The following is a 72,089-nucleotide window of genomic DNA, read 5'->3' on the forward strand; positions in this document are numbered from 1 at the left end:
GCATGACACCCATTTTTCTCACGCATCGGGCCAAGTCTGCAACTTGGGCCTATAATAATGAGTATAGCTCAAAAGATTAAAGTGATAGTTGCAAATGAAGGTATATTTCCCTTTTGTCTTTCAAAATAAGTAAAAAATAGTCACTTAAGTATGCACCTGATCGCACCATTAAGAGCTAAAAATTGAAAAAGTTCCCTACCGTGGGAGGCCACAGGGTGGGAAAACCCTCCCACACCCTCGCTCGCGCGCACATTCGCATGCCGAGATGCCGAGTCATGAAAATCTCACTCATTAAATTTTTTTTGAACTTGGCATCCCTGTGTGAGTGTGCACTTACAATGACCCTAAACAATGGACCTGGCTGCCACCTGTCCCGAGCTCTGTTGCAAGGCACATGAATGCTTAATCAATTATTCATGTGAATTGCCCCGAGCACTGCTAGTCTGAATTCTTGACACAGGGTGAAATGCATGCACATGAAAGAAGTAAGCACATGTTTCCATGTGCTTGCACACACCACATTTTAGAATGAACAAAGACTAGCTGCGATAGTGGAATTCCTCATGAAACATTCCAATCCTGGCCATTGTCCACGACCATTGTCTGGGTATCAACAACACATTCCACGCGTGTTCATTCACTACCCCACTTCCAGTAAGAAAACATAATTTGCCTTGTTTTCAACAGGAAAATTCACAACCTTAAAAATAGTGCCCCTCTTCGTTTTTTAATTGATCATACTCGCTCAAGTTTCACGATTGTGAAATCGAAGAAATTACGGAGATCTATTTTCAATACCAGTCAGGAACTAGCAAAACATCAAACTATGATCTAAAAGCTTCTTGAACATTGGCAAAATAATCGTTTACTTTGATGCTAAAATGGACTACTATATTGACATCAAAAATAGGGAAATTAGGTATCAAATTAATGAGCATAATCAGCTCTATAACTTACCTGACCATCCTGGGTCAAACAATGCACTGCGAAAGCTATGAAAGCTGTTGTTCCGACCTCTGCAAAAACTCTCGCAAAGTATCGCGAAATCTCGTCAGTCTCAAGGGCACAAACTGCGTAAACGTGATTCTGAATAAAATTGTCGTTCGTGCCTCATTATCGCACACGCTGCGGACTGACTGGAAATGTCGTGCGTGTATGTGTGTGTGGCAATGCTTTAACATGATGATGCCCTTGTGATACTTGCACACCATGTATCAAAATAGAATAGATTTATATCACTGAGCAAAAATCAACAACCGTGTATTATCTCGGGGCGATTGATGGTTTGCCCCCCCCCTTTTTTTTTGGGGGGGGGGGTTTAAGTGCACTTGAATCTGCTTTACGTGATCAATAGGAAAGCGGTCATTAACATTGCACTTTACTCTGCAATGCGCATGTGATAACATAGGCCTATACTTGTGTGTCGGTTTGTTTGCTCAACGACTTGAGATCAAAATTTCTTCATGCGTCACACGATTACATTGTCGTCTGAACAGGGACCTGTATAGGTCTAGAGGCCTACGTTTAGAAATTTGTGCTCGCCCGAAAACAAAACAAAACACGAATTCTGAAGGGAGTTTTCTTGTCAAGTTAGCATCGGTGATATGTTCAACAAAAAGAAGAAAATAATTATTCAGCAGACTTTATCCAAAACCAGCCTCTCCCAAAGCCTTTCGTTAAGGCCCTCTCACTGTAATGTGATGGCTATAACAGGCGAGCGAAGCGAGCCCAATCTAGCGCGATATAGCGACGTCCAACTCATCTGAGTTCGCTCCGTTCGCCCCCATTCGCTGACCACCATACAGCGAGAGGGCCTTGGCAAAAGGCTACCCTTATTGAGCTATACTTTATGTAGATCAAATAATCACTTGAGTTATAAAAGGAACGACCAGATCTCGACGACTCTACACGCGATACTTCATCTAATAGGGAACATCGTGGTACAGTGTATACACGAGTTAAATGCTCTAGTCACGATGTCGTGATTCCTGTGTTCGAATCCCGCCGATATGTACACCCCCCCCCCCCGAAAAAAATTGAAAGAAATATATATAGAATTATAAAAGAACTATATTTATAAACATTAGAATCCCGATGTCTTGCTACCAGTTGACATTAACTTCCTTGCATTTAATTTCTATGTGAACTGGGGTCTCTCTTCAAATGGGAGTGTGTTGAGGTTCAAAAGTTCAGGAGGGGAAAAAGAGCAGGTATGAATGTTTAGCATGTTCTGTAGATCTGATCATACTCTACTCCTGCTTATACTATCAACAGCGTGGCGGCCTCTGTAGCAGACGTCTGATCCACCTGGTACACCTATTCGCTCCTCCCAGGTAAGGTGGCTGCAAAAATAAACCGTTACTGAGTTATCAATTAAATGGATGCACTAATGTTAATTCAAGAATATTTGCGTCCGTTGAATGGGAGACCTGCAGATGTTCCTGATTTAAATGTTTCTCATGCGATGTATCTTATGACAATTAATGAAAACTCAAATTTGAGGGTTCGTTTATTTGATGCCGCAGTGTGGATCTGTTATCACACTTAGAATGCTGCATACGTACAGATCTGGATTGGATTTGTTTTTAAAGAACTCAATAGTATGATTATCGATGTTGTATATACATAACCGTGAAAAGAGTACCATACCTCTCGGACGGGATCAAAAGTGTACAGTATGTTGACCGTAATGTTATCATGGTAGATTATGGTTAAAATCTCGGTTGCAGTTCGTTACTCCGAAGGTGCGTTATTCGGAAAAAGGTTCGTCGGTATACGTAACTCTTTTTTCCATTTCGGATTTACGAACCTTGATATTTCATTTTCTGACTATTGAACCTTCAGAATAACCTTATTCACTGTTGTTTGATTTTCGGATTAACGAAAATATAGGTAGGCCTAGAGGGAATTTGTGTGTTTCGGAATAACGAACCTTCCGAATAATGACCATCGCTCAAAATTAGTGTTGCAAAGATCGTCAACTGTCATCACCCACTATGAAATCATATTATCCTTTACATATTCTATTCAACGAATTGTTAATAATTACATTCAACATCAATAAGCTGATACGGTTTATGGCAGCAGCGACTTTTGCTCGTTGTTCCGAAGGTTCATTAATATGATACCGAAGTAAGGTTCGTTATTCCGAAGGATTGCTAATCCCAAAATGAAATGAGGTTTGCTAATCCTAAACTGAAAAGAAGGTGCGTGTATAACTAAAGAGCCTTTGGAATTACAAACCTTCGGATTGACGAATCCTATTTCATTTTCAGAATGTCGAACTTTTTTCGGATTAACGAACCTTCGGAATAACAAAGTTTCGGAATAACGAACTGTAATCGTGCAAGCGGACAGTACAGAGGGACTACAAAATTATAATTGTCATTAAGCGGTAGTTTTCATATCACTTGACACAAAGTCTTGAAATCCAAAGTCTATACTTAAACGTATTCTGTTCCATTAGCCAATTATATAATAGTGAAAATTCCTGTGAAATGTTTGTGTTGTGCTTTCAAGGAATGATGTTTTAAGGGTAAAGAGAGACATTCATTCGGGACAACAATATAGTTATACAAACCCGTTGTTCATGATAGTGATACTGACACTGGCGCACATTTATGGTGTATTCTTTACCACTCTTCTCAGACATAGAAGGAAGATGAATGAGTGCTGGCAGAATCGGTTACAGTTTTCCAAATTTAACTGTGGTCAGGGCAGAATAGGTACATAATGGGGGTACGGTGGGCTAGCAGTTGTTCCCTATATCCGTTCACTAGACATTTTTTATTGTCTGCTGTATGCGGGCAAATGCTAGACTCTTAGGAATAATCCAGGGATGTGAAAAAATGGCTGTATAGTAGTAGATATTAAAAAAAGACACCACAAAAGAAAAAAGTAATACTGTGTAAGTGGGGATAGTGTTACTTCGCTACAGAAAATCCCATGCCGTAATTTCCAGGTAATCAAAATTCGTCGGATGAATATAGTATGTCTGGATTAGATTTTTTCCTTTTTTTTTCTCTCTAAAAGCAAAGAAAGGGAACAGTCAAAATTATTCTGATTTGCTTTCCAAAGCATTGTGATGCAGCCTCCTGTTGGGTCACACATGCTCTGAGCAAAGAGGCATGTCTTTTACTTGCACTACGCACAGTCACTTTTATTGTACATTAGTGACATCTATAATCATCATGTTCACCGTGTCACCTCTCACTGACGCACAACACTTCCACCATTCCGGGATAGTTCCAAGGAGCTGCTGAAAGGGATTAATACTTTAAGGTTCAAGGTGCAAGGAGATGTTATACAGATGAAACAAATTGTTATGACTGACGATTTAACGCAGTCGATGTTCTATAGCTATTTCTGTCTGCATTGTATCGAGTACTGCTAACTATTGTAAAGGAATGAGCGTGGCAAATGTTTATATAGCATATCCGTATAGTATGGCAAAATATTTTTACTACGACACGGTGAACAAGAAATGTATGATTGTAACGTTACTGTTGGGTCAGAACAATGTTTGAAGAAATACAGATGCAATCGTTTTTCATGTTCAACTGATGTTTGCCTAGGGCATAGTCCACGAACAAGCCAGCCTGCATGACTCGTGGATATCGTGACTAATGGACCTTCTTAAGATCTCGTGGGCCGCATGACTTGTGGGTATATCATGCTCGTGGGATGACCCTAGTAAACAACGTGTATACAACAAAGATATTGCACTACATTCAACAACATTAAAGAAGTGTAAAATGCAATTTGCAGGTGATTTTTTTTTTTTTCAGGAAATGATCAAGAACACAGATTAGCATCAAAATTTATCTATATAGCTCTTTAAAAATAATCATCATTATCATCATGAACACTATCACCAGTATTATAACTATTACTATTACTATGACTATGACTATGACTATGACTATTACCATTACTATTACTTATTAGTCATGACCGTACCTTAAAGAGATGGTATAGTTTCGTTGAGATGGCGTTTTAGGTTTCCAACGTTTTTTGATGATTTTTTTAGATAGTAAGAATTTAAGCTCTTAAAGAGTATAATTCTAAGAGGAATTCAGAGTTTATTTGATGAAAATCGGTTTTAAATGGCTGGGATATCCAAAACAAGCAATCCTAATAAAATGTGGGACCCACCTATTATTGGGATCGCTTTGTTTTAGCTTGTTTTTGGTTATCTTATCCATTTTAAAAACGATTTTCATCGAAGAAGCTCTGAATTCCTCTAGAATCGTTGGCTTCTTGATATGTCATAAACATGATAAAGTGGTTTCTAAATATCTCGCAAAAAGTTAAAAGCCGAATTCCACCTTAACCAACACTATAACATCCCTTTAAATTCACGCTCCATCAGGAAACGGCGCATCACCATGGCTACAGAGGTTACTCTCATCACCGGCTGCTCGTCAGGAATAGGACTCGCCACGGCGGTCAAGCTGGCCCAGGACCCAAAGGAGTCGTTCTTGGTCTACGCCACCATGAGGAACCTGACAAAGAAGGGCGAACTCGAGGAAGCAGCCGGAAGCGCCCTCAACAAGACTCTCTTCATCCTCCAACTGGACATCACGAAAGAAGAACAGATCGTTTCGGTCATGAAGGAGATCATGAAGAGACACAGCCGAATCGACATCATCGGTTTGTGCTGAATGCCCCTTTTCAAGCTGCCAACATATCGTGCGAAACTGACTTTACACATTGTATCATTAAATCAATCACGGAACTAAATGATGTACATCGTAACAAGGATCAGAATCTGATGCCACAGCACACTGTCTCATGAGCAGTTTCCTACTCTGAACATCATTACAGCTGTTACTTTGGCCAACATAAAGCGATTTATCTTCTCTCAAAGAGTGATGTTTATCGTGTAATTTCGTGAATAAAAAAAAAATGCCCGGCCACTCCATAACCATGTAGGATACGATTAGTTTGGAGTTTGGAAAAATTGGGATTGTTTGGAACAATCAAAAACTTTGAAAATTGTTTGACGCATGGCACCAACGCCTTTGAGTCCATTCTGAAAACAATAAATGAAAATGGAAATGAAAATAAAGTGTCTCGCCTGACGGCACACCTGCTATATGTGTAGGCCTATATGTCAAGATACTAAGAGAAGGAAAATATCACGACCAACGCTTACTTTTAAACGAAACCTCATACTCAAGAGATAGATAACATAGTTTACTCCAATGCCTCCAACGTGCTCGACTCGAATTCATGGATAATGACTTATATACAGACGGTCTGACCAGTGACTTTCATATTCAGTCATTTCAGTCTCACGCATAAAGATGGACAGTGTCTCTCTGTTACTACGAAGACAATTGAAGCCAACCTCTGCAAAATTTGTTTCATAGATTTCACTGTGCTGTCATGTTTCCTGGTTGCCTGGAAACCTCTCAGTTGTCTTGAAATATCGCTCACAATGGTAGCAACGTCTTCTGTCTATGTACACTACGTCCCGCAATAAGTCCTTATAATTTGCCTTTAAAAAATTCGACATTTTTTTTTACCACATCCGGTATATGACAATGTAAATAATACCATGTGTCTTCGACCAGTCGCTGATGATATTGATTTTCCCTTTCCCCCAGTGAACAACGCCGCATTCGGTTACGTGGGGCCCTTCGAACGAATGCCGATGGCGGACATGAGGCAAATGGTGGACACAAACATGATCGGAACGTACCGCCTGATCCAGGAAGTGGTTCCTATCATGAAGCGCCAAAGATCTGGACGTATCATCAACATCAGTAGTATTGTGCCATTCATCGGTGTGCTCAATATTTTGTTAATGTTTGTGTGTGTGTGTGTGTGAGTGTGCTAAACTGTGTCTTTGCGCGTGTGATGTGTGTTAAACTTTGGAGTTTTACTGTTGTTATAAGTATATAGTAGTAGTAATAGTAGTAGTAGTAGTAGTAGTAGTAGTAGTCTTATTTTTCGAATCATCATGAGGTTGAATGTAGTAGAAAAGACGTAGATTTATTGCAGTGTACTACATGTATTTCCACTGCTGACGCGAAAAAAAAAACTTTTCTTGGGAGACTGGAGTTGTCTTGATTGGCATGTAATGAATTTCTTTGGTTAATATCTTAGAGACTGAGTGTCAAGCTGAATGCAGGGTAGTTTTACCAAAATGCATTGAGAAGTACGCGGTATGAATTTCCCCAGAATGACAATTAATTAGTTTGTGAATAAGGATCTTAGTCATGATATCAGTTGATAGGCAACCGACAATAAGTTTAATCAAATTACATAAAACAACAATGGATTTTAAGAATAGCGTCACCTCATTTTCATCATTTCTTAATTAATCAGTGTATGGCACTGATTTGTATATAAGATTGAAAAGAGATAAAAAATAATATTCTTGATTTTGGTACCAATGGATTTTTGCAATTTTACAATTATGAATTATTTCGACTATGTGATGAGCTAACGTGTATATTATATAGTCATTATTTTGGCGAAGTAAAGCTGTACATTTTGTATATCGTGATGAATGTATACTGAAAAAACATTTGATTTCAATCACACGAAAATGCAGGTTTCCCATTCGGTAACATCTACACTGCTACGAAATTTGCTATGGAAGGCTTGACGGAATCGCTGCATCCCGAACTGAAATGTTTTGGAGTGTGGTAAGCTATTTGTATAGAGAGTATAGTCCAGTAAACGGACCCGTACACCATGTATTTGTACTCTACATAAGCTGGAAAAGTTGTTAAGCACGTTTTCCTTTCCCTTTTCATTTCATTTCATTTCATTTTTATTTCATTTCCGGCCAAAGCATATAATATGACAATTTCATATAAACAAATTAAATACAATGTAACTTTTACATTTCCAAATGAAATTTAGATACACGTCATTTGTTTACATGAATCAATAAACATAATAGTCGAAGAAATACATGGGCAAAGTGTGACTGAATCTAAAGGTCGGAAATGGAGGGGACTGCTAAAAAGCCAAGCTTGTAGAATGCAGCCCCCTCGTGAGTCGTGAAAATTATAGTTATAATGCAACAAGACAATTTGACATAGTCCTCGGGAAACAGAACATAAAACGAGTACGCACACAAAACGCACACACAGACAGAAACAAAGCTGCTCTCTTACATACGCGTGGAAAGAATAAACAGGAGGTCAAAGGCCAGAAAGGGACAGGAAGACAGAGGAAGACAGAGAAAAGGGCAAAGGAGGAAGAGTTCAAGGGTCAATGCCAGGGCACATGAGACTTTGGTCTTACCAAGAAGTGGACTATCTATAAGTAATATCTACAACAGTTATGAAATAGATTAAACAAAGTAAAGACATTAACAGCAAAGAAATCAGATAGCAACTTTCGAAATGCAAATCCCCAGTGATATAAGAATTGATAAACATTTTCTTTAATTTCAAAGTAAAAGTGTTGGAACTTAGAGAGTCTTTTATGCTGCTGTCAAGGGAATTCCAAAATTTAGGTCCAGCGAAGGAGAATATAGACTTTGCAAAAATCGTCCTACACAGTGGTAAATGGAATTCATTGGTTTGTCTAGTGGGGTATGAATGTGCAGTTTTATTTTGAATAAACATGGAGTCAAACTCTAAAGGAAGGGAATGATTTATCAATTTGTACATAAACTGACCTAAATTCTTTTCTTTTTTTTTAATCGTGTTCTAAAACGGTATGGATGCAAACGTCTTTTATAAACCTATTTAGAAAATCATCTAATTAAGACATATGCAACTGTACAATATGCGATATGCTGATAATCTTACTTATTTGTATTAGCCTAATTACCAAAATCATTTAATTAAGGCATAAACAATGTGTAATATGTCGATAATCTTAATTATTCTTATTAGCCTAATTAGCAAAATCAGCTGAGTAGCATAATCGGTTAATTAGCACTATACAGGTATGTAATATGTTTGTAAGCCTCCTGCAGGAAGCCATGTAAACAAGAATAACACAAAAAATTCAAGGTTTTCTTTGACGATGAATCCATTTATGGCACCAGTTTTTATCTTGAAAAGCAGCACGATTGTATTAAAGACCATGATTAGCATAATAAGCTAATAATCACATGTAGCAATATAGACAGTATCATACTCAAGGGTATGAACTGGAAAAAGTGTTCATTACAACGTTCTTTACTGATTCATGTTCTTGATGGGTAGCTCTATTACCATCTTGTCAACCTTGGACAACTTTATGGCGCGATTCGGGTGAGGTGCAGGTTTCTGAGTGTCCAGTCTTGGGAAGATTCCTCTGTATGTATATCATGACAGTCAACAATGAAGTAATTGTTTTTTTAGTTTGGTTTGTTTGCAGCTTAGGTAACCAAAATATCAATGTAATTTTCCAATCATTCCACCAAAAGTGTGCACCAGATCGCAGAATTTCAATTCTAACAACACTCGAGCTCTTTCGTTTGGGAGGGGATACATTAAACCCTTCTCACACCCTCCGTTCAATCGGTCACCGTGCTGAGATATGATTACTTCGAATAGTAATTAAAAAAAAACAACTACTGCTTATACCATGCCTCTCCAATACGCTACCCTGCCAGGTCGCTTCACTGTCTCAGAAAGGTCAATAATTTCCAATTTCATATCTGTATTTTTGGATGCATTTCTGTATTTTTTTTCTCTCCCTCTCTCTGTTTTGATCAATGGAAATCTATGGCAGGATAAGCTCCATTTGTCCCGGGGTAGTCAACACAAAGTTCACCGAGAACATGTCATCCAATATTAGAGGTTCGAGAGACGAAGTTTTCTCACCAGGAGATGTCGACCTCAACGACCCATCAGAAAAGGTAATCAGCCAAGCCAACCTTCACATACACACATTCATAGTCATAAAAATTATAATTCTGAGTTGATTATATATTTAATTCATTCAACATAGTAAAAAGCCTGCTATCAGCTTTGAAGCTGGTTTCAGCAAGGCAGTGCAAAAGAATTTACAATACTGAATCAAAAACAAAGAGTAACAGGTGCAAGAATAATGATAATAATGATAGAAAAAAAAACCTGATTAAACACAACATAGATGAAATACGAATGAAAGGAATTAGAATTGGAACAAATAAAAATATAAACGTAAAATGATTTGGAATGACATAGACTACATTTCGATAAAAACAAAAATCAAATTGTGACAGAAAAAATAATATGCATAATTAAGACGAAAATATAATGCGATGACTTGTTGCAAATGAGTGGCAAGAGAATATCAATATAATATCTGGAAATTTACTTTCTGAATAGCCTAGACGCGCTGTAGAACGGACTATACGCTTCAAATAATTTGTCCTTGGTATGGGCAAAAATAAAATTTATAGTTACGAACATAGTAATAATGCTGTCTTAATGCAATACATGGACATAAACTCTGGGGTAATAAATTATGAATTGCTTTATGTATTTCATATATGTGAGTATATACATATCATGTATATCCCAGGCGGCATACATACATATATTTAAAAAAAATACATCATGAACTGAGAGGCTCTACTTGAAATCAAGGATTGCGAAGTGACGAGAAGCACTGTTTTCTAAGGGACGCAAGGAATCTAATATTTCACTGGTGGCTGAACACGGTACATCATATTGTATTTGTTTTCCCGCTTTCTACGAATTTTCAAAAAGATGCTGAAATGGTATTGATCAGAGCGCTACGTTGGGCTTCATACATTGTTTGTTATTACTAGCTTTTTTTAAAAGAAAATATTCAGTTAATGAATTCATATTACTCAGCAGATTACCAAAATATACAACAAAATGAAGCAACATAGATACCAGAATACAGTAACTTCAGTGTACCAAGTACAGATTTCATGAAAAGAATTATGAAAAATAAGATTATTCTAATGTGCAACAAAACATTCGTATTCCCCTTATATTCCCGTCTTTAATAAACAGAAGCTCTGGATCTTATTTTAGACCATTCATTTAGCCCTACATAATCACAAAGCGCTTTCAACTCGTCTACTTAACGGGCTAATAAGTAAATATTCTATTTTCCCCATCTTCATTTCCTTTTCGAAAACAGCAATTATTAGCTCTCCTATTCATGTCGTTTCCATTTGAGAATTCCCATAGATGTTGCGCATTTTTATTGTAGAAGGAAAAATAGTATTAAACTCTTTATTCTCTAATAATTATTTTGGGAGCTTCCGTCATACTTCTCACGTTTTTGTATTAAGTAGTCTATGAACCCCGATGCCGATAGCAATTTGCAAATACTATCGATAAAAAAAAAAAACTATCGCTCGATCGCATATGACGGGTTGCATACATCCATTATTCCGAAGGTTCATTACTCCGATAATGAAATAAGGTTCGTTTATCCAAAAATCTGTGGCGTTAATCCGAAGGTTTGTCACTCCGAAAAAGAATAAGGTTAGGACACGTGTAGTTCCAAAGGTTCATTATCATGAAAAGAAAAATCACGGTAACGACTCTTCACAGTTAGACCAACCAACCTTTTCTGAACGCTATCACTGTACAACTGTATAATAACAATTATCATGATTATGAAACTACTCACACTACGCTTACAGATACAATGACAATGATAAGCATGCCCATCGAAAATATTATTGGCATTATTTCATTTCATCTTTCCCCTTGTGTGCCAGCTGCTGTCTTGCGTAATGGAACTGGCTGCTAGAGAATTTATGCCCAGCATCCAGCAGTCCAGCGACATTGCTGAAGTGGTGGCGGAGTGCTTGGCCGCTGCGGAGCCCAAAGTCCGCTATATCACCAGCGATTACGGGAGGGACTTGATGACGAAGAGATACGCCGACGGTGTCGGCGCCACAGGATCTGATATGTGGTACAAGATGATGTCAAAGATAGATACCGATTAAAGGAAAGCTTTAAAGAGCTATAGGTAGATTGATGAGGACCTCTTTAAAGAGCGATGCTACATCTATAGCTATCATTTAATTTGTCTAAGAATTGGGAAGAAATATTAACAAACTACTTTCATGTAGCTTGGAATGACTACTGTGTTATTGTCCTTGGGTATTGCTTTATAATCTTGTCCAGTCCCTAAACAAACAACTATTGTCATGGATCCTGTTAAAAAAGTAATACATTGTAATAACAAAAATATAAGTGAATATATTGACACTGCGTCAAAAGCCACTTAATCTTCCTGGATTCTGGTATATGGATTCATCCCACTAGATGGACACACACTATAGTCATACGGTCAACGGGTTCGACAGTGAAAAAAAAAATGGTCCATTAGTCATGAAGCCCACGAGCTCGACACTTGGCAAATAAGGCACATGAGTCCGACAATTAAGAAGGGCCCAATGAGGCCAATGAAAATGAGAATGCATAGGCAAAAAAGGATACGAAGAAGAAGAAGAAGAAGAAAGCACCGAGTAGGATGGTGGGCCGTTGAATTTGAAGAGCCCTCGCTCATCCCCCCTATAATTAATTTCCCTCCCACGCTCATTCCTGACGTTCGTGCTTCTGAGCTCGATGAGGCCCTCCATCCATCTAGCCTTTTGTCAAGCCCTCTCGCTGCGTAACGGGCGAGCGAAGCGCGCAATCCCACTCGGCTTGGCTCTCTTCATCATACAGCTACCATCCATCTCACTTCCACCAACCCCACAATCATGATCATAGGCGTACCCAGGATTTTTTAGAGGGGGGTGTTCAGTGGCGTACCGTGGGTCAAGACATTGGGGGGGGGGGGGGGCGCACCTCATGGAAGCAACATCAGAATTGCATAACTGTACAATTAAATGCGAGCAAGTGGAGCGAGCGAGCTTGAAAATTTTGACATTTTACAGTCCCCAAACTGCCGTTTGTAGCTACATATAATAAAATATGTATATATTATATGTATTTGCTTTGGAAATTAAGGGGGTTGCACCGGGTGCAACTGCTGGCAGTTGCTGGCAGTAACATCAGGAGAATGGCATAACGATTAAATGCGAGCGAGCGAAGCGAGCGAGCTTGAAAATTTTGACATTTTAAGTCCCAAAACTGCCGTTTGTAGCTATATTTTTTCGCTTTAGAAATTAAGGGGAGGGGGCGCACTGCTGGTAATTACTGACAGCAACATCAGGAGAATTGCATAACGATTAAATGCGAGCGAGCGAAGCGAGCGAGCTTGAAAATTTTGACATTTTACAGTCCCAAAACTGCCGTTTGTAGCTATATTTTTTCGCCTTAGAAATTAAGGGGAGGGGGCGCACCGGGCGCAACTGCTGGCAATTACTGACAGCAACATCAGGAGAATTGCATAACGATAAAATGCGAGCGAGCAAAGCGAGCGAGCTTGAAAATTTTGACATTTTACAGTCCCCAAACTGCCGTTTGTAGCTATATTTTTTCGCTTTAGAAATTAAGGGGAGGGTGCGCACCGGGCGCAACTGCTGGCAATTACTGACAGCAACATCAGGAGAATTGCATAACGATTAAATGCGAGCGAGCGAAGCAAGCGAGCTTGAAAATTTTGACATTTTACAGTCCTCAAACTGCCGTTTGTAGCTATATTTTGTCGCTTTAGAAATTAAGGGGAGGGGGCGCACCGGGCGCAACTGCTGGCAATTACTGACAGTAACATCATTAGAATTGCATAACGATTAAATGCGAGCGAGCGAAGCAAGCGAGCTTGAAAATTTTGACATTTTAAAGTCCCAAAACTGCCGTTTGTAGCTATATTTTTTTCGCTTTGGAAATTAAGGGGAGGGGGGCGCACCGGGCGCAACTGCTGGCAATTACTGACAGCAACATCAGGAGAATTGCATAACGATTAAATGCGAGCGAGCAAAGCGAGCGAGCTTGAAAATTTTGACATTTTACAGTCCCCAAACTGCCGTTTGTAGCTATATTTTTTCGCTTTAGAAATTAAGGGGAGGGTGCGCACCGGGCGCAACTGCTGGCAATTACTGTCAGCAACATTAGGAGAATTGCATAACGATTAAATGCGAGCGAGCGAAGCAAGCGAGCTTGAAAATTTTGACATTTTACAGTCCTCAAACTGCCGTTTGTAGCTATATTTTGTCGCTTTAGAAATTAAGGGGAGGGGGCGCACCGGGCGCAACTGCTGGCAATTACTGACAGTAACATCATTAGAATTGCATAACGATTAAATGCGAGCGAGCGAAGCAAGCGAGCATGAAAATTTTGACATTTTACAGTCCCCAAACTGCCGTTTGTAGCTATATTTTTTCGCTTTGGAAATTAAGGGGAGGGGGGCGCACCGGGCGCAACTGCTGGCAATTACTGACAGCAACATCAGGAGAATTGCATAACGATTAAATGCAAGCGAGCGAAGCGAGCGAGCTTGAAATTTTTGGCATTTTACAGTCTCCAAACTGCCGTTTGTAGCTATATTTTTTCGCTTTGGAAATTCGGGGGGGGGGGGGCGCACCGGGCGCCACTACTGGCAATTACTGGCAGTAACATCAGGAGAATGGCAAATAACGGTTAAATGCGAGCGAGCGAAGCGAGCCAGCTTGAAAATTTTGACATTTTACCGTCCAAAAACTGTCGTTTGTAGCTACATGTATATTTTTTTTCGCATTGGAGGGAGGGAGCGCCCGGTGCGCCCCCTGGATCCGCCACTGGTAGTCAAGGGTGTCGGTTTATGTTCATGATTGGGGGAGGTATGACCAGCGAGGGGGCGTCGAAGTGACCAAGCGGGAGAAGGATGTCCAAAATCTGCACTTTATATAGAGCATCCCCTAATTTGTTTGTGTTTGTGAGTGTGTGTGTTTCATATAGATGGAAAAGTTAGGAAATAGCCAAGGTCAAGTCTTATTATTGGCAATGCAAGGCATTTTGATATAGACTAGTATGTAAAGCAACACTGCAAAATCAATGATCAAGCTTTGATAGCAAATGCGTACAACCTATCAAACATTGCGCAACATTGCAGCGACTCTTTTTGCCATTCCGATATTCTGAGTGCACTGCGCACATCCTGCTTGTATTCAAAATGCCAACCAGGAATCACGCTGAATCACAATCTTTTGTCGTCTCCGGGCTTTTTGAACAATGTTATACCTCTTTAATTATATGGTTAAAAGAAATCTTAGAAAAATATTTTTTTTTCTTGATCATCCTTTCATGTCGATTTCAAAAGCAGTTTACTAACCTTTGAATTACCATTTTCGTAGGTTTTTTTTTCTTTTTTTTAATCAGCGGATGGGGGGGGGGGGGGGGCCACGTGTCCCCCCCCCCCCATGCCCCCGTAGTTACGCCACTGTTCCTAGACCTAGATATCTAATGAATTTTAGGCGCAATAAAGTCATCCAACCACAATTGGTAGACTCACACTCAGTTATTTTTCAGTTTTAACTTTCAGTTATTGAAAAAATTCATATTTACTATTACTAAAGATTACCAAGTCCATGTGCTATTACTAATTACATCGAGTAGCAAGTAACTTGCTACTCCCAGAGCTTCCAGAGCTTGCTGCTTCCAGTAGGCTACTATACTGACTGTACTTAGTATAGTCAGTGGCGTATCTAGGGAAAACGGCGCCCGTGGCAAGCGCGAAAATTGCGCCCCTAATTTCTGAAAAAGTGTTCAACTCCAACCCCATCCCGGTAGGGACTTAAAAAAAATCCTCATGATATGCTTTTTGAAGCACTTAAGAGGGGTCTTTTGAGGGTGATTTAAATGTAAATAGGCAACCCTAAATTTTGATATATTTTGGCGAGCGAGCGCAGCGAGCGAGCCGAAAATTTTTATATTTTAGCTTTATACATAACTCTTGTCATTTTTGGTTATCAAATCTTCGAATTACAATTCTAATCATAGTGACGGCCTTATAGATAACGATTTGTACCAACAGTGTCCAACCCCATCCCGGTAGGGACTTAAAAAAAGTTCACATGATGTGCTTTTTCAAGCACTTATAGAAGGGGTCTTTTGAGGGTGTTTTAAATGTAATAGATATTGAAGAATTTTGGCGAGCGAGTGCAGCGAGCGAGCCGAAAATTTTTGTATTTCAGCTTACAAAACATGGAATTCTTGTCATTTTTGGTTATTAAATCTTCGAATGACAATTCTAATCAAGATATAGTGACGGTCTTATAGATAACGATTTATACCAACAGTGTTCAACCCCAATCCCATCCCGGTAGGGACTTAAAAAAAGTCCACTTGATATGCTTTTTCAAGCACTTAAAAGTTTTTTTTTTGAGGGTGATATAAAATCTGATAAATTTTGATAAATTTTGGCGAGCGAGCGCAGCGAGCGAGCCGACAATTTTCGTATTTCACCTTACAAAACATGGAATTCTTGTCATTTTTTGGTTATTAAATCTTACAATTCTAATCAAGATATAGTGACAGCTTCATAGATAACGATTTATGCCAACAAACTAAGGACTTGGAAAAATACTCTGAATTACTACGAGTGAGCCGAAATTTTTATATTTCCACGTCATCATTACGTTTTGTTCTTCTTATTTTTTTTTTTGATAAATTTTGGCGAGCGGGTGCAGCGAGCGAGCCGAAAATCTGTATATTTCAGCGTTACAAAACATGGAATTCACGGAATTCATGTTTTGTTTTTATCTTGTTTGATTTGGTTTTCTGCCCCCCCCCCCCCCCATTCTCCTTCCCCCCGTCCGGGCGAGGTTTTTCTTCTTCTTCTTCTTCTTCTTCTTTTTTTTTTCTCGTTTTTTTTTTCACGTGCCCCCTTGCCCCCCCCCCCCCCCTAGATACGCCACTGTTGGTAGTTGATACTACTGACTTAGCATGCAATGTGCCTATAATAGGCTGCCGCGCAGCATGCATTGTACACACATAAAATTATGCATCATACACAATTTACGGTACCGAGTACGGTATAATACTGGTAAACGGTGAACATTATGCGCAATGTATCTTCGCGATTCGGTCAGAAAGCAAAGCAGGGATCGGGGATGTCTACTGTTTGCTCGTCAGCTTCGCGCGCGGTGCAGAACGTAGTATTAACACGTACTGTACACGAGTTCTTTATTGCGTATGATATTATGTAACTCAATAATGTATCATCATCCACACAAACATAAAAACAAGGAAGAGAGAGAGAGAAAAAAAATGAACGCAAAAGAAAGGAAAGGCGGAATTCAAAACGGAAATAAAAGCGGTAAAGACAGCTTTTGTTTCATTTGTCAACATCTACGCATTGCTGAAGAGGGGTGTTGAATAGCTCAAACACCTCCCTTTTGCCCAAGGGGGGTGTTTGAACACCTTAAACACCCCCCTTTTGGCAAAGGGGGGTGTTTGAACACCCAAAACACCCCCCCCCCCCCTCGGTACGCCCTTGATCATGATTGACTTCATGATCATGATGGACAGGACACAGTAGATCTTTCAGTGCCGTATGCGGCACAGGGATCCGTGAGAATTGGATTTTGATTTTGGAACTGCTCCAAAGTTAAACAAGAGCATCCAATTCTCCAATCCGCGAAACAGGCCTGTGCATCATTCGTTTTTATAAAACGGGCCCATGAATACAGAAAAAATCAAACCTTTTTCGCCATCATGGGTCCGATACGCCTAATACACTGTACAAGGCTCGAGCCATGCATTCGGATTCTACCTGACGCATGTAGCTGTATGGCTCAGTGTGGAAGAGTAAAAATCAGTGCATGATGATTGACCAATCAGAGTGCAGAGATTCTAAAACCCATTTTATTAGACAAACTGTGTCATTAATTTGCTCTCCGCCCAGTCCATCATCTATTTGAATCGTCCACTTTCTTATCCGTATGAAATAGGAAGTAAATCAGCCCAAGAAACAAACAAATAAACAAACAGAAAAAGTAAAAGGATATCGTAGTATTAAAACACCGCTTCAATTCATGTCCTCTGTCATTTTTTTCCCTTGAATATCCAACGTTGATCGACCATACCAGCCACTCCCCCATTCATTTCCCTACTCGACCCCTTCGTCACGATACCATTTTTGGCTATTGCTGCATTGTTGAAACTTTGTTCTCGATGTTCATGAGCATTTTGTGCATTCTCGTATTCACCAAGAATTCCTACGACATTAGTCAATCATGTTTTATGTTATTTACAAACGTCGTATTTTACTCGTGATAAAACCGAATATATCATATTTCTTGTTGTTATCATCATTATTTCTTGGTACTTTTGTATTCGGTGTTATTAGTTTTAGGGAAATAATCATATTATCATGTCTTACGTAGGGTTTTCTCAGCTTTATTTGCAATATCAGTCAAGACCTGGATTTTGATATTTTGAGCATTAATCAAAATTTGACGTACGAGATGATCTTTGACGTTTTGTATAGTAATTGCCCAAAAGCTGCTTGTCTGTGTCCAATGATTATACTATATACACAGTATCATTTGAATTTTCACTTCCATCACTAAGTATTCAGAATTGAAATGCATCGATATAACATGTAGAATGTGTATATTGCTTTTTACATGGCATGTTTTGCACACTATATTCTTTGTTGAAAGTGAGAATAAATAAATAAATGAAATTAAATACGATAAATCTCTATCTCTCCCTGTCTCTCTGTTTCATATATACACAGAAAAAAAGTGACTCTGAGTTCCTCGTACGATATTACAATTGTCCTCATGGATACACTGGCAAGTAAGATTTCACAATTAATGTTAGCTATAAGTTATCAACATTTTCAGAAAATAAGGTAGTTTTCATATCAAGGCGCAAAGAAAAAGAATTTCTTAGCAGTTTCAAATAGTCAACTACATCAAACTAAATATCGATACATCTTTTCTGGGCTTGAATCTTCCTATCATTAGGACTTATCGCTCGTCCTTCCCGCTAATATCAAAATAATTCCCATAATATTATGATGCAGTTAAAATGATAAAATGATCGAAAAAATGGAGATTAGAGATTGTTGTCATCATTCCATATATTTGCCTCTCATTTTTGGCCTCTTCAAATTTGATGAAATGTGAAGAAAAGCAGTCATCAGATGAAATATTTACCAAAGCTCCTTAGTATTTTACGGAATACATCCTCATTAACATAATCTATGACTACAATTATAATTCATTAAAGAATCGCATTTTCTTCAGTCTCTTATTAAAATAGCATGTCCTAAAAATTGAAATATCTTTATAAGTCTATATTAATTCACAAATCATTGAAATACTAATTCCTTCCTCAAACCAATCACAGTTATAAGAGAGAGAAAAGAGTTTATGTTTCCAGCTAACGTCCTTATTCCATATATTGAGCCTCGTAAATATTTTCACACACATTTCCTACACACATACATATACCAGGTCTTTCAATTTCAGTGTATTGAAAATGATTGAGCATACTTACATCACAACATGCGAAATTAACTTTCCACAAAACCAAACTTTTTTCATGAAAACTAACAACATTACCTCTTTGATACATTTCTGAATATTTTGTCAATCAGCGAGCCATGTCATTTCTATGAGACTGGGCATAAACAGATTGATCACTCATGCAGAAAAAAAAAAGTTGTTACCATTAAAATGTTCAAATTGATGATTCTTGCGTTGAGTTGCTTAAAACAAGGACACAAGAATTATTTATTGATTTGAGTAAACACGCTGTACCCGCTGCTTTGATGAATTAGATCCAGCACTGGCTGGGGAGTGTAAGCTCCGTATTCTATAAATGGATACGACATCACTCTGTCTCTAGATCAGAAGATCATTGGTTCTAGTCCAACCAAAGTATATGTGTGTCAATTCTTTTTTATCACGGCTGTATTCTACTAATATTGAGTAGTAGATGTTTAGGTTGATGGAAGAAGATTAATTTTGATAAATAGTTTCTATAAAGACAACTCTACGCAAAAATCCCCTAATTTAGCTAATTGTCATTAAGCCTTTAGAAATACAGGGGTATACTGCTTATAGAAAGTAGAGTGAACACAAAATTCAGCTGGAGTAAAACCAGATGAGATATTTCCGTATTGAGTCAATACAATGTGCACTTAACATCGCTTCCTATTACATGGGGGATTTATCGGTGTATAGATTTTTCATCGTGCCACACCTACACATCCACGCACAGGGAAGCGGTTATCTCACTACTTCTCTCTGTTTCTCTCTACAATTAGGTTTGTATGTATGGACAGAGTTCACTTCCGGTCTATGTTAAAACCAAAAACAAACCTACCAGGTCAGAGAAAACAAAGCAGTCAAAAGACACCACATAATAGTGTGTGTGGTATTTCCATGTGAAACATAGTTTTGTACAAGACTATTTCATAAATGTAAGAAATCCGGATAAGACTGAACCAGACCCCTTTGCACCAGAAAAGTCATCTTTACATCATTTCTTTGATACCAGTCTAAGACGACGAGAGTCACTTTAGCAGTTACAAGTACATTGTACTATAGAATACATTGCCAATTGTAAAGATATGTGAGAATGTTCAATAAACTATATAAGCGATTTTTATGGTACGATTGTTTTCGCGGTTGAAAATAATGGTGGTCATAAAAGAAAGAAAACGGAATAGATATGACAGCGATTGAGACATCGTATGTTATAGCTTATACTATCAAATGACTATACACTGCATGGTATGGGGCCGGAGAGGGAGCTATGGCGTTACAGAAGGTCTAACATCAGAGCATCAAATGTGTATGTAGCGAAAATCTCATAACGCCCCCAGTCTATGCACTTTGATCATTTCGTTGCAGCGTCTGGGGCCTTGCCTGCATGTGTCCATTCATAATTGTCAAACTTTGTAATTGTCAAATTTTGCGGACGCGTATTCACTGACGACCGTGCTGCGAGAGAGCAGAATGACTCAGCAATTTTCTCGTTCAAGGGCAGCTACTGAGCGAAGGACCAACCAACCATAGGCTTTGTTTGGGCACATCTAGCACTGTAGCAGACGCTTGATCCAGCGGGCGCTTTCTCACTTTACATAGGTAAGCAGAGGACAAAAACAAATGATATGATGATTTACATGTAATTACTGCCATGAAACATTCACGAAGGAACGGTATATGATGGTGTATACGTCTTGATGAGTTCAATACACTAATGCAGTGCTTGTTGGTAGAAGATGAACATTCATCGCCTAATAGAGGCGATATGTTATAATAAGACATGGAACAGAAATGATTCACTCAATTTTTGCTCCTCTGATCCACAACCGTTGTCGTGGTTCTTTTGACACTACATAATAATATACACGAACAGGATATTTCGATTTCATGCAAGAGGGTTTTAAAAACAGACAAGGTCGTCTTTTTTTTATCTTTTCATACTATAAAGTTTAAGCCAGACCCCCCCCCCCCAAAAAAAAGGACACAACAAACAAACAAATACAACAAAACAAAACCATAGCGAACGAATATGCCATGACAAAATAATATGTCAGATGGGGATCTCGCATTGAGAGCAACATACTTTGAAAACTGATAACGGTCACATGACTTTATCGAAAAATGTATGCAGTGGATTGATTGTCGATAGAGGCAAGAAAACAGAATAACAAAACGGTCGCACTGAAACAAAGCGGTTTGAAAGCGACAGACAGAAATAGATCCTCTTATTATGTGGAATATCAGGTGTTTGTTCGTTTTGTGTGAGTGTGTGTGTATTTGTACTTATGTTGTGTTGTGTGTCGAGTGTGCCACGTTTTCTCTTTACAGTTCGTCACTTTTTATGAGATTTTATGAATAGTCACGCAAAGAATAACAACGGGAATTGTTGATGATCACGAAAAGATATGTGAATAAGCCTTCAGTAGATATTCCTCCTTATCCAAGATTAGCGACAGTGACCTAAATAATGATTATGCAGGGAAAATACAACGAACTGTCTTACGCCAAACAACCAGTGCCGTTTGCCCCCCCCCAAAAAAAAAAAAAAAAATGCAATCGGACTTTCCGCAACGATAACTTTAAAGATAGTGAATCAATCCATTAACAAATTGAATTCCAAAGTATGAAATGAAAACTTATTACCTACGTCTTCAGAAAACTCCATTACATTTGCTTTAGCGGTCAAAGAGAAATTGAATCTCTGTAGACAATGTCAGGAACCCCTTTTCTCTAAGTTTTGTCCCTTGTGTTCACACTTCCAAGGTAATCCAAGTGCTAAACTTGGAAGAAATGTACCCGTGACAACGATTCACATTTCTCTGTGACCACTTAACGGAACTGAATGGGGTTTTCTGTGAAATGTAGGTAAGGAGTTATGATTTCATTTCCTGAAATATCATTTTAGACTGTTTAATCGTTTTGAAAGTTATCAATGCAGAAATGCGACTGTATCTTTTTTTTTTTTCCTGGGGGGGGGGGGGGACATACTGTATCTAGCACTCATGCAGGAAGACATACATCATTAAAGGAGATTTTGTCGATGCGTGTCTACGGGGATCTTAAGTACGATATTCATCTAATTATTGAGGTTTACAATAAAAGTCATATCGCAAATATGACCTGCTGGGTTTTTTTTTACTCGTAAATGCATGAAAACTAACAGAAAACCAATATGGCTACATCATTCTTGTAGCTCTCTCAGCCTCGACCTATCTCCAATGACTACCTCATTCTAGATACAAATCAAAAGACAGCTTGCTTTGTTTGATATAATACTAATCGAAATTATACCATCTTGTTCTGTCCTTCAGATCATTTTAACAGCTATTAATAGCTACTACGAACTTCAAAACATTTTCATGCTTGTTCTTTAAAACGTTGTATTGTGCATGCGACATAACCAGAGGATTCGTTTGCGTTATGTGTCATTCTCGATACCTGAACTTAACATTTCATGATACATGGGGTGATTTCTCGGTGTAGATTGTCCAACACGCCACTCCCACATCCACACACAGTTAAACAATTATCTCACTATTTCTGTTTGTCTACGATTATGTTTGTAATATATGAGTACACACAGTTCACTTCCATCAAGACAGTCTATGTTGACACAGAGAGCAAACATACCACGTCGGTTCAAACAAGCATGAATTCAAAAGACCTCTACATGGTGAGTGATTTTTCCATGTGAAATATATATTACCACAAGAATGTTTCATCAGTGTATTTGGAATTATAGCATGATGGCTGCTACAGGCCACTTCTCACTAAAAACGAGTCTTACATTCTTCCATTAATGTCTGTCTATACGCGAACGAGAATCTTTTCAGTAGATAATGCGATAGTAAGCAAATAATCAATAATCAAGCTGAGGAAAGATAGCGTACACATTCAGATCGCCGAGGAAGTGATAGTTTGTCTCATTGCCTGAAACTAAAAGTTGATTCTCTGCTTTATATTCCACATCTAGGGTCCTAAAAAATCCCATTTTATTCCACATCTGAAACCGTTTTAGCTGTCTTTAGGTATCCTTAGGGCTTAGGCTACGTGTGCGCGTAGATGACAAAACAATGAATTTGCTGCGCGCACCGCGCGGCACCGAAGTGAAAATGCGTTGCACTGTGTACTATCAAGTGACCTAGGTCACATGATAGTCCACAGTGCAACGCACTTTTACTCATCTTGCGTTAGGACTGTTATGTGTGGAGATCAGCGAAACAAAAGGGACTATCAACATAGAGTGTAACGAACTTTTCTTCTCAGGTGCTGTGATGGGCAAAACTACGCTTCATCACGTGATCAGCTCTGGACCAATCCTATTGCAACATTCTTAGTATGTGGAATGTAATACGTAATAACACGCCTTTGTTATTATTTTAAGGACATATTTTTTATGAGACCATTCAAGTTTCAATGAATTTTATCAAAGGTTTCCACACAGAATTCAACTTAAAAGTGAAAATCATGTGGGAAGAGTGCCATTGAAGATGATTTATATAGATTGAGGGGAAGCAAGGAAAAATAAGTAAGAAGACGCAAAACACAAGTCTGAAAACACCGTCATCTTGTCATCGTAACCTCTACACCATGAGATCAATTAATACTACAACGTACTAGTTATAAAGTCTAAGGATTCCGCACTGTCTGATTATCAAAATTTGTTTTGTTCCTTCGAGCTATGATATCAATGTTGGCAAAATTATATCGTTTTCACGTCAACTCTCAGTTCAATTTGAAATAAGGCTTGCTTTTAAGAGAAACGCGTCAATTCAACGGACTGATATATGTATGTAAACTACAGCAAGGATGACTCAGCAGTTTTGAAATTGGCTGTCGATCCATTTGTTTGCACTACCCTCCATCATTAGTAATATCCAAAAATATATCTGTGGCAATAGTATGTTGTCAAAAATCGACGCGCGCCATTTTCTCGCCTAGCTCTCTATCATCGCTGAGATTTCTGATCACGTGACTGAACATGCTTACAAAGTTCGTTGGCCTTAAAAATTCTGTGCAATACTACTATACCATAGCACAGATTTGTTTGCCTTTCGCTGATCTGAGATGGAATAAATGTCTTCCCTTACTAATTAACATTTCGTAGATTAACGCGTACGAGTCAACGACGAGCAAGCGGTAAAGAGGTAGCACCTCTACCTATATGGTATAGCTGTTGTGCGCTTTCCTCGCCGGAAAGAACAGCCTGGCACAGTTTGAAACACAATGTGAAACACAGTGTAAAATCTCTTCACACTGAAACACAGTGTGAAATTTCGTCACACTGAACACATTGGGAATCATCAATTCACAATGTGAATCACAACATTGATATATGAGCTCTCAGTAAAAAACCAAAAAAAAAAAAATGCAGTGTGAAAATGATAATTTTCACATTGTTGAATTCAAGCATTTTCACATAGTCGACTAAGTGAACACATTGTAAACACTGTGGGACACTGTGTTCTTTCCAGCAGGTTATCTTTAGCACCTATAGTCCCTCACAATCCGCTCCCATACTTCCCTCTCTCCCTCCCTCTCCTTCCTCCTCTATCTCTCTCTGCGCTCGTTGTGTTTTTCTCCCCCTTTTTTTTTTGCTCGATAATGTCCATAAATGTTCTTGCAAAACTTGGTTCTCCATTCTTTTGTATTGTCGGGAACCTCTTCTGAACTTTATCATTCTGTATTTGTTGAATGCAATGCCAAAAATGGTAACAACAATCACAACAACAGTATCTTCCGACCTGTCTCATTTAATGCAATATTCAAGTTTAACCTTGAGTGTGACAAAGGTGCTGTGAGGCATATCAAGCATCCTTCTTATCGGACAGGGGTATAAAATACCATACACTAATTAGTCACTATAATTTGTGGTAAAAAAAAAGAGGAGAGGGGTTAAGGGCCTTAACGGCCACGTTTAGTGTGTAAGACGTTTGCCGTGCAGTGTTGTAGGCCTAAGGGATAGTTTACAGTTACTATGCATGATGAAATTCTTTTCATAAGATTATTCATTAGCCCGATCAAAAGGACCTTTGAAGTTCTTTCATTACACAAGTCCTACATGATGCTGGCAACAGTTATAACCTTTCTAATACCCCCATTTTTTTTCTCATCGGTCATTCGTGGGAAGCAAATTCTCTCGGCCACCCACCGAAGTGTATCGGATGGCAGTGTGATAAAACCGACTTGCACTGGTCGACTATCAGGTCAGTGTCAGACATGTCGATCGTGATACTCATCGGACGATCTTCTCTCTCATTGGATCACGGCTGATTATGTCCGACATTGACCTGGTAGTCGACCCTAGTTGACCAATTAACACTAGTCGGGCTCCTCAGACTGTCCTCCGATACACTTTCGGTTGGTGGCCGGAAGCAACAAACTTTGCTTCCCACGAGAGACCGATGAGAGAAAAATGGGGGTATTTAATAGAAAGGTTATCGCTGTTGCCAGCATCTCGTAGGACTTGTGTAATCAAGAGCTCCAAAGACCCTTTTGATCGGGCTAATGAATAATCTTATGAAAAGAATGAGAAAAGGACATCTCTGTGGAATAGGGGTATTAGTTTTGCCAATGTTTGCATGAATAACCACTGGTGAATCAGTATTCCCACACTATGACCCCTCGCTCAGAGTACGTGTCTTTCATACATGACAAGAGTGTTTCCAACATCGAAATGTATAATGGTGTTAATAGGGGCAAGAAACGAAAAAGACAATGACAGCGATTAATGAGATATAGTGGCTCTCACCATGTAATACACTGGGGCGGGGAAGTGGGAGGTGGCTGTACACATATTCTGTGAGCAGCTCTCACATCAGAGCACTGAACGTGTGTAGCGAAATATCTGACAACGCACCCCGTCATGCAATAGATCATTTCGTTGTGGCCTCGTATTATGTCTTTTAAATGTGTGCATTCATGCATTTGTTAGAATTGCTGGTTGTGTTATTTCATTTCATTTCATAAAGCATAATGGGCGTACGCACTGACGAGCGTGCTGCGAGAGAGCAAAATGACTCAGCAATTTTCTCGTCCAAGGGTAGCTATAGAACGAAGGACTAATCAGCCATCAACACATACTGCGTTCTGACACCTATCCATAGCAGACGACTGATTCCACGGACATCATCTCACTCTAAAAACTAGGTAAGCAGACGACGAATGACATATTATGACGGCTTTACTAGCCGTCAACGGTTAACGAAGGAACGATTTAGTGGTTTATGCTGTATTTGTCTTGCTGATATATTCTCTTAAGCCCCTGTTCCGCTATGCATTTCTCGCCACAATTTGACAACTTTCTCAGATTGGGAAGGAAAAACATGAGCCGATCTGGACACAGTACGATGTTAAAATGCTCTAAGAACGATGTATTTACGACTAACACGTGCTTGCCATATGCTCTATAACTACGATGATTGGGAATGAAAATTTACAATCTCTGCCGCTGCAGATGCGCTTTTAACTTTAGAGCGATGTAACCACCCTGTCACTGCGATGTTGCCGACGTTATCCGATCTATACTCGCTGTGTCTACGCTCTGAGCGATCTTATCACGCTGTTCCCCCAGCCCAGAGAGCTGAAAAGTGTCCGATATGTTCCCCAATGTCCATCGATTCGACTGTCGATCCTCAGTCATCTTATAACCATGTAAAACCAAAGATATATACTGTGGACCTCGGAGAGGCTTCTCAACTCACGATTCTTCTGCAGAAATTCATTATAAATCAAAGACGTGCTGATCTTTCCAAGGCTTTTTCTTGATGTCCTTGCTTTTATAGTTCGCCTTTTTCCCGTTGTAAATGATTTTCATATTTTTCAAAATTCTACCATGTCCTCTTTCTCCTCTGTTAGCATTACGTGCAGTCTCTCTTTCTTTGCCTTGTGGGTAGCTGCTCTGCTGCTTTCTTTTCTTGTCTTCATCTCCTCTTCTTCTTCGAAAATTTGCGTTCCTTCTTCATGTTCTGATTCGACCCGCGCAGCGACAACGACCTCCTCCTTAACAGTTTTGCCTCTCGATCTCTGTGATCTTCTTCTGGCAGACATTTTGACTGCGAATTTCCCAGCTTATCGGCTGCGTCGCTTTTAGAGCGGTGAGAGCGGAAGACGAGTGTAATTGAGTCTGGGAAAGCGTAGGAACAGCGTAGCCAAAGCGTAGGAACAGCGTAGCCAAAGCGAAAACAGCGTAACTAAAGCGGGAATGAAAAGTACCTGGCCTTGATTTTATCCCAGAGTAGTGAACGTAATGAGAGCAGCGTTCGGGAAGGTCGCACTTTGATCAGGGAAGAGCGGCGCAGCAGCGGGACCAAGTCGGTGTCTAGTTTACTTCCTGTTCTGATCCGATATTACTACGCTTAGAAAGACCTTATTACGCTCATCCCGCTGTGTTTACACTGTCACTACGCTCTCCCCCACTCGCCTTACCTTTCAAAATAGGTCAATTTTGATTGGGGAGATCGGGAAGAAATTTTGAACCTGTTCGATCTGATATGAAAAGGTGCTCGCTCCAACCTCATTCTCCGACCGCTGTTATTACCATGCTTCCAATCCCCGTATGCTGTTGCCGATCTCTCCCGATCTGCTAGATCGGGATAGATCGGTCCAGATCGTGATAGTGGATCGCGGGATAAAGACCCCCTCACACCTGAGCGAATTGCCTGAAATATGACTTGCTATGGCTGGCGAAAGGCATTTTTTGAAAAATCGTTTTCAATGGTAATTGGTAGCAAATCATATTTACCCTTCGTGTTTGGGTTCGTACACCTTCTGAACTAACAGTTGCGATTATTCAAATTCGCACGGGATTTTCGAACATGTTTAAAATTTCCCGACGAACTGAAAAATCGTCTGTCATTTGCTTGAATTTGCATCTCTTATTTAGTCTGCGGTAATCGTTCGTTTATCGTTCGTGTACTATTGTCAAGCATAGTCCCTCATCGCGCTTTTGCCAAGGTGGACCGATCTCCAAAGAAGCCTAAACGAAGCAACACGATGACTAAATATGACTTGCGCATAGAAACGAAGATACTATGACAAACGTATTTTCGCTTGCCATTTTCTATGCGAAGGGAAACCAAGATTGACTTTTACTAAATTTGAATAGCGATGCATACACGAAGGCAAGTCTAAGAGATACTATGACAAACTATGGATTGCGAAGTGATACGAATACGAGCGAATGACCTGACGAAAAAAATGACGAATGCTGAGCTGCTCTCTGTGACCAGCCACTCACCACGCTACTCATATATAAACATTCCACCCGAAAGTTTCAAAGTTTCTTCAGAAAAATGGAAGATGCAGCCCGCCTCAGAGTCCAGTATTTACTGGCAATGGCTTAGAATGAAGTTATACATCAGCAGCTGAACCTACACCAGTTCATCTGAGGCCGCTTCAGATGGAGACGAGGCTTCAGACGACGTCGTATTTGGAGAAGGACGTGGCTGAACCCTGCCAGAAGATGGGCTTTTGGAATCTACGACCAGCTGTTGGTTGAGCTCCGAAGAGAAGACCCTTCGACTTTCAAGAAATTTCTCTGCATACCCCCTGAACTCTACGATGAAATCCTGGAGAGGGTCAGAGGAAGAATCAGGAGGCAGTACACCTGGTACAGGGAGCCGCTGGAAGAAGGTCTCAAGTTGGCAGCTACTCTCCGTCATCTTGTGTCTGGCACCAAGTACTCCAACATGCAGTATTGGTGGAGGGTGCCTGAAAACACCCTATTTGTAGTGGTCAGGGAAGTGTGTCAGGCTATATGTGACGAGTGTGCAGATGAAGTCATGAGAGCCCCTTCAACCCCTGATGGATGGAGACAACTTGCTGGTGGATTCTACAAGTACGACATGCGGTGGAATTTTCCCCACTGTGTGGCAGCTATTGATGGCAAGCATGTGGCCATCAGGAAGCCTCCTCTGTTTGGCTCGCTATAATATAACTACAAGGGCTTTTTTTAGTATAATCCTGTTGGCTATAGTTGGGTATAGTGACTACAAATTTGTCTGGTGCAATGTTGGTGGTAGGTGATACAATAGGGGAAGGGGGGGGGGGGTAGGTCGAGTCAATTTAGGGGTACGTCAGATTTGTTATCACCTCACCACCATTGTTACTGTTTCAATATTTATTTTTTGCTAAACTGATAGCAATTGGGGCAATTCATTTCAGTTTTTGCTTGATACCCTTTTTCTTCTCCAAAAACGTGCTTTAATTAAGAATAATTAATAATGTTGGATATTTATTTCACACAAATGACCTTTTGTGTAGAAGCAAAAATCTGAAATTGATTGATTTGTTTCATTATAATGTTGGTATTTTTATGTATAAATTTTCAATTGATGAGCTTCCTGACATTTTTGCACATATGTTCATACAAAATAACTCTCTTCATATCTACCCAACTCGTCATCGTGAATCCGTGATGACTATCACCTTCCACGTACTCGCACATTTTTTGCGAAAAAAACCATTAATGTTTTACAGTGCCAAAAATACTGGAATCTTCCGGCTGATTTTACTGTTTATCTTTGCCGTCCTTTTATCTAAATGTAAATGTTGCGTGGATGATTTCTCTGGCCGCACTAAAATCTGGACGGACCTGGACGCTTTTATACTCCCCGAGGAGCGCACACACACGTACGAGAACGCCTGATCTATTCTTTCGTCTTCGTTTCCAATCGCACGCCATATCAAACCATTGCTCATTGTTCATTCGTCTTATCGGGTCATATCAACTCTTCGCTCGCCTTCGGCCGCAATTTCATTAGTTTATAATCGGATGATTTGAAGGCAATTTTATTTGAAATCGTTGAATTTGCGCGCATTTCGTGCATTTTTCCCATTCGTCCCCCTTCGTCCCCCTACATTCGCTCAGGTGTGAGGGGGCTTTTAAGCTTTCAGTGTTGGTGGTAGAAGACAAGTGCTTAACAGTTTGAAAGGTGGTAGAAACCAGATCTAGACTTGAACAAGCGACATGAATGATTCACTCAATTTCTACTCCCTCAAATCACAACTGTTGGGTTGACAACAGACTGTTCACCACGCACACACTATTCGCTATTTGAATTTGGAAGCACATAGTAATGGCCTGCCTATTCTGTAAATTATAGTTTCGACCATAAACGAAGAAGGGGTATCTTTGGCAAACTTGATTCGGCACGACCTTGCCCATGGCCAACGTATTGACTATACTAAGTCACAAACAGAAGCAGCGACCACATACAAAAAAATAATAATCAAAGTATAATGTGACTTATTTCGCTGATGCAATTCGACGACAAGATTTGTACACCAATCGATAAGAGAAAATAAGAGGTTATTATCACCATTCTGTACAGTCTTGTCCGTATAAAAAATATCAAAAAAATAAGGGGTGATAAAGTTCTAGTTGAGATGGGGATTAAGGTTTCCATCTTTTTGTGAGATAATGAAAAATCTATTATGATATATGAAAGAGCATATCATTTCAAGAGAAATTAGGAGTTTATTTTGTGAAAACTTGTTTTGAAATGGCTGAGATATCCAAACAAAGCGATCCTAACATTACCACCTTTTATTATGATCGCTTTGTTTTACTTTGTTTTTGGATATCTCAACCATTTCAAAACCGATTTTCATTCAATAAACTTTGAATTTTTCTTAGAACTGTATGCTCTTTAACATTAAATTCAAAGAGCGGTTTCTAGTTATCTCACTGAAAGTTAAAAGCTAAATCCTCACCACAACCAAACCTTCCCTTTAATGCCATACCATCTAATTTACCGCACTTTTTTTCCCCGGGAAGGGGGGGGGGGTATATTTCTTTATCTATACAGTAACGTACACCATAGAGTGTGTAGGGCTCTTGTTTTTTCCACATACCTGTTCAGCTTCTTGATGTAGATCTTACATTCAGTGTATGTTACTGCTGGTTAATGACAAAGCCAAATTTTGACTCTCTTTATAAAGAGGACGGAGTTCTCTTCGGCAGCTTCCTACTACACTTCCTACAAAGTGAATGGAATAGCTTTAAAATTCTACTCTGTATAAATGATGCTGTCTTACATTCCTGTTCGTTTCTTCTGAAACAGAGCAGGGTAATGCAGTGATGGCTTGAAGTGGAAACAAGTGAAATACCTTATGTCCAAAAAAAAAAAAATTACTGCGGGACCCTCCGCGATGATAACTTTAAAAATAGTGAATCAATCCAAATACAATTTCAGGATAGGAAACTATAACTCATTGCCCACATCTCACAGAAAACCCCATTCGATTTGCTTCAGTGGTCAAAGAGAAATGACGGATTTTGTATATAGAGCATGTCAGGATTCTCTTCCCCCCAAGTTCTTCTTTCCAAGAGCATCCAAATGCTAAACTTGAAAGAATCAGGTTCATGACATGCTTCGCAACAATCCACATTTCTCTGTGCCCGCTTAATCAAATTGAATTGGGTTTTCTGCAAAATAAAGCTAAGATATTATATTTTGACATCCTGAAGTAGCATGTAGACAGTTTAATCATATTGGGTGTTATCAATGCAAAAATCTGATTGTTTTTTTTTTTTTTTGGGGGGGGGGCGGGTAACATACTCTACTGTGTCATGTTGAGGCTCAAGAGAATGGAATAGCTATAAGGTTCTACTCTGTATAAATAACGCTTCCTCACATTTTCGTTCGTTTCCTCTGCAACAGAGCAAGGTGATATATATATATATATATATATATATATATATATATATATTTGCAGCGATGGTTTGAAGTGGCAACAGGTGAAATACTGTGCCATGTAGAGCCTCAAGATCAATCTACTAGTAATCAAAGTGTTAACCTTGTGACGCCTTTAAGCCATCATTGGAAGATTGGTAGATATAACCAGCTGAGGACGAGTCCCGAGTGTACTCGGGCAGGGGTCTATGAAAACTGCGTGTAAGGAACGACAGGAAAGGAACATTTCAGACACAGTAATGTCCAACGGAAGGATAATGCCCAGTGGAAGGATACACTCATATAATAATGTCATTGGATATTTTGCGCTGGAGAGAAAAAAAAAATTACCTGAACCGATATCATCTCATTTGGTAACCCTGTTCAATCTATTTCATGTGATCAACGATGTGTACGTTTTCATAATTCCGAACGAAGAAACAGAATTGGATTCACCTTGCTAATGAATGTGTTTACCCCTATACGGGAACTACTTCCTTCATTCGTGTACTCATTCTTATAGAATACATGTACTCACTTGTGTTATGAACTTAATTGTAAAAGGCATCCAAAAGTGCTTTTACGGGGATTCACAGTCGTAAAAATAAAATAGATAACAAAAAAAAAAAAAAAACTTGACGTACATCTTATGTGAATAACATGAAATATTGTTATGATAACATGTAAATGGACAGTGTGCACGGTATCATCCCACTCAGTAAACAACGCGGCCTTCGGTCACTTCGGGCTGTTCGAAAACATGTCGATGAGCGACATAAGGCAGATGATTGAGACTAATATGATTGGGACTTACCGCTTGACCCAGGAAGTGATTCCCATCATGAAGAAACGACAGACGGGTCACATCATCAACATCAGCAGTGTCGGTGGTATCATTGGTAAGCAATTTGATTGAAAACTTGTAGGCCTACGTGCCACAGGAAGACGAAAAAATTCCTTCCCTTGTCGACCTTACTGAGTCTGAGAAGGCGAGATGAAAAATCTCAACTTCTCTACATTTTGGAAGAGAAGGCAAAAAGGTGACTTGTGGTATCTCGTCTTATCAACATCTCCAGACCACGAAAACAAAGAGACGAAGTTTCACAACTCGTCTTTTGTCGACTACTCTGACCCGAATAGGCGAGGTCCCCCACTTCGCTTTGTGCCTCCTCGGAAGTCGAGAAGCATATAATTTTCCGCATCCTTGTTGAATCTATCGTACACTTGTACTTATCACTTGCTACTGACAGGCGTTCCATACAATGCCGTCTACGGTGCAACGAAGTTCGCCATGGAGGGCCTGACTGAGTCTCTCTACCCAGAGCTGCGGATGTTCAATGTGAAGTGAGTAGCTCCCAAAATTGTAGAATTAGGGCTTTGACACGCCTGTAAGCGAAGTCCGGTCGCAGACCTTTAACAACCAAAACTTTCTGGCGACCATCGCAGACCTTTAACAACCAAAACTTTCTGGCGACCATCGCACCCAATCGCCGACCAACCTTTTGCCAACCAGTTCGGTTGGCAAAAAGTTTTCGATGCAGCATCGAAAACATGTAGCCGCCCAAAACCGATAGCGGACCGGTCGCCGACCGCCGACAACTATTTGCGACTTAAAAAAGAAATAAATAAGAAAAATATATTGCAACCTGTGACAACCAGTGATTTCTGAGTTCACAGACTGGTCGCAGACTGGTCGGCGACCGATCTTCACGTATAATGATAAAAATAACAACAGGGAGACTCTTTTAAAGCGCTTATTCCACACCTGAAAAAGATACTCATGGCGCTATGCCAAGAGCCATAATTGGGAGCTACCACATGACTTGATCGTTTACACTGGCTTAGGAAACGACGAAACATTACAAGCAAGCAGCAATGAGACTTGAGGCTTTAAAGCTCCTCCGTAGGTGGTGGTCAAATGACGACGAAGAGTCTTGTCTGAGAGTTGATGTTTGGAAAATCAAACCACGGACCTTTTGAATGATTATCCGTGATTTGATATACTGAGCCACTAACACCTCCTCCTCGGCCTACGAACTGAATGTAATTATAACTACGTATAATGTGTCGGGTTTTTTCTTATTTTTCCACTTATTATTCCTTTGCCAGAGAAGAATTTCCCTTTCCTTCTTGCCCCGTCCAAAGTTCTGAAATCATTGTCCTTTCACGCTGACCCTTCCAACCGGCGGTTAAATTCGCAGGATCAACACTGTTTGCCCCGGTGCCGTGGCCACCAGTTTCCAGCAGAACATGTCGTCCAACAAGACGGGTACTTCCGATATGTTTGACAAGGCATCCGTGGATGCGGTCTCCAAAGATGTAAAAGACCCCAAGTCCGCTCAGGTAATGCAAACACCCAAACGTTAGCGATATCAGAATCAGGGAAATACCCTAGCTACTTGTAGTTTGGTTACATACCGCCCTCAGCGTTGAAGACAACTCGGCGGTACTCAAGGGCAACTACAGTACGTATCAAAAAAAAAAAATGCAACAAGATTTAATTTAGAATTTGTGAAGATTGTGTTAACTTTACACCAAAGTGAGTAGCAACATCTTAAAACCACATATCTCCTCTTTCCAATGATATCTTATTTATTCTTACATGGTCATGGATGGCTGAGTAATCATTCTTTTTGGACAATGGGTCAAATTGGACTTGGGACCAAGTTTCAGTTAGTAAGACCAGCATAAATCCTTTTCAATTCTCCTTTTTTTTAATGTCTGAAACTGGAAACGGTTTGCTCCTAGGGCCCTTATTCTTTAAAAACAACATGAACGGAAATGGGTACTTACAAATTTTAAATGAACATGTGATTCTTAAATTAATGGAAAATTTTCCTGTGCAACAAAGGGGTGTGTTCAGACGCCTATGGTGGGCACAGGATGGCGCACCAGCCCATCGACTAGTTGCAGTAAGAAACAGATTGGCTGAGGTATTTGGATATTGGGTGATTGCCTTGTATCATGTTGTGGAGTGGACACCACGATCTCCGGATCTGACTTGTTGTGACTTTTTCTTTGGGGTTATCTCAAGAGCTAAGTGTTCATTACCCCCCCCCCCCACCTGACATTGCAACTCTGAGACAAAGAATTACTGACGAGTTTGACGCTCCACGCCACCAAACCCCAAAGGGGCTGTGCGTGAGATGGAGAAAAAAGCTAATCTCTGTAAAAAAAAAGAAAAAAAAAGAGAAAAGCTAATCTCTGTGTGGAAAGGAATGGTGACCATGTTGAGGGGCATGGGATGTAATGTTAAAAAGAGATATCCGAAAGAAGACAATGGTTGCGATTATTAATTTCATTATTCCATTTGTTAAGTTGATTTCTAATAAGGTGCATTGATTCTTGCAGTGTCTATACTTGGTCACAAGTCCAGTTTGACCCATTGTCCAAAAAGAATGATTACTCAGCCATCCATGACCGTCTATGAATAAATAAGATATCATTGGAAAGAGGAGATGCGTGATTTTAAGATGTTGCTACTCACTTTGGTGTAAAATCAACAACAAAATAATGACTCAGGTTGAAATAATTGGGGGTAAAAATTAAGTCTGCATTTTCTTTCCCTTCTTCTTTCCTCCACAATTATTTTTGTTATTACCATTTTTAAAATTTTCGTGGGTTTCATTTAATTTCACTTTCACTTTCAAGTTATTTTCATTTTTCAAAATGACAAATACATCAAAATAAGTATTATGTAAAATGATACATGGCATCCGGCTAAGATGCGCAATAAAACATTGCAGAAATATAAAGAACATGGTGGCCAATCTATGAACGTTTAAATCTAAGTATAAATACTAAGGAAATATAATGAAACCTACTTAAAAACAAGCTTGTTATTAAAGCGTAGTTCCCATCTGTATGAAACAAAGTGTACAGATCAGGATAAGGAGCACGGATACAACCTCTCTAGGACCAAAATAAAGAAAACAAAAAGAAAAGACCAATATACGAGGGGATATAGCAAATTCTTCTCAAATACAGATTAGGAAAACAAAAATTAAACCACATGCTGCGGACGGATGAACATTTATCATTATACATCATTGTAACAATGTTGACATTATAAATACTGCCATTTTGACAATGACAGGCTGTAACTCGTCACATATTTTCACACTAACTGTAGCCCCTCTGTTAGAATGCAATATTCCTCTTCGAGGAATGTCTCATGTTCATATTGCCATGAGAACTACTATTGTGTTTTTGTTGTTTCTTGTGTTTGTGATGTAGTGTGATTTTGTCAGGCAGCTCACCACAAGCTCTGCTTTTTTAGGTTCTGCCTTCCTTGTACAACTTTATGTATGTGATTTACAACATGAAAAGATGGAAAATAAATGTTTACAAACTTGAAACTTGAAACTTGATCGAAAAGTAAGCAGCTTCAGCCAAGAAGATGCTTTTTATCTGAAATTTGGACACGTTCCAGTATAGAAGTTTTTGGGTTTATTAATGAAACGCCAACTAAGTATGTAACTTTAACACCTGGATTAAAAAAAAGCAGTAATTCAATTCAGTTCAGTTCAGTTCAGTTCGATTTTACTCAGAACTGCATTTTTTTCCAAGGATATGAAAGGATAGTATATGAAAAATGACAACAGGTGTATCTGACAATATGATAGGAAAACAATTTTGCATTCATAGTATAACAATATCATAATCTTTAAAGTATAAACATAACAATGAGATCAAAGGAATCGACTATACACTTCTTTCCAAATAAAGAGGAAGAAGAAGAAGAAGAAAATGCACGAGTCTGTCGTCTTTAAGCACATGCTTGATAGTGATGGCAGCCTCAAAATCTAAAAAAGGAAATAAATGAAGAAATGGCTATGCATGTCATAATTATCAAGATACCATCAAAGGATTGATCAGAGATCACATCGTGATTTCTCAATCACAGCTGATGACCGGATTCCTCAAGTTGGTCAGTGAGAACCTCATGCCACACGGACAGACTTCGGAGCAGGTTGCCGACGTCATAGCTGACTGCCTCACCGATCCGGAGCACAAGGTTCGCTACGGGACCAGCGACTACGGATGGGGCGTGATCAAGCAAACCTACGCCGACGGGGTCGGGGCGACCGGGGCCCTCGGATGGTACGAGATGATGAAGAAGCACCAGAAGTAGAAGATGATTATCATCTTATGCGTTATCGCATGTCGGCATGTCCACTTTTAGCTAGCGTAGCAGGCCATTGTAGAAAGGAATTGGTAGACATAAAATCAAAAACAATGAAATCGAGAACTGAATTGAAAACAGAATTGAAAATTTGAAAACGTGCATGACACCTAGATTTCCTTTGCTACATCTTCGTCAAATAAGCTGCTGAGATTCAGACAACGTTCCAAAATAAGGCGTCGTCTTTAGCTAGGTTTATTAATGGGAAATCGAACTGTGATAGAGACGTAAGCTATGGTGTGGTATAAATCTGTGTGGTGGTTGCATAATTTATAACTAAAAAAACAACATGTTCAAGACGATAAGTGTGAATGCTGTCAATTTCCTGTGTATCTAGCACTATTTCGTCATAGTGAATTCAACTTGGCATCCCATCAGAAGTTGCCTTTTGTAGGGGGTAATGAACGACGCATCGGTGAAATACACATCTTTTACCGGGATAGGAACGTATTTCGAGCCGCGTCGTGACTCTCCTCTAGCCGCTACTGTGTCAGGGACTTTGCGTACAGTGTACAACACTACGGGGTTCTTCTAAGCCGACCAACAGTAAAAGCATGGAAAGGGCTAAGAGACACAATGCGAAATATGAATTCAATATTTTCGTAGTTTTTCCCTTCTTTCTTATAGAGGTGGCAAAATGCTCTCATACTGCATAACTGATACTGCAGTTATGCTTGCCTTATATTTGTCGTCCCCAGGAGTATTTTCGTCAAATCAGTTTGACTCCTTCTGCAAGCATGTTGAATATATTCCGATAGTATAAATAAGCATCAGCTAGCTTTTTGCTCCTTGCTCAAAGGTGTGGTCAGTTATGTTACACTTTATACTTTTGGTTTGTTTTGTTTTGGTTTTATTTCTGCATTTTCTTTCTCCAGGTACAATGACGAATCAATACAAATTGATACAGAGTATGCAAAAGAGAGAGAAAGTAAAACGTAAAAATCAATACAAGAATTGTGAAATTCGTATTTGAAACAACATCGTCCCTTATATAACATAAATGAATAAAATCAACCTATCAAAGGCTCACTGTATTCGTGTATGTTTACAATGGAGAAATCGAAACAAGGGACTGTCGTCATTAGCAAAGCTTGACGCGGATGAGGCCCTATGCCATACACAAATTGCTTACAATACCAAGAAACCTACACATATAATTATCAAAGGGATGGTATAGTTTTGGTTGAGATGGGATTTCGGGTTTCCAACTTCTTTTTTGTGTGTGTGTGTGTGTGTGTGAGAGAGAGAGAGAGAGAGAGAGAGAGAGAGAGAGAGAGAAACCTCCTATATGAAATATGAAAGAAGGTATCATTTTAAAAGTAAATAAAAGTTTATTTGATGAAATTGATTTTGAGAGGGCATAGATATCCAAACAGATTGATACTACTGGCAGGTGTGACTCACCTTTTATTTGGATCGATTTGTGTTTACACTGTCTTTTTGATATTTCAGCCATTTCAAAACAGAGTTTACTCAATTTAACTATGAATTTCTGTTCGAATGGTAAGCATGTTAACATTTCAAAAAGTGGTTTCTAAGAATCTCACAAACGGTTAAAAGCTGAATTCTCATTCCAACCAATACTATCCCATCCCAACTGTTAAACCGTGCACGTATTTCTACAGACGACAGAACAGTGGCTGTATGCTTTACAAGAAAAACATCTGCATCTGTCTATTGGCTACTTGTTATACACTGTCACGGAAACCCCATACAGGTAATGATAATAATTATGCACATGAAATGCACGTCGTATAGATAGCATTAATACACTTAAATCTTATTTTTTTCATTTTCACTGCACATTAGCCTAACAAACAGTGTAATCAAACTCATTCTTTTATTTTTGTTTCTTACCTAGACTTACAATATTGTTCTACAGGGGTCTAGCTAAGACTATCATCCCAAGCTCTTTAGTGGACCCCTCCATTTCTGTCGTAATCATAGTTTGTACTATTTATAGTATGCTATTTCATTTCTGGTATTTTCAGTTCATGGAAGAACACTGTATTTTGTTTGTCTTTTGCATTTTATTTTGTTGTGTGCCTGGCATAAAGAAGAAGAAGAAGAAGAAGAAACAGAAAAAATGTATTTTGTTGGTGGAAATGAAGTAAGTTCATTTCAGTTCAATTTGCTTACAATAAATCACTTCTTTTTCTTACGGCATTCATTCATTCTAATGGCATTGATTACTTTTAACTAATTTGAAGCATTCTAAACACGATGAAAGTATCATAGAACGTGTCATGAATGCATTTCCTAAAATCCCGCCTCATCCGTTAAGTGTAGGATATCTCTACACATGTATTGAGAAGACAGGAATTATGCACCTTTTTGGACAGAAACCCACACGAAACTCATTATACTGTTATAATCTATAACGTATAACCTGAATGATGTGGAAAGCGATACAGAAGTATTTCCAAGATTTGCAATCATGGAATATTTGACAATATAAACGTAATCACTTTGGGGAAATACGTAAATACTGTATTTTCTCCTCTGTCTGATAACGCATGTAGAGACAAGAAATCACACACCGTGGGACCGTTTCATAAAACTTGTCATCAGTGACAACTGCCACATTTCTATGACGAATTTGCTCTCAGCCACTTAGATGCAAGGATTTCAGTAGCTTGTCACATCTATGACAACTTGTCACTGATGGCAAGTTTTATGAAACGGGCCCCGTATGTTTAATTATATGTATGTAGATAAAGAGACAAACGCAGAGAGAGAGAGAGAGAGAGGGGGAGAGAATACATAAATTTCCATATGCGTCAATTTCAATTCAATTTCAATTTCAATTTTATTTCCATTTCCATTGAATAAAGAGGGAAAATATATATGTGCAATACATTTGTAAAAATTTAAAAGAAAACGTACAAGTGGTCACGAGTAACAACAGAACTTCCTTTCTAAGGTATATACATATATATAATACAAAGATTAGAATTGAAATGGAGGGTCCCACCAAAAAGCAAAGCGTGTAGGGTATGGGACCCTCGGAAAATACGTACACAAAATCAAAGAAATTTCGAACAATGTACACGTGAGAAAGATCAGGGCCCTGTTGCATAAAACCCTAAACATTAAATACTCGGATCACCTAATTACGCCTATAGACTAGATGTATCCATTTGTTTGTTTAAAGTTGTGTTTTTATAAGCAATTTATGTTTGTTTGGGTTTTTTTTTTTTTTTGGTAATCCCAGACTCATAGTCGGGGATTGCGTATTTCTTTCTCACTTTATACATTACATGCCAGTCTGACATGATTCCACATAATTATACGTACTCACACACACACACACAAACACACACACAAACACACACACACACACACACACACACACACACATATATATATATGCATACACTCACGACCACAGATATACCGTTTGAATAACATTGGGTCTATATCATACCATCAAATCTTCTATTTTTCTATCACGACAACGTACAATAGGGAAACCCTTCATTAGCATTGATAACACATTTACTCGTTCTGTGCCAATCAGCCAAATAAGTACAAAATTCACACACGCACCTATAGACAGGAAATAAACTTAGCACGTATAGTGTTAACTATGGGAGTCAAGATTATTTGTGTAACTCGTCTTCATATGTCTTTTTTATTAAACTGACAAACTTTTATGTTTACAAGAAACATCTATGTGAATATGAATCATATTTGTTGGGAAACATAAGCGTACTACAACAATAATGTAATAACTACTTTCGGGATAATGAACCTGGTGATGAGTTCCTCAGTGAAAATGGCTCCAAACCACCCCCCCCCCCCCCCCCCAAAAAAAAAAAAAAGAAGATACCGCTGAGCATCTCCCGATGTCGTCGATTGCTGAATATCTGCAGCGGTGGTTGAATGTCGAACATGGTTGAATGTCTAAAGAAACGAAGACCTGTTACGGAACCAGCGACTTTTATCAACGTCGGATGTCGCAGAAGTACGCCGTCGGAGTATTAAAAGCGGAAGAAGAGGTGAGGAATGGTACCAAAATGAATACCAGATATAGGCTTGTATTTTTTAAATACCCATTGACGTCAAAATTTGCAAAATTGTATTGCAAACTTGAGCATAAGAAGTAAATTGTACAACTAGCAACTAATTTGGAATTTTAGTAATCATGAAAAAGCACAGTTGTCAAACCATAGGCCCAATTATCAGCTTTTTTGTCTTCTTAGGAACACTTTCCTTTGCGATATCATTTTAATGTCGATATTTCTCGATTATCAAACCCAAAAATTGAATCCATGTAATCTAATGATAACTCACCATTTATAACCCATATCATTGTTTTTTAAATATTGAAATGCTGTCTTTCGATAAGTATTGAGATGGTATGAAAGTCTCCGTTTTAATGCTGTGCCAAGTAAAATGTATTGATGTAAAGGTGTCAAAGATCAAACTTGTCAGCAGTAGAACCAGTTAGACTTGGTTCAAAAGAAAACAATGAAATAAACCAAAAAGCAAACTTTATTTCAGTTTTTTAGTTTCCAAGGAAAACCAAGTCATGCATCAGGTACGTTTAAAGTGGTTGGTTATATAAACCACAAGTTACTGGGGCTTTGTAGACAACTTTAATACATTTTTGCACATTAGTCAACCTTCATATTTGAATTTGTAAATTTATGTTGAGACTAAATAAAGCTCTGACGAACAGGCAGAACAACATTAATCTTGTTTTATATTTATTTATATCTCTTTATAACTAAACTAGCGTCCACGGATCGGAAGTGTTTATAATGAACACGAAGTAAATAATTCTTTTAACATTTTCTGACGTCTAATTGGTCAACACTTTACTTTTTTTAAATGAATTAGTTAAGTACTCTGAAGACATCAAATTATGGAAAATTTGTTCCTAGGCAGCCATGGTTAAGTAAGTCTGTATTAAAATGTGTAAGTGAGAAATAAAGTTATTCGACAAGTATAAAAAGGACCCTAGTGATTTCAATGAACCTTGATACAAATTTAAGAATACTTTATGAAATGTTTCGCTTTATAAAAAAATATAATATCTCATAAAGAAATTAAAGAATTTTCATTAAGGGATGAAAGGAGCATGAAAAGTTATGTTCTTAAAAAAGAAAATATATTATCAAATGAAAGTTTTCGAAAGAAATGAAAAAGATAGTGATATTAGACCCGAGGAATTTAGCAATTGTTTTGTGAATGTAGGTCCTGATTCAGCTCAAGAAATTGCGTCTCTTCAAAGCCATTTTACATTAATTTGTGTGTGTGTGTGTGTGTGTGTGTGTGTGTATGATCCCATTGCTAAATCTTTACTTGTGACCCCGGATGAATGAAAAAGAAGTATTAAGTGTAAAAAAGCTTTAGAAATAAAAGTAGGTTCGGTTTTGATAATATCTCAAATAACGTAATGAAAGTTGTTGCTCCTCAAACATTTTATCCATTAGTACATATTTTCAATCTACCAAGGTACACTGGCACATTACCGTTAAAAATGAAAATGGCTATAAAGGTAGTACCGATTTTCGATAGAATACATGGTGTAATTTTCTCTAATCAAAGGTCTACATCTTTACTTTCATCTTTATGTAAGTTACTTGGTAAAAGATTACGGAAGAACAGCTGATTTTATTAAAAGCCAAAATTTATTTCTTAAAACACAATTCATGAACCACAGCTCATTGAAAAAGAATTCCAATAATATATGAATAATCGTAGGCACATCGTGGGTTTTATAATATTTGGTTTCATAAGATTCTTTCATACAAACTGGATAAGTACGGTATACAATACGAGTCGGCCTTTGAGTGGTTCAGAATTTACCTGTCGGGCAGGCAGCATTATGTACGTTTGAAGTAGTGCTAGTCCCCCTCCAAATACATTTCAGGTGGATCACACGGATCCTTATGACCCCTCACTTTCCTTTGTTACTTTAATGATATAGCATACTCAACTAAACTAAACTTTTGACTTATGATATTATATTTTTCTTCGATTAAAAAAGAAAAAAAAAACTTCTTAATACTGTCAATATTAAAGTAGTGTATAGAGCTGGATTCAAGCTAATAAATCATCCCTGAATTTACAACAAAGAAAGCAATGCAAACACCACATTATATGCCATTCGGTAATTCTAGATTACCCTCACGGTATTTATGTAAATATCCATTGAGTTACGAAGTACTTGCGTTGGGAAGCTCATTCAGGATTAAATGATGAAATGATTGCTAACCAAAAAGAAAGTTTTAGGATGAATTTATGTTTGTAATTTACGTGCGCACGCTGATTCGTGTCTTTTTCTTTTAATAAAAAAAGTAATATTCTTTTATACAAAATGATTTGCATTTAACTAACAAGAGAGTTTTGATTCACAAATTGAATGATTGTAAACTGCCCAAATTTTCGGTTATTGACAGTCAATTTATGAAAGACAAGAAAGAAGAATTAGCAAATTAGCTGGCGGATGCAGCTATTAAAACGCTAACCAAAAATCAGGAGTTGTATGAAAGACATTGATAGAAAATAGTATAAAAATATATAACTACAGCTTTGGTTTGTTGTGATCGTCAAACAATACTGTTTCACCTTCAGGTTTTTGTTTGCCCTGACAAGACCGCTGGTCTTTTGTAGTTTTCATGTTTCATTTATAGTTTTGTAGATTTCATGTTTTATTTATAGTTTTGTAGTTTTCATGTTTCATTTATAGTTTTGTATTACGTGTTTGTATACTCGTTGTCTGTCTTCAGTTTGTTATTGTAAAAGAGTTATGTTTTTTAAATGGAATAGAATAAATTTCAAGTTCAAGCCTTTAGCATGATAACATGATACTGGATAAATACCCTTGTGATGCTTGTATTAGAATGGATTTATCACTAAATGAAAATCAATAACAGCGTGCTATTTCTGCGGTGATTCATAGTTTGCCCTTCGAATTTTGCGTTTGATTTTTTTTTCCTAACGTGGTCAGCACAGGGAAACAATCGTACAGACATTAAACATGCACTTTACCCTATATACAAAGCGTGTGATAGCTGTGTGCGTTCACTTTGTTTGCACAAATACTTCAGATCAAATAGGAGGAATTTCAGCGCTCGTATCGTGATTTTATTGTTATGTGAACTGGGGCTTGAAGGTTTAGAAATTTGTGCTCGCCGGAACATCTACAGAACACAATAAATGAGAATCGAAGGAAGGTACAATGACTCAGCAGATTTCTTGTTCATTATCGATGTATACTTGACAAAAAGAAAAAAGGATTAGTTTATTGAAGAGGAGTATTATCCAAAATTACCCTTTCATCACCACAAACTCATTAACATATGTTACATGGATCAGATAGCTAACTAACTACGACTTGTGAACTATGACATGTCTGCAAGAGATAGGATGGCTATAGATGGCTCTTCACATAATACCCCATCTTCTAGGAAGCACCATGGAACGTCGGTTACATGTTCTTAACAGGGGAGGTGGGGTTCGAGACCCACCGTGTGTGTGGCTGACATCCCTGGACAAGGTACATTATATACCACGCAATACCCCTCTGCGCTCATGTGTGTGTGATAATGTTCCTAAATATTTTGATGGGGTGTATTTCCTAGATAAAAATATAAATTAGGGTAAACTTTGCATGAGTTTTCTCATTGACCAAAAGGGCATAGTAAGTTGTGACAATTTTCTTTGTTATTGGTCCATTTAAGATTTGTCTACAAAATGAGCTTTATTTGTTTTTACCATTTAACTTCTTGCCTTGGACTTATTTCAATTACCCATTTTATTCATGGACATTTTACTTGAATTCATTTCGTGCAACAAACTGAAGGGTTATTATCACCCACGACAAACGTTAAATACTGCTCTATTTCTCCCTCACACATATAACCTGGTATATGGTAGTTTTCTTTTTATCCATCTTAAGTTGTTGTGACAGTTCGTCATTCAGAAAGCTTGTTATTCAGAAGGTTTGTCAATCCGAAAAATAAGATTCGTAATTCAAAAAGTTTGCTAGTGCACGCCTTCTCTTCATTTTAGGACTAACGAACATTCGGAATAACGAACCTTATTTCCTTTAAGGATTAACGAACCTTCAGAATGACTAACATTATCTCAAATCACATGAAGTTTGTTATGACCTTCAGTGCGAGGCAAAGCGAAGTGTAGATAAAGGAACAAATACAGTGTACTTGAACGTGTTCGAGAGGTAATCAATGATTACAATGGTGTTTTCTTACCAAACTAAGCAAACTGTTCCTTAGTGCTATTAATTGTCTCAACTTACGAAAACTGATACCTCACAACTGCACAATGTGTTACCAAGCGTGGCTTGGGTTAGAGGTAGCAAGACACCAGATGAGACTGATTAAAAATGGTATGTATTTCGGATAGGGAAAACTGGAATAGGAGGCAAGACAATATAATATTCGCTTTATACATTACTCGAGAAAAAAAAAAGATAATTGATTATAAAAGGCACGTGGGCCTGCACGGTGTTGCAGTGACGGTTTAGTGAAAACTTCACAAACGAGTCCCTGTACGAACAACATCACTATGACAGCCTCAAATGTTTATAATCACTAGCATTTCATATTCGTGGGAATTGGGCTCTCTGTGAAAATGGGCGTGTCTTCAAACTCTCAAAACTTGGGGTGGGGTTCGGAAAGAGGGGCTGGAATGACTAAGCATTTTTTTTTCGGAGCCAGAGCTCGGCATACAGCTACTTCTGTTTACTTCCAACAGATTTGCAGCTACAACCAGACGTGCAATCTACTTGGTCCACATTTCTCTTTTTCCAGGTAAGATTTCGAAAATAAACTGCTACCATTGTCATTATTGATAACATGGATGGATTACACTGTTTTGCATTAAAAAAAAACATTACTGACTGTAGGTATACTAGTGGTGGTGTCAGTCATGACGGCTTTTTCAAGATAGTGGCGGTTTATTTCATGGTTCTTCCAGGCTAGATAATTCAACGTCATTGTACATTTAGCATATCTTTGTGGCCATTGCTTGGATGACCTATAATAATAATGATAGAGAAAATTAAAGAAAAATCAAACTTGTGCTTATCTCAAGTAGTAGTACATACGAGGAGTCACTCATATGACAAATGGCTGTAGTAGATTGAAGTGACACAGCACAACTTTATAAGTAAAAATTTGTAAGTAAGTAAAGTGCTACAGTTATAGGGTATTTTTGACCTCACTGGTGAAAAGCACAGCGTGCAGTCTAGTTGATTTTACAGAGTAAAGGGATAATACATAGTTTTTCATTTTTTCCTGCTTTTAAGAAAAATAAAGTGAGCCCTTGATTACTTTGATTAGCTTTTAGGTGTAATCTTAGATAAAGTTGAGGCAAGTGATCCTGACTGAGGTCTTAACCCACGGGCTATTTAGTAATGTCAACGAAGGATGGATAGTGGCAATTATCTTTTACGATATGGAGTGGTAAACTAGAAATGCACGGATTGTATATAGCGTTTATGTCTGGTCGAAGAATGCTTGAAAGAATCCACAGATGTAATTGTCTTGAGTGTTTGTTTTGGGCATAGTCCACGGATAATCCAAACTGCCTGATCGTTTATCATTAGTTGATCATCCAGTATTGATATCAATATATCTCTGTTTTGTTTTGGGTTTTTTTTTCTGCACGTGCGAAAAAAAAAAAACCCCAAAACAAACAAACTGTGACAACATCGCATATGCTGTAGGAGAGACTAATACCTTCTCTAAATAACTCATGATCTTTTGGCAAAGAACTTTTTTTTCACATTCTTCCTGTATGTATTATAGACACACCACAACGATGCTTTATGGCATTTCGATAATATACATCCTTTCGCCTGAAGTAAGTCATCCTAGGTCGACAGTGATATAATAATTATGATACACAATACACAATAAAAACAACATCAATCAACGGCAATCAGTGCAAAACCGTCAAAGGTTATCGGTCTTGAGGATAATATTGTTTGAGAGAACTTCAAAGAAAACAGTGCTACATTAAAGTAACATTATGAAATAAGACATATTAAATTAGGAATGATAATAAAATGAAGTACACCATCATGAACACTGTTACACGGTCATCCCGACCACTTAAGGCGTAATTTACCATTTCCAAATGAAACAAAAACCCATGCTTAGTGCTTCAAATACTTCTAAAATGTGAATTGGGAATAGAAACAACTAATGTAAAAAATGTTTCAGTATAATCAATGTTAAGTATTGCTAAGTACATAAAAAGGGAACAATATCTATAATAAAAATGTGTTTATCGACAGTTACAGTTTAGTGGGAAATTAGTGATATTCCCTATATTTTAGGCTTTATCACGAAATTTTTGTATGTCAGGATGTTTTGTGATACAACTAACCTACATGTTTGCATCAAATGTGATATCTCGAACATTTTTAAATCATTGCTCCCTTCAATATGATAAACAATAACTTTGAACTCGCGCTCCAGGAAACGACGCATCATCGATCATGGCTACAGGGGTTGCCCTCATCACCGGTTGCTCTTCAGGAATTGGTCTCTCCACGGCAGTCAAGCTGGCCCAAGACCCAAAGAAGTCGTTCCTGGTCTACGCCACCATGAGGAACCTGGCAAAGAAGGGAGAACTCGTGGAAGCAGCCGGCAGCGCCCTCAACAGGACTCTCTTCATCCTCCAACTGGACATCACGAAAGAAGAACAGATCGTTTCAGTCATTAAGGAGATCATGAAGAGACACAGCCGAATCGACATCATCGGTTAGTATACAAAAAAAAAATGCACAGCTGAGCAGAGAGTGCCTAAGAGCAGATAAAGCCCACTCGGAAGTGTTTGCAATGGTGAAACATGCACGAGGGCACGTTGCATGACATTGTGAGGGTGTACCCCAGAGTGAGTAGCACCTCTACTGGCCTCATTAACTTAAACTTGAGCAATATTTGTTTTATAACCTGGGTCTGTGAACGATTTCTTTGAAGTATTTTTATGGGTGATCACTAGTTGGGAACATGTAGATCTTACTCAAACGGCATGATATCCGAAGATGTTCAATACATTCCTCAACATGAACTTAGAAGTTGTTTACAGTAGGCCTAAACATACTAAATGTGATTGAGCGCGAGCTTGAAATTGATAGAACAGTGTAGAGTGAGTGCTGCTAAAGTATAAATATATTGTGAAGCCCCTGTGAATGCCCCTTTTAATTTCTTGAAAATCCTTTGCACACTCTTCATTTTCAACTCTCGTAAATTTTGAAAGAATAATGCTACAGCTTTGAGTTGGCATCGATCATGGAGAGAATGAGTTAATGGAGCATGCTTAATTTCAGCTTAGATAATCCCTTCATCGTTGTTACTCCGGTGGTCTGCATCCTTTTTTTTTTGTCCCATTCACTGCACAGTTAGCACGGTTTGATAAAGATTAAGCGTTTGAATAAAGTCTGTTCATTAGATTCTCTTTTTTTTCAGTTCACACCTTTCCAGAGTGTGCTGTCTCCTTCCGATATTTACATTGGTTTATCTGGGAGAGTCCATATACATCATTTTAAAGCTTAAAGTCTACTCTTTCAGAACCTGCCCTTAGATAAAAATCCATGTCTGGCGACTTTTTGTTGGTTTTGTGATGCAGACTCACTAGTAAACGCTTATATGAAAGAAACCAACGCTTTTAGTCGCTCTGAAGGAGGCACAGTTGAGTAAATATTCAGAGAAGTAATACAACAATAACCAATATTGCACTCAGAATTGAACTACTATTAAATCGAACAGCGATCTCGTTAAATGAGAGTAACACAATAAAATGATAAATAGTCCATGATGGATTGCTCGACACATGATTAATGCAATGACTTGTGCTGCTCAGCTTATTCTATATTCAGTCTCACGCATTACGATCAATAAGTGTCTCACTTTTAGTCGAGAACAAAACTGTCGATGAAAGCTAACCTCTACAAAGTGTGTTTCATGGATTCCTATGTTTCATGCAACTACTCAGTCGTCCTGAAACATACATCAAAATAGCTGCTTTGTTTTTTTTTTTTTTGCTGTCTTACCTTGTAGATTTGTGTCTCTTTTTAAGTAACGTTAACGATACCTTTTTGTTTCCTAGTGAACAACGCCGCATTTGGTTACTTGGGACTCTTTGAACAGATGCCGATGGCGGACATGAGGAAAATGATGGAAACAAACATGGTCGGAACGTACCGCCTGATCCAAGAAGTGATTCCAATTATGAAGCGGCAGAAATCTGGGCGCATCATCAACATTAGCAGTCTTGGGGGAATCAGCGGTGTGTTGATCTTATCATTATCATTATTGTTGTTGTTGTTGGTTTTTTGGGGGGTGGGTAGGGTGGGTCGTGTTTGAATATTATGAGTATGTGTGTGTGTGTGTGTGTGTGTGTGCGTGTGTGTGTGTGTGTGTGTGTGTGTGTTGCTAAAGTTTGTCGCGCCTGTGACAGTAAAGCAAATTTCATAAATATTTTCCGTTAATCTATACGAAGAGTAATGCATTTCGAAACTACCAGTCTGCATGCCCGCGATTAACTAATGATTTTTGTGTATGATTAAACACCACGTTATGGTATCGAACTTGAGCCACTCAACCACAAGTCAATCAAATTACGTAACGTCACATATACATTTTTTTTTAGTAGCGTTTTTCTTAATGTGATTAGCACTGTTGTTTTTAAACAAGTTCCCGCAGCAGTGGAAAGTATAGATAGTAAATAACACACACACACACACACACACACACACACACACAAATGAACAGGAGGTAATGATAATTGAGGCCTGGTTTGGCAACCCTCTTACTGAGCCATTTTCAAATGATAATGAAAGTAACGGGGCACTGGAGTCTAGTAAATTGTAACTGTAAAAGGTTTGGGAGTCTCTAGCAATGTTTGCCGTTTTTTTTTTTTTCATTTTTGATATACTGGAAATTCTGAAATTCAGTGTAGATGTTGTTGTTTTAAAAAAGAGAGAGAGAGAGAAAGAAAGGGAACTTGATTAAAAAAATCATTTTCCCAGACAACAGTGACATGAAATCAGATCATGATAAACCTTAAAGAAATAAAACATCGGTATTAGATATACAATATCATGTCTCCACGAGGGAGCTCATAATCATTGTCTCCAAGAGGGAGCTCATAAAAAATATATCCACGCGGGAGACAATAATCAATATCCCCATGAGGAAGCTCATTAATACTGAATGTCTTCCCTGGGGAGCTCATAACAAAAATGTCTCGAAGAGGGAATTGATAATGAATTTCTCCACGAGGGAGCTGAGAATGAATGGCTCCACGAGGGAACAGAAAATGCATGTCTCCCCAAGGGAGCTCATACCGAATGTCTCCACGAGGAATCTCAACATAAATGTCTCCAAGAGGGAGCTCATGATGTAGGTCTCCACGAGAAATTCATAATAAATATCTCCACGAGGGAGCTTATGATTAATGTCTCCACGAGGGATCTCAAAATAAATGTCTCCACGAGGGAGCTCATAATGAATGTCTCCACGCGGGAGCTCATATAGAATGTCTCAGCGAGGGTTGTCATAATAAATGTCTCCACGCAGGAGCTCATAATGAATGCCTCCACGAGGGAGTTCATATTGAATGTCTCCACGAGGAAGCTCATAATGAATGTCTCCACGCGGGAACTCATATAGAATGTCTCAACGAGGGTTGTCATGATAAATGTCTCCACGCGGGAGCTCATAATGAATGCTTCCACGAGGGAACTCATATTGAATGTCTCCAAGAGGGAGCTTATGATTATTTCCGAAAAGAAGTTTGTACAGTTTTTTATTATTACTAGAATATTCAATACTAAATCAATAGTAAAATGTGTTTGTTGTCCTGATTTTAACTTGTCGTCGTCACAATTTCAATTTTATAGTGTACATGACAGTGTTTTATTTCACACAATCAATACAGGTTTTCCGTTTGGGTCCGTCTACGCTTCGACAAAGTTTGCAATGGAGGGCTTGACGGAATCTCTGTATCCCGAGCTGCGATGCTTTGGAGTGTGGTAAGCGAGAGTATTGCATTTGAAAACACAATGTATCAGAAGCAATATGCAAATAAAACTCTGTTCATGTGTACGTTACAAAATCCCTGGTTTCACAGTAGATCTGACAAAGAGATTGATCTGGGCATTACGTATTCTCTGAAAAAGATTTGTAAAAAAATGAAATAACGTATTAATTGTGCTCGTAGCGGTACGAAGACGAAGATTATGCGTAAGTGCAGAAGTCGTGAGTTGTCAAGTCTGGCTCGTCAATACTTGCCGCAATAGATCAAGGAGAGGTCGGTAAGAACTCGTGTCTAATAGCAATCGATCATTTGGTCGAGATGGGTCGGGTTTAATGGGGCGATTGGGCTTGGTGGCAAACCCATCTTCAAAACGACATTATATCTCTTCCCCGAATGATGAATTTAAAGAGCGATGGCAGAAATAGTCTTCAAGGTCTGGGAATCATATTGGTGTCATTGTTATTATAATCATCATAACAATCTGTAAATATTGATAGATAATTATTGTAGATGATCAACCAATGTATTTGTAAACGTTAGCATCACTCCGATTCTAATGAAACTATCATTCATTGGTATGATGGTATGATCACGGATGTGATGATGATACTGGTGTTGCGTTTGCTATCCAAGCAGTTGAAGGTTGAATATACTGCAACGTATTTTAATGAGTAATGGAATGTTGAAAGCGTTTAACAAGATTATCATACATGTATTACTTAAAATTTACCTGCAGGAATTCCGGCTTTCTTCGCCGTCATTATTGTATAGACTAGAAGTAGTCATGCAAGTACATAATATACAGATTTACATTACTCATATTATAAAAGTACGCATTATTCCATGTCTATTCACTTTCATTCCAACAATCAAAATCTGTGGCAGGATAACCTCGATTTGTCCCGGTGGAGTCGTCACCAAGTTCTCGGAGAACATGTCCTCCAATAAAACTGGTTCGGCCGACCTGCATCAAGCGGCAAAAGGAATCGACCCGAACGACAAATCAGGACAGGTATAATCAACCAACTTTCAACACATATACACAAACATACTATAATGTAAAGCTCGACATCAATAACTGGTGGACTTTGGTGTATGTTAATGTATGTATGTATATATATATATATATATATATGCGCATATATGTATATATGTATATTCATATATATATTATATGCATTATTATGTATATATATATATATATATATATATATATACAAATATATGTGTGTGTGTGTGTGTGCGTGTGTGTGCGTGTGTATGTGTTATACAAGTATTCAGAATGATGCATCTCGTTGAGTTTCAAAGTAGAAGTGGGAGTATTAGCAGAAGAGTGCTATAGGTCTAGTTATACAGCAAATGCCGCAGTAAACAAATAACGTGATGTTGAATTAACTGAGATACAGACAGATGACAGACTTACATAGTTACATACAGAACATGGTGGTACAGAAACATCATCACTTTTGTCACTGTACTTGAAATCATTTTACACACGTTGGAATTATCCTTGAAGATAATCACCCCATAGTTGTTGTCATCATGGTCATTTTTTATCTGTTTTTTCCCCATTACAGATTCTATCTTCCTTCATAGCAGATCTCAACGAGCAGATGATGCCGAGCAGTCAGCAACCCGAGGACATCGCCGATGTGGTGATCGAGTGCCTGGCCGCCGGGCAGCCCAAGGTTCGCTACTTCACTAGCGATTTAGGGAAGGGTATGATGGCACAGAAATACGCCGATGGCATCGGGGCGAACGGGTCTGATATGTGGTACCAGATGATGGTAAAGACCGATACCGCTTAAAGAGGAAGCAGCGTGCCTTCTTAAAGAGGAAAAGCCGCCCAAAACATAAATAAACTTCAAAAGAAAGAGAACAATGTTTCCTACAGAACCGTACAAACAATGAATAAACGTGGGTAAGAAATAAAGAAGAAATGACAATTTAAAATCTCATAGTTTTAAAGAAAACAGTGCTCGACCAGTCCTTAGGAATATTCAAATCAGCAACTTGATGATGTCATGCTCTCCCAATTTCGAATTCATTGTATAAAGAGAAAGGGCAAAAATCTAATATCCTAATTGTATAACTATAAAACTTGCTTTGAAATCACCAGAATAAATCAGAGCAAATGTTAACTCTCATATGTCTTGGCATAGGAACATGCTTTTACTTGTACTAGCTAAAAATAATATTTTTTCCCCGAATTTCATTTATATCATTTATGAAAAATTGTGAGGGTATGACATCATCACCTCGCCCATTTAAATATTCAGAAGGACAGGTCAAGAACAACTGCTTTTTGCAAAATGTTAAGTTTTGCATATGTAGAATATTCCTTCTCATCCTATTTTTCCCGTTTTGTATCATTCTGTAGGAAATATTTTCATCCCTCTTTTCAAGTTCATTATTTTTGGGCGTGTTTCTTCTTTAATTAAGTGGGTTTCAAGGATTCTCTGCCAGAGGGGTCCACAACCATTCGTACAGGAATGTAAAGTTTAGCTTTAGTTGATGCCAAATTTAGTCGGGAGAAAAATAATGCAATATTATACATACATAATAAACACACACACACACACACACACACACACACACATATATATATATATATATATATATATATATATATATATACATGTATATTAATCATATGCAATTTTCATACCTTGCTATCACGGGCGGATAGGTCAAGAGAGACAATATTGAAATAACATCAGTGAAACTATCGTACACGATAGGGTCTTTTGTATTCAACGCAGGGTTCTCAACTGAAATGGAAATTTTACCTTATCAGCGAATGGTAATGAACTGAAATATAAGATATTTTCAATGTCACATATTCAGAGGTTATGTGTTGTACTCGCTGACATAATATATTCATAAATACCAAATTCTCGGCTGAAATACAAAGTTCTTTTTGCATTAAAATGAACTGTTGGAAGATTGACACTGATTGATAAGGCCCGGCACACGAGGTGTACTAAACGTAGGCATCATTTTGTTTGTCTTGGCATTGGGAACACACACTGGGAACAAGTGGAAACAAGTGGAAATGCAACGCTAAGATACTTTGTTATCACTTAATTATAGTTTTCAAGTGCAGAGGACCAATTAGCTACTGGCATGGATCCTGGAAACAAGAAAATGAAAACTAACTTTACATGTGATAACGACTTACAGCATTGACAAAAGGTGGATGTTGCGACAAATATTTACCTATACACGATTGCTGGTTGTCATCATAGTATTTAGAATTAATCTTTTTATATTTTTATATTGTGATATTGTGAGTTCAAATTACTGTTAGAATTTTAGTTTATATATTTGTCTATGGAAACTTTTTTTTTCTTAGCGTTAGAAGGATTAGATATTCAAAATGCTGTCTGTTTATCGCCGGATATCGCATGAAAACTACCTTATGACTTTGTTCTCGATGATACATAATAAGCACCGTGAGCATTCATAACATTACCGTAAAGATTGATTTCGACAACATACATCCATCTTGTTTTATGCGGTAAATAAAAGTCTGTCTACAGTGGTGACAAAACCGAATACTGTGTACTTTGTTTCTTGCTCTTACTTTGTTATTCCTATATCAAGTACTTTCAAATCGGCATTTACTAGCATTCAGAAAAATTAAAATATGAAGAGTTTGTTTGCAAAAACCGATAAGTCCATTTTTGAAGATTTTGAAGTACGGTCTCTGTCATAAAGTACAAAATAATACCTTTTAAATGATATATTGGGCACTATTTTATAAACGTACATTTTTGAAGTTATGGTCAAAAGAAGCAAACATTTTCATATTATTCTCTTTATCTTTCGTGACCTTTAATCGCAAATATCTCCATTTGGCAAATATGGACTTATCTGTTTTTGCGAACAAATCCTTCATATATAAATTGTGTTTTATTTATGTGGTTTGTGGTTCGTCTCCAGTAGACTAAGAGAGCTTGATATTTGAAATTTGAAATGCCAAATGATGAAGCAAAATAACCGTGAAATAACCTATGACATTTGCAAAACAACTGAAAAAACACAAACACAATGGATTTTTTTTCAGCGTCCAATTACGTGTGTTGACTTACTCAGACTAGTAATCTTATCAACACTTTGAAATCCATTCGTATAAGCGAAGTGCATAATTTTTTATTTCATGGTTCTTCGCTTTCAAATGAAATCGACAAAAAGTCAAGTAGAATGTCACATATACCGTCAGCAAAAATAAAAGAAAACAAACAAAGGAAAAAAGAAAAGAAAAAGTATCTACGTATGTTTCCGAGTTCTTCTTCCTCATGGAATATTTGTCTAAAAAAAAATTAATGTTTTCTATACCATGTTAAAGGTAATTATCAACCTAGAAGGTCAATAAAAAAGGGAAACTTTGCGAATGAGTGAACACATTCTCTCTTTTTTTCATTTCCAAGGTAAACAAGTTTTGCAAAATTGCAAGTGAACATTTAGTTGTCATTCATAAGTAGATGAGAACAAAAGACAAACTTCACACAATAAGAAACACGAATTGATTTCCAAAAATAATCCTATAATCTCTATGTCTTTGTAGCCCCTATAGATAATGAAAGACACTAATCTATCAAATCCAAATTCAATTGGCATTAGAAAAGAGACAATATGGCCTAAACATGGTAAAGAATCTAAATGTTATTCAAATGAGTAAAATTGAAAACAATACTTGATTCTTGAATTTGTCACTAATTCATGAATTCCGTTTATCACCTTTGCGGCTTACTCCCTATGAAGTTCGAGTTGATGACAAAAATATTCATTTTCCCCTTTAGGTTCCCACTTTGTCTTTATTGAGGAACATAAGGAGATGATAAAGAAAACGAAAACTTATTTTTACATATCCATTCATGTCTCTCATTGCGTTAATTTGGTGTTTTGCTATAATTACTATTTTGAGGGGTATTCTAAACTGAATAAAAATTTTCATTTTCAGCAATTTGTACTTTTGTGCCTTGGTAGAGAAAGACGAATGTGTTCACTCATGCGTAGAGTTTGACTCAGTGTTATCTTACTAGTGTGATAACCAATTGAATTTCATTTCTATCAGAATGAATTACCTAGTATATGATACACTTTTTTATGTACTATGAGAAATACAAATTTGAAAAAAATGTGAATTTTCTTCTTTTTTTTTTGGTGCTGCATGTCGATTTTGATGATCAGTAATACAAGAAAAATGGATATGAAAGTAGATCGAAATGACGTTGCAATCGGATCGTCATTAACTCGTTCCATACAGGAGCCTTGAGGCTATAAAGATTTCAGAAATCAGTGTAAAACAGGTTAATACTTAGTAGAAAGATACAAGTGAATCTTGAATAGCGATGAGCCATGTGTGTTCAGTAGATCTAGTTCCCTGGCCAAGCTTGGTGAAAGTTCGTTCGATCGTTCGTTCGTTCGTGTTTATTTAGCTTGTCATTCAAATCAAATCAAATCAAATCAAATCAAATCAAATCAAATCAAATCAAAATGAATGGCACGGATGTGACAATTTAAAAAAAGACATAGTCAATTGACAAAGTGCAATTTATACTGCATGCAAAACAAAAATCTTTGTAAAGCACTTATAGTTGTGTATAATACAGAAAAAGCAGCACATAAAATTTCCGACCGTTTCTTTCTTATGATTCAGTCACATTTTACCCATGTATTTCTTCAACTAGTATGTTTATTGATTCATGTAAACAAATGATGTGTATCTAAATTTCATTTGGAAATGTAATAGTTACATTGTACTTAATTTGTTTATATGAAATTGTCATATTATATGCTTTGGGCGGAAATGAAATAAAAATGAAGTGAAATGAAATGATTCAATAAGGTACCAGGGGACCGTCAGCATAAGCATGGCTTGACTGGGCTGACGGCCTCATTGGGAGTATAACTAAAGTTTGCATCTCACGGGAAAGTAGTTTTATTTGTTTCGATATTATGCTTTAGAGGGATATGTGGCTTGAACAAATCAGCTAGGCAGCTGGAGTATACATTGAGCTGTGTTCACGCTCATCAACCAGTTGTACTTGTAGGAACACAGAAAGCATGAAAGATATGGTACAATATATAGATGATGACTGGCGGGGGAGGGAACATACCGAATATTCCACCCGAAGAGTTTGAAATGCTATTGAGGGAGGTCATAAGTCCCGAGACGAAGTCGAGGGACTTATAGCCTCCCGAAATAGCATTTCAAACCCTGAGGGTGGAACGTTCGGTACATGTTCCCGACAGCAAAAGTCATCATCTGTTAATCTGTTATAATACATGAGTTAGTCAAATACCATGAATACCGTCATCTGTTATGGGTTGACATTATAGTCAAGCAATCTGAGAAAACTTACCTTCAACTTGTCACACTCGATCGCTCGCGCAGAGCCAAATTCACTGTGCGCGGGTAATTCATATCTCGCTTTGGTACGCGTCACAATAATCGGTCATCTGCTTTTTCCAAAGAGATTTTCTCTTTGGCTTTTTCACATTGTATGGAATATGCAAATTCATCCTATCGATTGAGAGAAAAATATGATCGTTCAATCGTTTGGCATCGTTTGTCATTATTTTGTCACGAGAAAATGTTTTTCCCATGGGAGAACATTACAAAAATGTTCTGCCCAAGGGCGAACATAACAAATGTGCCTCCATCGCGTGACTGTGTTTAGCCAATCACTATTTGACTAACCCATTTAACATTGGTCAATGTCATAAGGGTATTTTATGATATTAATCCATTGTTCATTATTTTTTTTTTCATGGGGCCCGTGAAAACTGAATTAAACCCGGTGTGGAGATATCGTTGCACCCATCTCAGTGGCTTTAACTCCAATGATTATGTCATTCTGATTAAACAAAAAGTAAAGTGTGATATGATTCTGATCGACAAGTTCAATCATCTTGTCCTGTTCTGCGATCCAATATTTTAACAGTCATTGCGAACCACCCCACCTCCCCCCCCAAAAAAAAAAAAAAAAAAAATGGATTGAGAGAAGGGGTTCTCGTGTCCTTTAAAAGTTGTGTGTGTGGCAAAACCAGAATAGATGTTTGCGTAATATCTAATTCTGAATATACTGTAGACTTTACATTGCTTCATCCATATGGGGCGATTTGTTGTTGCTTTAAAGAACGAAAGAAGAGAGAGAGAAAAAAAATATGGGGCGATTTCTCGATGTAGACTTTTCACTACGCCACACCCACATCTACACACAAAGGCAACCATTAGCTCACTTCTTCTCTTAGTCTATGTGATTTTATTTGTAATGTCTATATCAGCAGAGTTCACTTCTACTATAAACCCTTTTGAGCTGAAACGAAACGCAAACATACCAGATCAGTTTAAGCAAACACTCGAAACTCTCAACGTTCATGGTGTGCGGTATTTCCTTGGGGAAAAAAAATCTTTCCGCAATACTGCTCAACCAACGTACACATTTTGGATATGGCTATAATAGTCCCAGTTACATCAGACAAAAGTAATATTTTCTCTAGCGCCTGTTTATTTCAACCAAATTCAGTTCATCAATGCTGAACTGAATTTTGTCATAATACATTGGAGTTACATTGGTATAAAATGTATGGCACATTGCAGAGACAGGACTTATGACATGCTGGGATTTAATCTCCATCCCCCTCCCCTTCCCTAACAAAAAAAAAAAAAAAAAAAAAATAGGGGGGGGGGGGGGAGAAAGAAAGTTTTAAACAAACTTGATCCGAGCGTAAGAGAACTTGATTTAAACACGTAAAGCATAAAGACCTATATAGTGAAGAGTGCCGTTTAAGATCAGTCATAATCATGAGCCTAATTATAGGTGCTTACAACGAGTATGATTGAGGGAAGCAAAGAAAAAGAGGCCACAGGAAAGAGAAAATATGTCTAAAAACAACGTCTTAACCAATCTGATATTAATTATAAAGTCTGGTGTTCATGTCTCATTCGCATTTCTTTGGTTTGTTCCTTCATGTTCTCCATTAGTATGTTCATTACAGCACCGTGTCATATTCAAATCAAGTTGCAATCTAAAAGATGAGCCATGTTTTATTCCAGAGAGACATGCCGACCCAAAGGACTTACGAGGATTTCAACTTGCATGACTCAGCAGTTTTGATCCGTAATGTTTACACTGTCATACTCGATCATTGGCAATAACCAGTTGTCAAATCAGCAAACAAAATTTTAATGCGTGGAGTTCTTTCGTTAAGCTTTGCTGCCGGTAGCTGATATTTATTCCTGCGCATGTCACTGCGCATGCTTCAAAGTCTGTTGACCTTTAATAGTTGTATGCTGTTCGTTTGCTTTCCGTTGATTAGAGATGGAATTACAATCCTCACTATTGGCTATTTCAAAGATTCATACAAAGACACATACGAACAGTCGACAATCTGTCTGTGCTGGAATTTACACTAGCAAGCCATCAAGAGAAAACGAAGAGCACCGTGTATATACAATTTGTCTTCTGACATCTTTACATTATTAAATATATATTTCCTCTCTATCCCTAACCTTTTAATTTTCTTTTCTCTCTCGTTTCTTCTATTTGTGTCCTTTGAAATTTCCTTTCTTTTTCTCTTCTTTTTCCTTGATAGTGCTAAAACGTTTTCTGTAAAACTCTTATCTTGATATGAACATCTTTTTCGCCTTTTTCATCTTTTCGTGCTTGGTCGTATAGGTGCCTAAATTTTCATGATGTCAGAAACCTTTTCTGATTTTGTGGCTCTCATATTAGTTCAATAGACATGTGATCTTGGGTGTCAACGATAAAGTGCTGTAGTATACAGAGCTTTTCGCATAACCCTCACCCCTTGTCGTTTTATACACAAGTAAATCACAAGAATTAATAATAATGCCATGCAATCTACACTCACCGTATTTGGCAGTATAACCCCCTCCCCCTTTAAAAAAAAAGAACCCCTCCCCCCCCCCAAAAAAAAAAAACCAGAAAAAAGAGAAAAATCCTTAGATATCAAGTTTATGGTGTGATAATAAACACATAGCTGAATTCTCTCCATACACTGCTATATGTATTAAACTGGATTAAAGGGGGCTTGACGTCTCCTGAATGCCTACGCAAATTGCCAACGCAAGCGATTACATTTCCTTATTTTGCCAAACTTTGCATGAAAGGCATAGCACCCTTTACCATTTGCAGATGAAACAAAACCCAGCTTTAGTGCATCAAAATGGATCTAAAATGTGGGTTGGGGATAGAAACAGCCGATGTAAAAAAAAATAATGAATCAGTATGATTAATGTTATTTAGGCTATTGTTAATTATACAAAATGTGAACAATAGCTATAATAAGATCTTTCAAGAGTAAACCGTGTACAGTTAGGGCTTATTTAGGAAATAGCACTCCCCTTATGTTTTGGGCTTTACTGCAAAATGTTTACATGGTAGGATGTTTTGTGATTCAACACCTTCACATATGCATCAAAAGTGATATATCGAACAGATTTTCAATCATTACTCAATAGGGTTAAACTGTGTACCTTGAATACTCCATGGCGAGTCACTATCCCATCATACACCCCATTGTTACACAGAATACGTACATGTGCTTCACGGTACGACTGTTTCCAGAATTGGAAATTGTGCTGAAAATAGGAGAAAGAAAGCATAAAAGATCTGTCATTCATGAAAACATGATACCAGGACGTGGCCGGGAAAAGGGAGGGATGCCAGGGCGTGGCCGAGAAAGGGAGGGATACCAGGGCGTGGCCAATAAAGGAAGGGATGCCAGGGCGTGGCTGACAAAAGGAGGGATACCAGGGCGTGGCCAATAGAGGGAGGGATGCCGGGGCGTAGCTGACAAAGGGCGGAATGCCAGGGCGTGGCCAATTAAAGGGAGGGATGCCAGGGCGTAGCTGACAGAGGAAGGGATACCAGGGCGTGGCCAATAAAAGAAGGGATGCCAGGGCGTAGCTGACAAAGGGAGGGATACCAGGGCGTGGCCAATAAAGGGAGGGATGCCAGGGCGTAGCTGACAAAGGGAGGGATACCAGGTCGTGGCCAATAAAGGGAGGGATGCCAGGGCGTAGCTGAAAAAGGGAGGGATACCAGGGCGTGGCCAATAAAGGGAGGGATGCCAGGGCGTGGCCAATAAAGGGAGGGATACCAGGGCGTAGCTGACAAAGGGAGGGATACCAGGGCGTGGCCAATAAAGGGAGGGATGCCAGGGCGTAGCTGACAAAGGGAGGGATACCAGGTCGTGGCCAATAAAGGGAGGGATGCCAGGGCGTAGCTGAAAAAGGGAGGGATACCAGGGCGTGGCCAATAAAGGGAGGGATGCCAGGGCGTGGCCAATAAAGGGAGGGATACCAGGGCGTAGCTGACAAAGGGAGGGATACCAGGGCGTGGCCAATAAAGGGAGGGATGCCACGGCGTAGCTGAAAAGGGGAGGGATACCAGGTCGTGGCCAATAAAGGGAGGGATGCCAGGGCGTAGCTGACGAAGGGAGGGATACCAGGGCGTGGCCAATAAAAGGAGGGATGCCAGGGCGTAGCTGACAAAGGGAGGGATGCCAAGGCGTGGCCAATAAAGGGAGGGATGCCAGGGCGTAGCTGACAAAGGGAGGGATACCAAGGCGTGGCCAATAAAGGGAGGGAGGCGACTGATACAATATCAATACATTTGTGTGCTTTTTCTTTTTTATTGTTGAATATTTTACGTTTTACAAATAAACCATAAACACAACAAGAAATTGAATGTGTGAATTGTCGAATGCAACAAATAAAAGAATACATGTGAAATAGAAAGTATGCAGGATCTATACAGGCATTACTTGTAGGGCACGATCACACGAGCCAGGTGAAAGGTGGAAGAAACGTGAGGGTCTCCATTTGGATTTTATTCCGTTGAGCTGTCTGTTCTCGCATTGAATGTGTGCAAATATCTTAAAACGCACATTATTGTTCATTTCGTTGTATCGTCCACTCTAGGCCTTAGAATGTCATTTCCCTCCAGTGTATGCATTCATATTTTGTAAGATTTCTTGACCTCGTCATTTCATCTTCCCCGGAAGTGGGCGCATTGTTTGCGTTGGCGGACGCGTATGCACGGACGACCGTGCTGCGAGAGATCAGAATGACTCAGCACTTCTCACGTCCAAGGGCAGCTATATTGAGCAAAGGACGAACCCAGCCGAACGTTCAGACACTCATCTCGCAGACGCTTGATCCAACAGACACAATCTCATCACTCGAAGGTAAGAGGAAAGACGAAATATATTTAAGTATGACAACGTTTGATCGTTGTCATAAAAGGTTCACGAAGGAACACTACTGATGTTTTCTTGAATTCGTCTTTATGATGTTTACCATATCAAGCGGGATATGTCTACAGTGTTACAGTGTTGAGGATGAGTACTAATCGTCTTAATAGGGATTAGTGATATAGACTTGAACAGGCAACACATGGCATCACATAGATTCTTATACCCACAGTCGTTGTGTTGACAACAACGAGCCGCGCATGCATTTCTACTCACTGAATACTTGTACTTGGCTAAAATCGAATGGACTGCCTTTTCTACAAAAGCTTTAATGATCAACAAACAAGATGTTTTGACAAACGCTGTTTAGTATACCTGATATACCCTCGTTCCGGGCCAACTTAGCATTAATTTATCAAGTCGGGAACAGAAGTAATGTCCGTGAGCAAGCGCAAAATGATAACAAGAGCATCATTGCTATCGCTGTGGCAGTCCAGTGGGGCTGTAAGCGTTGCATACCAACCGATCAGTGCGAGCCAGAGGTCTTCCATATCGCCATTGTTTGCCGAATACGGGTCACTATAAGAATGTATGTCGTGCATGCCTGTCACCCATTTAGGGTCCTACCACTTTTTTTTTTTTTCGAACGTATCTCATATTTGCAGTGACAAGCAGCAGTATGCTTTGTTATTTCCTCCTCAATATACGAATTCAGTCTTTTTGTGTGTGTGTGCTGTGATCCATGAGATCTGATAGGCGGTGGAAATCATCCAGATAATATCGCTGTTGAGCGCCACGTGACTCTCTTCGGCGAGCCCCCTGTGTTAATTTTTGCACAAATGACAATGGAATGAGAGCGGTAAAGCTTTAAGATTTTACTGTAGACGAATATCATGCTTTCTCACACTTCCGTACGTTTCCCCGGGGACAGAAGAGGGTGTGACCTTTGCAATGATCACTGCTATGCAGTGGCTCATATTGGATTGTTGAGTTGTAGCTCCATAGTTGTGCTATATGTATAGGGACCTACATGTAAGATACAAATGGCTTGCTGCCTGCCAATTATTCCCTTTTATCGGAATACACGTACTCCTATTTTGTCTGAAGAGAAGAAAGTCTGGTTTATAGTTCTCTCCATTTTGACTCATTCTTGAGATAAGAAGAGTATGCAGTTATCATTATTATTACTTATGCAGAGTAATAATCCCAGTGTATTTGTAATGACAATAACTACTAGAAAACTAATGAGGATAATGTTTTCGTTATCTGTTCACATTCGGTATTGGATTGGCAACTCATCCTTGTCCGTTAAGTTAATTCAAAGTTAATATGTATGAAAGGGCATAACTTTTCTGAGACCATGACACGTCCAATACGAATTGTAGGCCTTCATGTACATTTCTGGGGGCAACACATTCAGTGATATTATGCAGGTACTACATTGCTCAGCTTCTATCGATTTACGCCTGAAATACGATTATGTTGGCATGGCCTTTGGCCCCGGCCTTTGGGACCTGGATATGAGTTGTACGCGTTTGTTTGTACAGAACTGCGTGCACACACTCCAGTGTTGAATGAACCATGTAGACTACTGCATATCACGGCTGAAGCACTGTATATTTACTTCATGTGTAGACATAATGCTTGCCGCAGATTAAATACCCTGGAATATGCTGATTGTCTTAACCAAGGCGAGCAAAAGTAAATAAGCCTATACGTGTATTACATTTTTTTTTTTTTTGCGAGAGTTTACTTTGCGTGATCACCCATTCTTTCATATTTCAGAAGCCCATTAAGGCATGAAAGCGCTATCGTTGGTCTTACAATGTATCTCACGAGGTGGCAAAGGCAATTCGTGAAACTTATAGGGATTGTACAGTAGGCCCTACTAGTCGAGGTGAGGATTCAGCTTGTAATGTTTCAAATTTGACTGTTATCGGATTTTTAAAACTAGAGTAATCATTAGGTATAGGGCCTAGACATGTACCATAATTTCTAACTCCCCATCAGGAGAGGATGGACAGTTAAAAAATCCGGCAGGTATCAAACATTTCGTGCCAGAAATGATTCGATTCAGTGAGAGAGTAAACACTTCATCTTCCGACGCATTTTTAGAATTTCATTTACAAAACCATATTAGTTTAGTTTATAGTTTATAGTTTATAGTTTATTTATTTCCATCATCACAAAGAAAAGAAAAGAAAGAATTGACATAATCCAAAGTGATACATTTTTTTTCATTTCTCTTACACTCGTCTGATAAAGGATTTTTTCAATACAATATAAAGTATATTATACACGAATGATGTCGTAAAAAGGAAACAATGCACTTTGCCATGGCAACAAAAATAGTAAATAATCACAATGATGGAAAACAGTGTTCCACTAAAAAAGCCAAGCTTGTAAGACGTGGAACACTGGAACAAAACAACAACAGCAGCAATTTGTTATACCAATAAGACATATTCATTTTAAATTCTTCTATATACTATTGTACATTTTACTCATTGATATATGATGCTGATACTATGAACAATACTAGGATTTTAAAATGCAAACGTATAAACTATGTAACATATCACATATCATATTCAATCAGTGACTACTGAATATCCTCACACATGTGAGCGGAGAACCAGAGATGAACATATTTCCTGGATATGTTCGCTCCTGCGCTTTATTTCCAAATGACGGTATCGATTAAACATTTCTTCTTTCTTTTTCTTTTTTTTAATCATCTAGATACCTTAACACCATGGCTTCTGGGAAGAAGGTCACACTCATCACTGGTTGCTCTACCGGCATAGGCCTTTACACTGCCGTTAGGCTGGCCAAGGATGGCAATTACAAGGTCTATGCCACCATGAGGAATCTCGCCAAGAAGGAAGCACTGGAGAAGGAGGCAGGCAGCGCCCTCAACGACAGCCTCTTCATCCTGGCCCTGGACATCTGCAAGGAGGCTCAGATCGTAGAGGTCGTGCAGAGAATCCTGCAAGAAAACGGAAACCGTCTCGACGTTCTGAGTGCGTATATTTTTACGTCATCGATATTTCTGCAGCAATTTTTGTCTTTATTTATTGCGCTCATTTATTATTTGTCAGGTCACATAAAGTTGGCTTGAATTGAATTGAAACTTGAAAAAAAAGAAGAACTTAACTGAAGTGATTTGATGGGTAGTCTTAACAGAGTATTATGTCTTATTATGTCTCAATTACGTGAAAAAAAGTTTCTGATCACATTTTACCTGATAAACGCCAGTAGGGAGCTTCTTGTTCCATGCCCTTTTCCGTAAGCCGCTGATTTTTATAGGCTCCGCTTCTCAACGAGTGGATCGCGAAGCTCCAGCAAATGGTGCTGTTTGGCCGTAATATCTGCCAAAATGAAATAGAAAAGATTCATAGTCAATCTCAGTGGACCTCAAAATACACTTAAGGAGCCAAGCGGCGCGTTGGAAAGGTTGAGAAGCACGGTGCTAAAAGTTTTTTTTTTTTCTCTCTCTCTCATCTTTCTTCGTATAATGAAGTTCATCCACTTATCTCGCTATTAAAGTCTCTGACATACTTCCTTATACAGTGCACAGTGACGCAGCATATGAAATGGTGTTTAGCATGTTAATGGAGATTATTATATGGTTTCATCCCACACAGTTAACAACGCGGCCTTTGGTCACTTCGGCCTGTTCGAAAACATGTCGATGAGCGACATGAGGCAGATGATTGAGACTAATATGATTGGGACTTACCGCTTGACCCAGGAAGTGATTCCAATCATGAAGAAACGAGAGACGGGTCACATCGTCAACATAAGCAGTGCCGGTGGCATACACAGTAAGCAATCGGCATGCATGACCCCTCTCGTATAGCTAGGTCAGTTTAGGTGATTTCAGTTCAGATGTATAGGTCTGCGTCAAAGAGAACAAGATCATAGTAAAAGAATAGTGTGTGTAGAGCTCAGATTAGTGCAAAACAATTCGGAGTGAATTACAGAATACTACTCTTCAGTTGTACAAGTTTAACTCGACTAGACAACTTATGCTACCACGGAGTCCCTGCAAAACATTTCATAACTATCTTGAAATAGTTGGATAACATTTCCACGCGGGTTCGTATTCCAAGAAGCCTACGGCATATCGAACGTGCATGGAGACGTTGATAAAGGAACGTGCATGCAGATGCGTCAGAAGATCCCTTACAGAAAAAAAAAATGCTGATCAGTAATTTGTGAATGGCTTCCCCGCATAGAAAATCGGCTTGCAGGTAGCTAGCGGGAAATCATTGATCAAGAGAAAGTGGAATCCATATAATATCACCCATATCTAAAACCTAGAATATTGTCCTGCAAAAAAAAAAAACAAAAACAAAAAACAATCATCTTGTCATATCATTCATTTAACACTTCTGATCAGTGCATGTCTTACATTTGAGATATACTAAATGTAACGAAAAAAAAAGAAATACACAAAACGCAAGGCTTTGCCTATTTCAGTGAGAAAAGAGATTACTAGTCTTTTATAATGACGTGTTAAACAAAGAATAATTACATTGTTTGGAACAGCAGAGGGCTCAAATCATGATAATAATCATATTTGATCGACTTTATGAATCTCTATCAGGGGAATATTACAAATTACTGAGTATAATAAAACATGGCGTCACTTTCTACAGGCGTTCCATTTAGTACCGTCTACTGCGCAACGAAGTTCGCCATGGAGGGCCTAACGGAATCTCTCTACCCAGAGCTGCGGATGTTCAATGTGAAGTGAGTGACTGCCAAAATACCGTTAGCACCCCTTTAATATTGGCCCTCTTGAGACGTTGTCCTGACGTCACCCCATAACGTTTGATAGTGTTTGAACTTAGATTCCATATTATTTTCGGTCTTTCCAATACTTATTAGTCAATAGGCCCACACCTTCAGTTCGGCAAAAAGATTATTGTTATAGGCACATAGACCCGGAACTTAAACTATACGACACACGATCTTACCACTGACAGACTAAGGATCTGAAATAAACAAGCGGTGTTTATTCTGAGGATACTAAGATTTAATTCGGATCCAAAGTCTGTCAGTCGTAAGGTTGTGAGTCGTATAGTGTTCGGCGGGCTTAAGGTTTGAATACTAATGGCGCTGTACGCATAGCGTAAGTTAGGTTCGTCACTTTTGGACTGGGCCGATCACATCGATCTATGTAGATTGTGATAAAGCCTTACACTTGCACCGAAGTCTGTCAACAACCTGAAATTGGCGTTAAACTTTTGATCTCAATACACACTAAATTAACCTCCGGCATTTTCAGTCGTCAACGCTACAGCCTTCATCAGCGGAATGACCCTTTATTCACCTTGATCACGTGACAGTCGATGAGAAGATCACAGACCTTCGACAGTCTATAGCTCCCCGTCGTTGTTGAGAGAAGGTTAGCAGGCCTTGATGAAAATTACTTCCTTAAAGAAGAAATCCAGTCCAAATATAAGTTAGTCTGATAAAAAAGAGTAACATTTTACGAGTTCAATTAGAAATCTAACTGAAATCGGATGAAATATAAGGAAGTTATGACATTTTGAATTTGTGATAATTTCTTTAAAACAGTTCTTGTACAGTGGATATGAATATGCAAATGAGTGAGCCAGCCATGTCATACCCTTAAAATTTCCCTTTGATCGTGTACCAAAAAAAAAAACACAACAAAACAAATATTTAGTGTTTCTGTCATTTGCAGTCCGAAACATGACATTATCTCTGGTTGTATAACTTCAGAATAGTGATCAGTTAGATATCTGAGGATTTGAACCTCGGATAAAATTGTGTTTGAATGAAAAACTGGAAATTTCAACATTTTATACAAACTATATGGTTAGTTGTGATGGAAGACATGCTCACTTTGCCATTGTATATTCATATTGACCAGTTGTTGACTGTTCAAGAACTGTTTCCCCCAAAATAGCGGAGCTTCAAAATGTTATAACTTCCGTAGTTTTCATCCGATTTTGATCACATTTGTTCCGTTGAACTCGAATTGTTTTACTCTTTCTTATCAGCCAAACTCATATTTGGACTGGGTTTCCCCTTTAACTCCCCTTCAATATCATCGAGGTTCTCGGTCCGGAATCTCCACCAATCTCGCTTATCTAGGTCAGCATGCTGCAGGGGGATTCGAACCAAGGAGCTGGTGGTGATTGATTATCCGTGTCTTCATCCAATGAATCACGACAGCCTTCGTAGTGGTTGTGGAAATCTCTGCCTAAGATCATGAATGTTGCAGAGCGCCAGACCAATATTATGATCTAGCACAGTTCTTTGTGAAGCACGTGATGTTCATTTGGTTGTCTTTAATGCGCAAAAGTTGTTGATGGCACGTAACTAGGAATTATAGGAGAATGATATTCAAGTTTGCCGAAAGATATACTGAATGTTCAATATATTGAAAAAGCATAAACAATATGCCTTAGAAATGCTGTTGACAGTGTGGGACTGTGTATGACCTATTAGAAAGTGAGGAATTACTGACGAAATTTGTGTAAAATTGACACTTTCACATTATTATCATTTTTCCACATTATTATCATTTTTCAGAAAGCATACTGGAGAGATATAAGAATGATGATCAAATTAAAAAGTGCAATAAATGGCATTAATATAAGAATGCATAATCGTCTGGCAGAATGCTCTGGGCATCTAATATTGAACCCACGAACTGCGTTTGTTTATTTTTCTTTTCATTCTTTTTCTGCGATCGTCGAGATTCCGTCCCGCCCCCCTCCCATTTTCAAATTCAGATTAGCCTCCCATCTCCATGAAAAAAAAAAAACCACTTTCATTTTTAACCAGCTTTTTCTCGGACGTTTAAATTCGCAGGATCAACACCGTTTGCCCCGGCGCCGTAGCCACCAGTTTCCAGCAGAACATGTCGTCTAACAAGACTGGTGCTGCCGAAATTGATCAAGCATCCATGGAAGCAGCCGCCAAAGAGATAAAAGACGCTAAATCCGCAAAGGTATAATTCAACCAAAAAAGTCTTTTTTGCGCCTCGGAATCTGAGGATTCAATAGGTTGGCTGTAGGCCGCCCTCAGCGTTGGAGATGGGATAATGATAATGATATCGTCAATGAAAATGTGACATTGATCTCTCAGTGGAAAAAAAAAAGTAGAGCTGAGTAGGAGTAAGACGATGTCTACATAGTCTTTTTCTTCCTATTCTTCTTCATTTTTGTCTTTAGCGTCATCATCTTTTCCTGTCGTAATAATTACCATTTTTATTATGACTATGATTATGATTATTTTAGTGATTATTGCCATCAGCTTTCCAATCATTCTTATAATCTCAGTCGCAAGTGTCATCATCGTCACGGTCAATAGTAATGATATTGCATTTTGTTTCACTAACGACCATGATAAAATGTAACAAGAAAATAGAGTAATGATAACACAGAGCTCTGTCAGCACATTAAGATGTCTCATTGTGATTTTTTTATTAATAGTTGATGACTGGGTTCTTGAAAACGGCCATGGAAAAGTTCATGCCACACGGACAGACTTCGGAGCAGGTTGCCGCCGTCATAGCTGACTGCCTCACCGATCCGGAGCACAAGGTTCGCTACGGTACCAGCGACTACTCGTGGGGCGTGATCAAGGAAACCTACGCCGACGGGCTCGGGGCGACCGGGGCCCTTGGCTGGTACGAGATGATGAAGAAGCACCAAAAGTAGAGGAGCGGTTCTGTGCTATCGCGTGTCTTCATGTAGATTTCACTTTCACCTAGTGTAGCAAGCCAATCAAGAAAGCAGTCAATATGACACAAGAGCAACAACATCTGCATAATGAAATGCTTTGCTGCGAGCAAAGTTAAAATAGATCAGTCAAAATCAGTTTGACCCCAGGAAATGTCTTTGGAGGGGCTCACGTAGATAACAAATGGACTTCCGTTTGTTAGGCGGCACCAGCATTTAAATAGACAGGAGTCATGTTTGGTGGTTCATGTGGTAACGATAGATTGCAAGACCAAAATTACAATTCGGAATGAAATGTTAGCGCCTCTTTTAACAGGAAATATCCAGGCTGTTTGCATCGATGATCTGGATGAAGAGTGAAGATCTTTCCTGATGTAATATGAATGCTTGCAATAAAGCGAATTCGAAAAGATACGTGACATTTACAGGGTTTTTAAGTGCGGAACCGATACTAAACTTAACTGCACAAGACCTATGGAGTGGTTAAAAGTCAAAAAGTTAAAAGCTAAAAGTTTAAGAGTGCCATGAAAACATATCAAAGCACTCAAAGTGTGATGTAAAATTCGCATCTGTCTCTCACTATATCGTCATAGTAAATCCAGCTGGACCTCCCATCACAAGTTGCATTATGTGAGTTGTAATGGACGACAAACTGATGAAATACACCTCGTTTAACGGTGAGCAATTAGAGCCATCGTATTCCTTCTATTAGAGGAAAAAAAGACACGAAAATATGAAATGTAAATTCAATCTTTTTGACGGTTCTCTCCCTAAATAGACAAGATCTACTGAACGCTTTTTGGCCGATTTCGATTTTGATGGATGTGCTTGTCCTGTCCGCATTTATTTTGTTTCAGTTCAAAACAAACTTCATTCCACTATCACATTTTTTTGTTTTTGTTTTCAACACAACGTAAAGAAAAATAAACGAACAGTGTCATAGAACGATATATAAACATACAAACATATAAACATACATGTATGAAACATATTTGAACAAAATAATTTTATTATTGGAAAAGAGAAGCTCACGTAAAAGACAAGCTTGCTGAGACATGGGTCACTCAATAGAATGAACTTACAGAAGAAAAAAAATAGCAGAACGATTCTGGCTAGGGAATCGGGTGACGGCGGCTCACACAGAGAGAACAAAAAATTCTGGTTTAAACACAGGTAATGTCAATCGTGGCTTTATATTTTGTCACATCGGGAGTAAAGCAAGTCCGTCATAAATGATATCCATCACCTCGTCCGTATTAAGCCATGAGAGCAAAATAAGTTAATTTGAGGATTTGAATGGACTTCGGTCTTTGGGGAAAATGTAACAAAAAAAATGCAGTCCGATTGAATGATATATTGCAGTTATATTCTTGCCCAGTATCATTCATTTCTTGAAAGAAGTTTGGTCGAATTTAATTCGGCCCCTTCTTCTATTCTTCAAGCTTGTAGAACGTATTCCGATAATGCTCGTCTGCTAGCCTCTATATAGCTTGTTGTTTGCTTACCAGCATGTCCGGTCAGGTTACACTATAATAATCCTGTGACCAACGCACAGTATTATCTCCAATAGCAATGAACATTGATTATAGACCTGCTGTTTATTCATGTGAAACATTCTAGGAGCAGTGAAAGCATTACACAACGTGATAGCGCTGCATTTCCTTGCTTCAACGGTTGGAGGTGTATTATATCGAATGTGTACAGGCAGGAATGCTGAATCTGTTTGCCTAGAAACTGACACGAAACTGATTACTAGGTACCTAGTAATGTAGAGTGAATGATGTAGAAAGCGGTATAGAAAGTATTGCAAGGAGTTGCAATCGTGGGATATCTAACACAGATGCAGTCAGCGCAATCGTTTTGGGGAAATTCGTAGGGTATATTGCTATTCAGAAATGCAAGCATATATGGTCGTGTTTGTCTATACTGTTCGAAAA

General features: G+C 38.5%; 3 protein-coding genes across 3 annotated transcripts; all 3 read left to right on the top strand.

The window, feature by feature from the left end:
• Positions 1 to 5,387: 5,387 nt before the first annotated feature.
• LOC139715657 (retinol dehydrogenase 8-like) lies at positions 5,388 to 37,740 on the top strand. The gene is made up of 5 exons (XM_071627214.1): positions 5,388 to 5,652; positions 6,612 to 6,791; positions 7,565 to 7,658; positions 34,185 to 34,326; positions 36,890 to 37,740. Exons 1-5 carry the CDS (start codon positions 5,388 to 5,390, stop codon positions 37,115 to 37,117), a joined length of 909 nt encoding a protein of 302 aa, XP_071483315.1. The 3' UTR covers positions 37,118 to 37,740.
• An 8,142-nt stretch (positions 37,741 to 45,882) lies between these two features.
• Positions 45,883 to 54,751, top strand: LOC139715715 (retinol dehydrogenase 8-like). Its single transcript, XM_071627268.1, has 6 exons — positions 45,883 to 45,954; positions 47,629 to 47,913; positions 49,262 to 49,441; positions 51,095 to 51,188; positions 52,079 to 52,205; positions 52,771 to 54,751. Exons 2-6 carry the CDS (start codon positions 47,649 to 47,651, stop codon positions 52,999 to 53,001), a joined length of 897 nt encoding a protein of 298 aa, XP_071483369.1. The 5' UTR covers positions 45,883 to 45,954; positions 47,629 to 47,648; the 3' UTR covers positions 53,002 to 54,751.
• Positions 54,752 to 62,327: 7,576 nt separating this feature from the next.
• On the top strand, positions 62,328 to 70,266 carry LOC139715658 (retinol dehydrogenase 8-like). The gene is made up of 6 exons (XM_071627215.1): positions 62,328 to 62,419; positions 65,168 to 65,448; positions 66,073 to 66,252; positions 67,090 to 67,183; positions 69,281 to 69,419; positions 69,904 to 70,266. Exons 2-6 carry the CDS (start codon positions 65,181 to 65,183, stop codon positions 70,129 to 70,131), a joined length of 909 nt encoding a protein of 302 aa, XP_071483316.1. The 5' UTR covers positions 62,328 to 62,419; positions 65,168 to 65,180; the 3' UTR covers positions 70,132 to 70,266.
• Positions 70,267 to 72,089: the final 1,823 nt, after the last annotated feature.

Source organism: Diadema antillarum, unplaced genomic scaffold (assembly GCF_040938485.1).
Source record: "Diadema antillarum isolate AM-2024a unplaced genomic scaffold, OU_Dant_1.0 scf00000053, whole genome shotgun sequence".
Lineage (NCBI taxonomy): Eukaryota > Metazoa > Echinodermata > Echinoidea > Diadematoida > Diadematidae > Diadema > Diadema antillarum.

Coding starts and splice junctions, on each gene's coding strand:
- LOC139715658 (XM_071627215.1), top strand. CDS start 65,181: ATGGCTTCTGGGAAGAAGGTCACACTCATCACTGGTTGCTCTACCGGC. Junction 65,449..66,072: donor AAACCGTCTCGACGTTCTGA/GTGCGTATATTT, acceptor CATCCCACACAG/TTAACAACGCGGCCTTTGGT. Junction 69,420..69,903: donor AAGACGCTAAATCCGCAAAG/GTATAATTCAAC, acceptor TTTTATTAATAG/TTGATGACTGGGTTCTTGAA.
- LOC139715715 (XM_071627268.1), top strand. CDS start 47,649: ATGGCTACAGGGGTTGCCCTCATCACCGGTTGCTCTTCAGGAATTGGT. Junction 49,442..51,094: donor CAGTCTTGGGGGAATCAGCG/GTGTGTTGATCT, acceptor CAATCAATACAG/GTTTTCCGTTTGGGTCCGTC. Junction 51,189..52,078: donor CTGCGATGCTTTGGAGTGTG/GTAAGCGAGAGT, acceptor AATCTGTGGCAG/GATAACCTCGATTTGTCCCG.
- LOC139715657 (XM_071627214.1), top strand. CDS start 5,388: ATGGCTACAGAGGTTACTCTCATCACCGGCTGCTCGTCAGGAATAGGA. Junction 7,659..34,184: donor CTGAAATGTTTTGGAGTGTG/GTAAGCTATTTG, acceptor TTAAATTCGCAG/GATCAACACTGTTTGCCCCG. Junction 34,327..36,889: donor AAGACCCCAAGTCCGCTCAG/GTAATGCAAACA, acceptor TCTCAATCACAG/CTGATGACCGGATTCCTCAA.